The 72,089-nt window shown below is 36.5% G+C and overlaps 3 protein-coding genes across 9 annotated transcripts; 1 reads left to right on the top strand and 2 right to left on the bottom strand.

Moving 5' to 3' along the window:
• Positions 1–13,748: 13,748 nt before the first annotated feature.
• On the bottom strand, positions 13,749–52,813 carry MLH3 (mutL homolog 3). 4 transcript variants are annotated; one of them, XM_031952509.1, is made up of 12 exons: positions 52,758–52,813; positions 48,259–51,595; positions 34,370–34,455; positions 32,435–32,539; positions 26,529–26,601; positions 22,156–22,227; positions 20,764–20,875; positions 19,766–19,925; positions 17,704–17,727; positions 17,513–17,591; positions 15,107–15,258; positions 13,749–14,182 (listed from the first exon to the last, which is right to left on the bottom strand). In XM_031952509.1, exons 2-12 carry the CDS (start codon positions 51,539–51,541, stop codon positions 14,084–14,086), a joined length of 4,245 nt encoding a protein of 1,414 aa, XP_031808369.1. In that variant the 5' UTR covers positions 51,542–51,595; positions 52,758–52,813; the 3' UTR covers positions 13,749–14,083. The 4 variants fall into 4 exon arrangements, with proteins under 4 accessions (XP_031808369.1, XP_031808372.1, XP_031808370.1 ...); XM_031952512.1 differs by lacking the exon at positions 52,758–52,813 and adding an exon at positions 35,552–35,650 and having other exon boundaries at positions 48,259–51,562; XM_031952510.1 differs by lacking the exon at positions 17,704–17,727.
• Positions 52,814–54,416: 1,603 nt separating this feature from the next.
• ACYP1 (acylphosphatase 1) lies at positions 54,417–61,769 on the bottom strand. 4 transcript variants are annotated; one of them, XM_012547824.3, is made up of 3 exons: positions 61,671–61,769; positions 59,610–59,701; positions 54,417–54,878 (listed from the first exon to the last, which is right to left on the bottom strand). In XM_012547824.3, the coding sequence occupies exons 2-3, from the start codon at positions 59,691–59,693 to the stop codon at positions 54,663–54,665; spliced, it is 300 nt and encodes a 99-aa protein (XP_012403278.1). In that variant the 5' UTR covers positions 59,694–59,701; positions 61,671–61,769; the 3' UTR covers positions 54,417–54,662. The 4 variants fall into 4 exon arrangements, with proteins under 4 accessions (XP_012403278.1, XP_012403283.1, XP_031808367.1 ...); XM_012547829.3 differs by having other exon boundaries at positions 59,610–59,704; positions 61,671–61,758; XM_031952507.1 differs by lacking the exon at positions 61,671–61,769 and adding an exon at positions 61,452–61,580.
• Positions 61,770–64,788: 3,019 nt separating this feature from the next.
• On the top strand, positions 64,789–71,545 carry ZC2HC1C (zinc finger C2HC-type containing 1C). The gene is made up of 3 exons (XM_031952505.1): positions 64,789–64,924; positions 66,594–67,950; positions 69,911–71,545. Exons 2-3 carry the CDS (start codon positions 66,613–66,615, stop codon positions 70,172–70,174), a joined length of 1,602 nt encoding a protein of 533 aa, XP_031808365.1. The 5' UTR covers positions 64,789–64,924; positions 66,594–66,612; the 3' UTR covers positions 70,175–71,545.
• Positions 71,546–72,089: the final 544 nt, after the last annotated feature.

The raw sequence follows: 72,089 nt of genomic DNA, 5'->3' as shown, positions 1-72,089 counted from the left end.
CAAGCAGTACCAGACTTAAAATTCTATTATAAAGCAGCAATCATCAAAACTATCTGGTACTGGCTAAGAAATAGAGTATTGGACCAGTGGAATAGGTTAGGTACTCAAGATAAATAATTACTATAGTAAGTAATCTACTATTTGATAAACCCAAATCAAGAACTCACTATTTGATAAAAATTGCTGGGAACACTGGAAAACAGCACATCAGAAACTAGTCATAAGTCTACATCTCACGCCCCATACCAAAATAAGACCAAAATGGGTACATGATTTAGATGTAAAGGTTGATATTATAAGCAAACTAAGAGAGCAAAGAATAATCTGCCTATCAGATTGGAGAAGGGAAGAATTTATGACCAAACAAGAAATAGAGAACATTATGAAATGCAAAATGAATAATTATGATTACATTAAATTAATTTTTTTATTTTTGCAGAAACAAGACAAATGAAGATAAGATTACCAGGGAAGCAGAAAACTGTGAAACTGAATTAACAATTTATAAGAGTGTTCTCTCATAAAGGCCTTATTTCTAAATATATGGATAATTGACTCAAATTTAAGGACACAAATTATTCCCCCAACTGATAAATGATCAAAGGATATGAACAGATAATTTTCAGATAAAGAAATTAAATCCATCTATAATCATATGAAAAAATGCTCTAAATCACTATTGGTTAGAGAAATAATTCTGAGGCACTAACTCACACCTATCAAATCGACTAAGAAGACAGGAAAAGATAATGATAAATGTTGAAGGGAATCTGGAAAAAACTGGGACACTAATGAATTGTTGGTGGAGTTGTGAACTGATCTAACTATTCTGGAGAGCACTTTGGAACTATGCCCAAAGGACTATCATCCTGTGTATGTGCATTTTGATGCAATAGTGCCACTACTAGGTCTGTATACCAAAGAAATCATAAAAGAGGGAAAAGGGTCCAAATGTGCAAAAATGTTTATAACAGCTCTTTGTGGTGGCAAGAATTGGAAATGAGTGGATGCCCATCAATTGGGGAATTGAATATGAAAGTACTGGAATATTATTGTTCTTATAAAAAAATGATGGACAGGCTGATTTTAGGAAAGCCTATAAATATTTACATGAACTGATGCTGGGTGAAGCAAATAAAACCAGAAAAACATTGTAAACTGCAACAAGAAGATTGGATGATGATCAACTATGATAGACTTGATTCTTCTCAGCAATTCAGTGGTCTAAAGCAATTCCAATAAATTTTTGCTGAAAAATGCCATGTACATCCAGAGAGAGAATTATGAAAAATGAATGTTGATTATGCTTTTTCTTCTTTTTTCTGTTTTTTTCCCCTCACATTTTTTCCCTTTTGTTCTAATTTTTCCCTCAACATGACTCATATCTCATATGGAAATATGTAAAAATGAATGTACATGTATAACCTAAATATATATATATATGTGTGTGTGTGTGTGTGTGTGTGTGTGTGTGTGTGTAAAATACCTTCCTTGGACTAGAAAAAAAAAAGAGGAGGCGAAGAAGAAAGAACTCAACCATAGAAAATTGGGAATAGGGAAGATTGGGATGCATCCTCAGAGGAGAACATTGAAGTAAAAAAACCCTCTCCTACTCCAAAGAGTAATGTTAAATCGCTACTTGCTCGGAAAGAACATATGAAAGAACTCAAAAAAGATTACAAAAATTAGATGAGACTGAGGAAAAACTAATTTTCCCACATAAGAAATAAAACAATTTGATCTTATTGAGTCCCTTATAATTTGTCTTTAAAGTTTACCTTATATTTCTTCTGGATATTATGTGTTAAATTTCCCTTTTCTGGGGTTTTTATCACAAAAACCTGAAAGTCTTTGAGCTCATTAAATGCTCTTTTTTTCCCATTCAGAATTAATTTTGCTAGATAAGGTAATCTTGGTCGTAATTTCAGCTCTTTTGCTCTATGGAGTATAGTATTTCAACATCTATGGTCCTTCAACATAATAGCTGCTAGCTTGTGTAATCCTCATTGTTAGCTCCATGATATCTAAATTGTTTTTTTTTTAATTCTTGTTGCTTCCAAAACTTTCTTCCTAACCTGGAGCTTTGAAACTTGGCTATGGTATTCTTTAAGTTTTATATCTAGGTTCTCTTTGAGTTGGTAATCAGTGGATTTCTTCTATTTCTGCTTTGCCTTCTTTAGAACTTTAGGGCAATTTTCCTGAAAAATTTTTTATATCAAGGTTCTTATTTTAATCATAATTTAGTCTGATTCTTCTTATATTATTTCTCCTTGAGCTTTTCTCCAAACTGGTTGTTTTTCTGAAGAGATGTTTCACTTCCTCTTCTATTTTTTCAGTCTTTTGATTTTGCTTTATGATTTCTTAGTATCTGAGACCATCATTAGCTTCCTCTTGCCCAATTATAGTTTTCAAAGAATTTTTAATTTCTTCCAAGAACTCTTTTTGTGCAAGCCCAATAATTTCTAATTTTAAAAAAATTTAACTTTTAAAAAAGTGCCTATGCTTCATATATCTCAATCTGTTTTTCAGGTCAGTTTTTACTATGAAATATTTTACTTTTTTCTATTTTTTAAGCCTTTTGACTTTATTTTAATGTTTTTTGTCTCATGAAGTCTTAGCTTCTCTTCATTCTAATTATCAAGGAGTTTGTGGTTTGGGGGCCAAGCTGTTAATATTCTTTCCAATTCTTTCTTCCATAGTTCTCATTTCTTATCCAATTTTTTTCCTCAAGCACTTTTATTCCATTTATGAAAACAAATTAAACCTCTTACACTCTCCATATCTTCCAGGATTTCTGACTGAGTTTTTGCCTAAGCCATATTTGTCTCGGTGATATTGCTTGTAGATGCTTTGGAATCAATCTTTTCTTGAACATTTGTTCCTTACATATCCCTGCCACCATTTTAGCTCCTTATGGTGGAGTTCTTTATTGTTTGTCTTTGGTGCCTCAGCCTCTTCTGACTTTTAGGACTGGCTCGATGACACTTGTGGAGATAAGATCTCAGTTGATCCTCTTGCTTCTGGTGGTACTGAGTATTGTGTCATTTGAGGAACTCGGGAACAGGCTGGAGGCCTGCAAGCTTTCAGTGTCTCCAAAGTAGTCTGACCCAGGGAAAAGTCTGCTTTCTTTCTTTTTCTCTCCTCTACCCCCCCACCGGTCTAAGCTCTGTAAGTTCTGACCTGACTTTGGGTCTGTGCAGAAGACTGCTGCTGGACCCTGCCTCCACCAGCAGGATCTGAGTCAGCAGAATTGTAGGCTTCTCCTGGATTCTGAGCCACACGGATACTACTGCAGAACTTCCTCATTTTTCTGTATACAGCCTAGGACCTCTAGGTGGTGAAGTAAATAGAGTTGCTGAGCCTGGAATCAGATAAACGAGTTCAAATCCAATCTCAGATATTTAGTAGCTGTGTGACTCTGGATAAATCACTTAACCTTGTTTGCCTCAGTTTCCTCATCCATAAAATAGGGATAATAGCTTCTATCTCCCAGGATTGGGATGAGGGTCAGATAATCACATGGTATCTGGCATATAGTAGGGGCTATATGTGTTAGCTATTATTATGTCATCATCATCATTACCTAAGAATACTACTCCTCTGCACAGTTCCCCTTCTCATTCTGTCCTGGATCTGTAACCTAGAATTAGTGAGTGACAAAGTTCCAATTTGAACTTATCCCTGCACATTACCCCAGCAGAGGTATGGGTCTGGGGTTTCTCTCTTTGTATGGTTGTGCTCATGGCCCAACCTCTCCCCAGTGTCCCCTGTCTGTCTAATGCAGACCTGGAGTAGATAAAGAACTTGCTGCGACTCTTCCTGGATTTCCCCATCAAAATTTGGCCTGATACAGTTTGTGGTCAGGAGTTCACTGCACTGCTTCCTAACATACCACCATCTGCTTCTGTCCCCTTTACCCCATGAACTTTTGCAAATGGAGTTTAATGAACTCAATAAAAGCAAAGATCATGATTTATTGAGCATTATTTAACAGCAAATAGCAACAGCTCCCTAAATATCTATAAGAACTTGTTAATTATAGCAGACTAACTGGAAGTTTTGTAACTTAATTTTTGCTAAACTTTAGAGGCAATCATCTTCCCATAGTTTGATTCTATAAATTCAAGTAGAGAGAAGATTAATTCACATAAGATTTACATAGAATAGAAATTTTTAGATTCAGCATGAAAAGGAAATCTTTGAAATATATTCACCAAGTAAAGTTTAATTAATATAAAGTGAGTTGCAGGGAGTTCCCAACACTCAGCACAGTACTTTGCTCAATAACTGGACTTCTCCTAAAAGTATCTGCTCAAAACTGCAGTGGTTTCCCAATACTTACTGCACTGAAATGTTAACTGATTAAGCATTATGCAGTCTTTACCACCTTTGCCTCCTTCTTTCTCTTGATCCACCTCCCCATATCACATGTTGCCAAGTCTTGTTGATTTTGCCAATCGTGACATCCCTCTTATCTACCCCCTTTTGTCCCCAACAAGGTCCCCACTCTCTTGTCCTCAAGCCTGTCCCTCAAGGACTGCACACAGCTGACATATTAATCTTCCTAAAGTACAGGTTTGATCCCGTCACAACCTTGCTCAATAAACTCCAGTGGTTCCCTATCACCCTTAGGATCAAATATAAAACCTTTTGCGTTGTTCAAAGTCCTTCACAAGCTGATCTGTCCCTGTTTTGGAGATCCCTGTCCTCACTCTGGGATTCAGTGACACTGGCCTCTGTTCTTCGTTCTTTTATCCCCAGATTCTGGATATTTCCCCTAACCTAGAATACTCTTCCTCCTTATCTTTGCTTCCTGGCTTCTTTCAAGGAAAAAACCCCATTTGTTATGAGAAGCCTTTCCTGATCCCCCTTTATGCTAGTGTCTTCTATTATCTCCATTTTATCCCATATATATCTTATTCATACATCATTGTTTGCATGTTGTTTTTCCCATTGGATTGCAAGCTTATTGTCTTTTGCCTTTCTTTGAATCCCCAGAGTACAGTTAGCACACAGTAGGTGATTAATATATATTTACTGATTGATTCAAACGAAAGGTTCAGATTGCCCTGAGCCCTCTTTTTTCTTAATGATCAACTCACCTGGGTAGAAAATTTCCATTCTATATTTTTAGTCTTTTTCATCACAACTGCCTGTCCAAGATCTCTAGCTGGACATACCATAGGCATTTAAAAATTATTCTTGTCTTTCAGTCATTTTTCAATTGTGTCTGACTTTCTGCAATCCTATTTGGGGTTTTCTTGGCAAAGACACTGGCATGGTTTGCTGTTTTCTTCTCCAGCTCATTTTATGATGAGGAAACTGAGGCAAACAGGCTTAAGGGATTGCCTAGAGTCTGAGTGTCTGGAGCCAGGAACTTTAGGAGAGGAAACTTCCTACTCCAGACCAGGCACTTTGTCCATTGAGCCACCTAGCTGCCCCTAAGCATGCCATCTAAATATACTTGTAACTGTTTAATCCAATGGTGTTTTTTAAAAATATTTATTCCACTTGCCATCTCTTTAGCTCTTGACACTGAAGCCCCAAATCCTTTTGCCTTCCTTGGCTTCTTCCTACTTGCCTGAAGGAACTCTTCCAGGCTCATTTGTAGGGTCATCCAGGCCTGACTTTGGATGTCCCCTCTAAACCTCTGTCCTGACTTTCTCTCTCTTCACTCATTTAAAGTCTTTATTAGCTCCTATGGGTATAATTCTTATTGTTCACACAGATAACTCCAACCCACATATTTAATTAAGTTCAAAAAATTTCTGAAGGTATGAAATGGATGCTGTCCCTTACCTGTCATGCATTCCTGAGACCGTGAGAACATTATTTCAGTTTCAGTTCTGTCTGCAGTCAGAACTATGTTGCCAGCTCTTCGCTCCCTAATTCAGGTGGTATTTTCTGTTTCCAACTGCAGGCACACACAGCCCCCAGATGTGCCGCCTTAAGACCTTGACAACTTGACACATATAAAACTTAAAGAAATATTATCTCACTATCTGTCTGAGAAAAGGATTTCTTGTGGATTTCTTATATAAATTTGTCTCTGAAACCACTTAGCACTGACTCCCTGTTCTGGTGGGGTTCAGTCGCTAGCTAGCAATAAATGCTCTTAAATTTACATTATTTTGGCTGTCCTGTATTTTCTCTCATCTGGGCACTTCAGGTAGACTTGCAATGTATAATACAGTACATTTAAGTGCTAAGAATACAAAGACAAAAATATTAACAGTTCTTTTTTTCAAGGATCTTATATGTGTATACAAGAGAAAATAGTGTAAATACAAGGGAAGAGAGAGCTTTAATGTTTGTGGGGCATTCAGAAAAGGTCCCAGTTGGAGGTGACACAAGCTGAGCCTTGAATAGAGTTAAGGATTCCAAGAGGCAGAGGCGAAAATGATCATCTTAAGCATGGGGAACAGCTTAAAAAGACAGGAGACATGGAATGGAAGCAGAAAGTGGGAATGGAGAACATCTGAAATAACAAATAAGAAATCAGTTGGGGAAGTTGGTGGGAGCCACATTGTGCAGAACTCTGAAGGACAAATTGAGAAATTTGCAGTTTGTCCTATTAGAAAACCAACAAAATCTTCTGAGCAGGGGGTGAATGATGTTCAGATCTGTGTTTTAGGAGTATCAACCGGGCAGCTATGTGGAGTGGGGAGAGGGAAGAGATTGGGAGCAAGGAGATGAATCAGGAGGTGACTTCAGTAGTGAAATGTTGATGGTCTGAAATAGAGTGGCCACGGAAATGGGAATATGAGAATGAATGAGATTTTGCATAAGTAATTGGATTCTATAAGTCTTGGCAAATGTTTGAATCTATGTGGTATGAGGGAAGATGGAATCAAGGGTGACTGAGCTTATGAACTTGAGAGAAGCAGAAGAAGGTGGTGTCTTTGAAAAAAATGAAGACAAATGGTTTTGGGAGGAAACCAATGAGTTCAGTTTTGGACACATTCCTTCTGATATGCGTGAGCAGCTAGGTGGTGCAGTGGACAGAGCCCTAGGCCTGGAGTCAGGAAGACTCATTTTCCTGAGTTCAAATTGGGCCCCAGGACTAATGATGTGACATGAGACAAATCACTTAACTCTGTTTGCCTCAGTTTCCCATCTATAAAATGAGCTGAAGAAGAAAATGGCAAACCACTCCAGTATCTCTGCTAAAAAAAAACTCCAAACCAGGTCACAGAGAGTTAGACATGACCAAAAAATGACTGAATAACTGTGAGGATTATAATAGAGGCTAATCAAAGAAGAATAAGCACCAGTGACAGCCCAGTGCTGGTGTATAACTTCCTCCAGAAGATTCAGCAGCACATAAGAACTGGCATTTATAACCAGCTGAGGCAGGCTTCAAATTCAGGTCTTGCTAGCTCCAAGTCCAGCTCTCTGCCCACTGTACCACCATGCTGGTCACATGAAGAGAGGCAAAAGGATGGGCAAGGCATGAATAGCAATGGGACAGGGTAATGAGGGATTGAAGGGAAAGAAACAGAGTATAATTTAACTGATCAACTGCAAGGTCAAAACTATATGAAACTATATGAAAAGGGGGCAGCTAGGTGGTGCAGGGGATAGAGCACCAGCCCTGAAGTCAGGAGGACCTGAGTTCAAATCTGATCTCAGACACTTAACACTTCCTAGCTGTGTGACCCTGGGCAAGTCACTTAACCCCAATTGCCCCAGCAAAAACAACAACAACAACAACAACAACAACAACAAACCCCAAAACTATGAAAAGCAGGGATGCATGGGTGATGACCTGGAAGGACTGTAGGAAGGGTAGTATTGAATATCATCATGAGGAACACAAATAGGTTTAGGAAGAGTTAGGCAGAAAGACAGAGAAAAGGGAAAGGAACAAGCATTTTCACAGTACCTACCATGTGCCAGGCACTATGCTAATCCCTTTATAATTATCTTATTGGATTCTTACAACAGCCCTGTGTTGTTGAGGTAGGTGCTATTATTATCACCTCCATTTTATAGTTGAAGAAAATGAGGCAAAGTTTAAATTTCTTGCTCAGGAGCTTATGTTAATAGTGTCTGACTTCTTGTGACCCTATTTAGGTTTTTAATGGCAAAGACACTGGAGATTTGCGAGTTCCTTCTCCAGCTCATTTTATAGATGAGGAGACTAAGGCAGACAGAGTTAAGTGACTGCACAGAGTCACTCAACTTAATAAGTTACTAATAAGCCACATTTGAACTCAGGTCCTCCCAACTCCAGGATTCTACCCACTAGGCACCACCCAGTTTTTTAAATTGCTGCAGTTGTCAGCAAGTCCTGTTTGACCGTCCATCACCTCATTTGGGCTTTCCTGGCAAAGACACTAGAGTGGTGTGCCATCTCCTTCTCCAGCTCATTTTTGCCGATGAGGTAACTGAGGCAAACAAGCCTAAAAATGACTTGTCTGGGGTCACACAGCCAGTAATGATCTGTGGCCAGATCTGTAGCCAGGCTCTATGTACTACATCACCAACTGCCTCTTTAAAGGCTAGAAATTTCATAATTCTGGATGATAGATAGTACAGTTGCGGATGATGGAAGTGGGAGATGGAGTGCAGAACTGTATGTAAATTGGCTAGTTTGGCTGGAGATAGCAGACATAGAGGGGAATAATACACAAAAAACATTGAAAAAGTAATTGTGATGAGCTTTAAATGCTGAATAGATGAATTTACATATGATCTGAGAGAAATGATTATTAATAACCAACGATTCAAGGAGCTCCAGAGGTTTCGCTTCCTTTTCTAAAGTTCTGATTTAAAAGTTCAGTCTTTTGAAAGACATTGCTGATAATTGGATTAACTTTCTGATTCAAGACCGCACTTTGGTGGAAGCTATTGTGACCCACTCAGCCCTGGATGGGGTATACATTCTTTGAAAAGCTGGGAGTGACCTGAGTGAAGAGATAGTTCCTCTGTCCAAGGGTGACATGATATAACTTTCAGCCCCTCATTTTATTTATTTACAAGTTATATGCATGGGTAATTTTACAGCATTGACAACTGCCAAACCTTTTGTTCCAACTTTCCCCCTCTTTCCCTCCATCCCCTCCCCCTGATGGCAGGTTGACCAACACATGTTAAATATGTTAAAGTATAAATTAAATACAATATAAGTATACATGTCCTAACAGTTATTTTGCTGTACAAAAAGAATCGGACTTTGAAATAGTGTACTATTAGCCCATGAAGGAAATCAAAAATGCAGGTGGACAAAAATATAGGGATTGGGAATTCTATGTAGTGGTTCATAGTCATTTCCCAGAGTTCTTTCGCTGGGTGTTGCTGGTTCAATTCATTACTGCTCTATTGGAGCTGATTTGGTTGATCTCATTGCTAGAGATGGCCACGTCCATCAGAATTGATCCTCATATAGTATTGTTGTTGAAGTATATAATGATCTCCTGGTCCTGCTCATTTCACTCAGCATCAGTACATGTAAGTCTCGCCAGGCCTTTCTGAAATCATCCTGCTGGTCATTTCTTATAGAATATTCCATAACATTCATATACCACAATTTATTCAGCCATTCTCCAACTGATGGGCATCCACTCAGTTTCCAGTTTCTGGCCACTACAAACAGGGCTGCCACAAACAGTCGTGCACATACAGGTCCCTTTCCCTTCTTTAGTATCTCTTTGGGGTATAAGCCCAATAGAAACACTGCTGGATCAAAGGGTATGCACAGTTTGATAACTTTTTGAGCATAATTCCAAACTGCTCTCCAGAATGGCTGGATGTATTCACAATTTCACCAACAATGTATCAGTGTCCCTGTTTTCCTGCATCTCCTCCAACATTCCGCATTATCTTTCCCTGTCATTCTAGCCAATCTGAGAGGTGTGTAGTGGTATCTCAGAGTTGTCTTAATTTGCATTTCTCTGATTAAAAATGACTTGGAGCATCTTTTCATATGGCTACAAATAGTTTCAATTTCTTCGTCTCAGAATTGTCTGTTCATATCCTTTGACCATTTATCAATTGGAGAATGGCTTGATTTCTTATAGAGTCAATTTTCTATATATTTTGGAAATGAGGCCTTTATCAGAACCTTTGAGTATAAAAATGTTTTCCCAGTTTGTTGCTTCCCTTCTAATCTTGTTTGCATTAGTTTTGTTTGTACAAAAACTTTTCAATTTGATATAATCAAAATTTTCTATTTTGTAGTCAATAGTGATCTCTAGTTCTTCTTTGGTCATAAATTCCTTCCTCTTCCACAGGTCTGAGAGGCAAACTATCCTATGCTCTTCCAATTTATTTATAATCTTATTCTTTTTTTTTCTTTTTATTTAATAGCCTTTTATTTACAGGTTATATGCATGGGTAACTTTACAGCATTAACAATTGCCAAACCTCTTGTTCCAATTTTTCACCTCTTACCCCCCACCCTCTCCCCCAGATGGCAGGATGACCAGTAGATGTTAAATATATTAAAATATAAATTAGATACAAAATAAGTATACATGACCAAACCGTTATTTTGCTGTACAAAAAGAATCAGACTCTGAAATATTGTACAATTAGCTTGTGAAGGAAATAAAAAATGCAGGTGGGCAAAAATATGGGGATTGGGAGTTCAATGTAATGGTTTTTAGTCATCTCCCAGAGTTCTTTCTCTGGGCATAGCTGGTTCAGTTCATTACTGCTCCATTGGATATGTATAATCTTATTCTTTATGCCTAGATCATGAACCCATATTGATCTTATCTTGGTGTACGGTGTTAAGGGTGGGTCATTGCCTAGTTTCCAGCCCCTCATTTTAAATATAGCCCACCTCCTACTGTGTTAACCAGAGTTGATTGTTATTCCATCTCCAAAAGAGCACATAAGTTGAGCCTGCCATGATTGTCTTTGTTCTTAGTGGGATGGCCAAATGACCATCCTTTTTATTAATAACATTTTAATGTTATTAATAAAATGATTAAATTACCCAGAAACTATATCTCTCTCACATTTTTAATAAGTCACAGATCCTGGTGGGATTTCCTATGTGTCCAGACCTCAGTCTCACTTTGACCCTCAAGCTCATGGACTTCCATGCCAAAATGCCTAATTCTAGAACATCTTTTTCTCTAGCTTTTGGTGTCATTCCAAATCTGTCCCAAAGCTTCTTTCTTTCTTTTTTTTTTTTTTAATAATTTTTTATTTACAAATTATATGGATGGGTAATTATACAGCATTGACAATTGCCAAACCTTTTGATCCAATTTTTCCCCTCCTTCCCCCCACCCCCTCCCCCAGATAGTCCCAAAGCTTTTTAAACTGTAGTTTGTGACCCCATATGGAATTGCATAATTGAATGTGAGGGCTGTAAAAAATTTAGTAACAGTAAAAAATTCCTGAATGCAACAACCAAAAATTAATTTGAAATCAAACATAATAAATCCAAGGTGTTTCTGGTAGCACTTGCCCGTGTTGCAACCCGTGACTTCACTGCAGCCTTAGTTCTGAACACACATGTGCACTTTGCACTGAGCATGCACAAATGTTACCAGAAACACCTCAAATTTCTCTTGCAAAAAGGGGTCATGAATGAAAAAAGTTTAAGAAGCCCTGCTCTATCCTGTGCTCCTAAACTTTGCCCCTCAGTCTAAGTTCTTGTCACCTAATAATCCAAAACCTATCACCATTTATGGTCCTTGGGCTGACCATGGGATTTTTTTTCAATTCTCTATCATCTATTAGATGCTTTGTCATGTGCTCATGAACTGGAGGAACCTGCAAGACTTAAGAAACCAATTTTAAAAATACAACTTGTCTTTTGCTATGGTCAAATCTTCCATAAAGGTGCATTTGTATATAATGGCACGGAGATTAAAAAATTGTGCCTTTTGTTATCCTCAATAACTAACAAGTTACACATTTCATAAAACTGTCCTCATTTTACACTCTAGAAAAGTCTGTTTCTCTTCAGAGTTTGTGGAATATAGACTTGTATCAGTAAAGGGACTATTCCCCAGCTGTCAGGGTAGTCCTTGCTAGCAGCACAGGTAATGGGGTAGGGTATAGAATATTGTTAACTTCTGCCACAGAAGAAGCAGGCCAGTGAGGTTGACTAAACGAAGGTATTTCTAATTCTAGGAGTTTATGAAAAGAACAAGACTTCTCAAATATTTTCATTTGATGGCCCTCATAAGAGATACTGTTATCTTTCTTTTCCAAATTTAAAGTAAATATTCTCATAGCAACATTTTATTCCTATTGTCCAGTCTTACTTATGGCTTGGTCACAGTGAATATTACTGCTTTTTCCACAGGTCAAACCCACTAAGCAATATTATGAAGCAGAGACCCAGAAAATGCTTTTTTGAACAATTCATCTGTCATAGAAGGGGAATATATAAAGGAGACTGCTTGGAAGCATTTTGCAAGAAGGAAAAAACCCTATATTCAGATTGAATTATGCCATGATTAAGACTGTAGATTGTAATTAAGCATGGACAATAACAACAACTAACATTTATATAGAGTTTACTATATGCTAGGCATTGTGCCAAGTACCTTATAATTATTATCTCATTTGATCCTTACAACATCTTTGGGAGGTAGATGCTATTATTATCTCTGCTTTACAGATGAAGAAATTGAGGCAAACAAAAGTTAAGTGAATGGCGCAGGATCACATAACTAGTAAGTTTCTGAAGCCGAATTTGAACTTAGGTCTTTCTGACTCAAAACCCATTGCCTCTATTAACTGACACAGAAGTGACTAAACAGAAGTTGAACCAAAAGAAGTCCTACAGCTTGAAAAAAATACAAGGGAAATCACAAGTGAATATACATGCTTAGGCAAAGTTAGGCCTCTTGCTTAAAGAATAAATACTGTACTGAGATATGAAGAGGCTTTTAAAAAACAAACATACTCCAAAATTAATGGGTTGCCATGGCCAAAAAATCTATTGCTGAGTGGCTAGCTAGGTGGTGATCTTTTCCTCAGAACACACCCTTGGTTTGTGGCCAGGACTATACCTGAAGCATTTCCATCATGGTAGAACCTGCAAAAGCTTACATACCCCTAGCATGACCTTTGAGAACCCAGAGCCATCTCCACATCAGGATCAGATATTGGAGGAGGACTTAGGGGAAGAGAAATTGAGGAAGGCTTACAATACTTTGGATGAGTTCCCCAGGATGAGAAAGTATGGATGGGTCATGATCTGCACTTTTGGAAGGAACTTTCAAATCAGGAGGTCACAAATCCATCATGAGTCTCTGCCATTAAAAAAAAAAAAATCCCATCTCCAGACATCTTTAAAGACAAACTTTCAGTGCTTCTGTGGTTGTAGATGCAAGAAGTTTTAAAGACAGCAGAAAAATGGAAACTTGGGAATTTTCTCCATCCAGTTCTCAAGTTCTTTCTTTTTCTTGACAAACATGACTTCTGTTGACCAGCTCCCTAAAATCATCTAGTTGAAAATGATGGAAGAGTAAGGACCCTGGCTTCAACTAGATAGGAAAATAAAAAACAAAAAAACACTTGTTGGGGTGGTTGATAGAGGAAATTCTTGGTTTTGGCCTTATCATTTAGATAATTCAGTTATTGTGAAATCAAGACTGGATGGAATAATACGCTTTAGATTTGAGTTTTGAAATGTAGACTCAGGAAAACTGCAGGACAGGGAGATGAATAAGGGACTAGCATTGAATGTGGATGGGAAGACATTATCAATTCTTGAACAGGTGGCCCCATATAAATTATACACAATGAATGTTAAATGAAAACTAAACAGCTGATTTTAAAAAATCAATTATCAAATTTTACTCCAAAATGAATTATAAATAGATATGTAAAGATATTTTCAACCTCTTGAGTCATATAAATGCATATATTATGCATGTCCCTTATACAGTTTTCAGATTTAAATTATTATGTGGCAGTTTCCTATGAAGGTGCTCAAGAAAGGATGCTATGCTTTTGAAGCCAATTCTGTGCATTAGGCTTGTTGAAGAAAGCACCACAAACCACAATGATTCATCCTGCAGCTCTATTCAGCAAATATCCCTTCATCTTCTCACAGGTGTGGGGTTTTTCTGGAGAGTCCTGTCTTTCTGGAAGTTCACAAAATGGTTCAACCTTTGTTTTGCTTTTCATCATGAGCCTCTGCTTTCTTGAACAAATGCCAGGCCTGGGCCATTTTGCAAAGTTTAGCAAGGTTGGGTTTAGAATTCTAGAAAAAAACAGAATTATTGTAGTTGTTAACATACTAAAACAAATGTAAACATTCAAATCCCAATTAAACTGTTAATTTTCCATAAAGTATATTGAAATCAAGGAAGACTAAATTAGCAACATGACAGATTTCTTCAGGACAAAAGCCTCCTCTAATAGTCATGGAATCTAGATTCTTTGCGGTTCAGAATGGGGCAAAGATTCTCTAGCACTAGGGAGTTCAGCTGGACTGTATACAAAATACCCATGACTCACTGCAAAAGAAGAATTTGCAATTCTTTAGCAAGAAAGGTAAGTACAATTCCTGGCTCTGGGAATGCAATAACATAGACATTCTTAATATGGTCTCATGTTCTGTTTCAGTTAAAATTCTAAATGAGAACACAAAATGTTCTTAATTTAAACCATTCTGTGTCCTTGTACCATTATCCACACCAAACTTTCTGGGGCTTATAACCACAACATCAGAATCCCCCAAGATGCAGAAACTATACACTGACATTATGATTACAATATTAATTATTATCATTACCATTACTAATTAATAATTAATTACTATCAGTGAGTGACCAGGTTGCATAAGCTGTTTAGACCATATTTAGCCAAACGCTAATCTGTTGTATTCCTACCACGTCTCTGCAGTCCTAGGAAAAAGAATTACTGCATCCTATCCGGAAAGACAAGAGCAAGTCAGCACTAGATATGAGGGATCCACAGATCTGATCTGTATTTATACAAAACTCAAAAACCGTGTGTGTGTGTGTCTGTGTGTGTGTGTGTGCGTGTGTGTGTGTGCACGCATGCTGGCGTTTCGAAATGGGTGGGGGAAGAAGAAATGGTAGTTTATTCAAGCTAAATTGCTTCATGCCCTTTAAAAGAAAGAAATTCCATTTCTTCTTCCTCTTCATAATCACTAAGGTACCTGTTTCTCCTGTTCCAAATGGTTTATGTCTGCTAATGGCAGCATTGAAGGTCTCCCATGAGCACACTGGAAAGGCAGCTGGCACCAAGACAGAGCCTCTATAAGTCTACAACTCTCTTCTAGGCTCAGGCTGTCATTAAACTTAATAGCTCCTTAAAACAAGAAAAAAGCACAGGTGAAATGTCATATGTACGGTGGGAAATCACTCCTGACTATGACTTAAATATCTCCTAAATAAAGGAAATACATCTTGGAAACTTCTGATGGCTTTAGAATTGCTTGAGTCATCACCTAAAACAAGGATGGATTGGTCATTTCTTAAGGAAACTATTGTCTTCATAAGAAGGTTATGTTTTAAGGCCTAGATTAGAGTCATATAATGTGTTTTCTGAGTTCCTCTGAGAATGGCCAAGTAGTTTCACATTCTTCCTAATAATTAAACCTTGTGATCTTTTTCAATACTCTCTTTCCTTTGGCTCCATGTTCAATCTACCAAGTCATGCTGATTTTTCTACAAAAAACGAATAATATGAGCACCAGCCCTGAAGTCAGGAGAACCCGAGTTCAAATTTGGTCTCCCTTTAAAAAAAATTTTTTTATTAAAGCTTTTTATTTACAAAACATATGCATGGGTAATTTTTCAATACTGACCTTTGCAAAAAGCCTTCTGTTCCAAATTTTCCCCCCTTCCCTTCATCCCATCCCATAGATGGCAGACAGGCCAATAAATGTTAAATATGTTAAAATATATGTTAAATCCAATATATGTATACATATCTATACAGTTATCTTGCTGCACAAGAAAAATCAGATCAAGAAGAAAAAAAAAAAACCTGAGAAAGAAAACAAATGCAAGAAACATCAACAGAAAAAGTGAAAATGCTGTATTGTGGTCCACATTCAGTTCCCACTGTCCTCTCTGGATGTAGGTGGCTCTCTTCATCACTGAACAAGTGGAACTGGTTTGAATCCTTTCATTGTTGAAGAAGGTCAAGTCCATCAGAATTGATCATCTTATAGTCTTGTTGTTTCTGTATACAATGATCTGCTGGTTCTACTCATTTCACTTAGCTTCAGTTCATGTAAGTCTCTCCAGGCTGAAATCATCCTACTGGCCATTTCTTACAGAACAATAATATTCCATAACATTCATATACCACAATTTATTCAGCCATTCTCCAGTTGATGAGTATCCATTCAATTTCTAGTTTCTAGCCACTCCACAAAGGGCTGCCACAAACATTCTTGCAAATACAGGTCCCTTTCCCTTCTTTAAGATCTCTTTGGGATATGAGCCCAATAGAAACACTGCTGGATCAAAGAGTATGCACAGTTTGATAACTTTTTGAGCATAGTTCCAAACTGCTTTCCAGAATGGTTGGATTCATTCAGAGTCCACCAACAATGTATCAGTGTCCCAGGTTTCCCACATCCCCTACAACATTTGTCATTATCTTTTCCTATCATCTTAGTCATTCTGAGAGGTATATACTGGTATCTCAGAGTTGTCTTAATTTGCATTTCTCTGATCAATAGTGATTTGGAGCATCTTTTCATATGACTAGAAATAGTTTCAATTTCTTCATCTGAAAATTGTCTATTCATATCCTTTGACCATTTTTCAATTGGAGAATGGCTTGATTTGAGTTAATTCTCTATATATTTTAGAAATGATGGCCTCAGACACTTAACACATCCTGGCTTTGTGAACCTGGGCAAGTTACTTAACTCCAATTGCCTCAGGAAAAAACAAAAAAACAAAAACAATATGATACAAAGGAATAAGGACTATATTTGGAGTTGGAGCACTAATGGTTTAAATCTTAGCTTTGTTATTTTAAAAGTACAACCATTGGTCTTAGTTTCCTTCTCTGAAAAATGAGGTAACTGAAGTCCCAATGCAAGGTCCTTTTTATCTCTAAACACTATGTGTCAAGGCTAAAGGTTCCATTTTGGACTTTGAAATTTCCATCCCTCCTTCTCAATCAAACTTCTCTATACATATCCTTTATTCGAAGAAATGAATCAACTTGGTGTTCCAAACATGTGGATTTGTTGGTCAGGCCTATGTTCATGTCATTTATTTCATTCGCTAAATTTTCTTTTTTCTTTCTCTCTACTAATACATGTTGAGTTTCATTCAAAACTCACTTCTATGAAAACTAATTCTGTTTGCTCTTCTAACTGACTCTCCTCCTAAACTCCTATATCAAATATTCATATTAAGCGCAAATGATCTAGCTGATAGTTTCCTTTGTTGTTTCATAAGTGTGTTATTTCTTAATATTCACCATCTGCTGTTTAGAGACAAGGCTCTATTTGTCTTATAACCTCTTCTTTCTTTCTCTACTGTTCCAGAGTCCTTAGAAAATAGTAGATCTTTAATAACTACATTAGGGATCTTACCATGACAGGCCTGGGATGCTAACAACTTCTGGATGGTAAGTGGCAAAGTCCCTTGAGCTCCTCCTGTGGTCTGAAGCAGCTAAAAACAGTAGTACATGATTAAACTCTTTCTTCATAGTTGGAATAGAAGATGTTAGATGTTCTCTGTGTGAAACTTCTACCTGTTCTCCCCAAACAACAGAATTGCTTACCTCTACTTGTTCTCGAATAAATTCCTGGGGGGGGGAAAAAGTAAGTAAGCTGCTGTTATTCTGTTTTTTTTTTCTCTAGCAAAAAAAAAAAAAAATACTTCAATTAATCCCTTTAAAGACCAGCAGCTTCAAGAAAAGGAAGCTTAGAATAAGAGGCTTTATAAAATATAAGGTGTTTTGAGTTAGAAGTTCTGTGAAGATTTAAACTCATTTGTGCAAGAGAGACTCAATTCAGACACTGCTCCCAACAGCTTATGAGGACATGTAATTGCTAAGAGTGGCTTTGATCATTTATTAAGGGATAGTCTGTTTCTGTTTAAAACACTAGCCAGAAAAAGTGTAATGTTGGACATATATAATGAACAAAGACAAATAAATGAATATAATTGTACACCCAATACAACCCATGCTTTGATTATAAACACCAGAAGTTTTTCACTCAAGTTTACATAATAGTTCTTGGGAACTCCTTATCTTTAGATTAAGAATAAATTCTATGGTACTTAAAATTGCCTGACATATTTTTGCCTCTGTTACATCCCTTTCAACAGCTTTTTCAAAGGAAATACTAATATTATAAGTGAACTTTAAAGACATTTCTGCCTGATACTTTTTCCTGTTACTAACTGTAAAACCTTTGAAAGTTAAGCTGGTCCAGTTACAGGATTTTAAAATCTGATTTAAAAGAATCACAATTAAGAGTGACAGGAGCTGAAGAACAAAGGGGGGAAAGAAGAAAGAAGAAAAGAGAAGTAAGCAAATATTCAAGCATTGCTTAAAGATATAGTACCACCTGTGATTTCTTTACAATAAATCACAAGGACTACTTTATTAGGGATAAAATGCTTAGCACAGTGCCAGACACATAGTAAGCGTTTAATAAATGTTTCCTTGCTTCTTTCTTCTTTTTTTCCCCTTCCTTCCTTCCTTCTTACCTTACCTTCCTTTTCTACCCTTCTTTCTTCAGTTTCTCTAGGCTCCTATCATTCTTAATTTTTTCTTTTAAACCAGACTTAGAAAATAATCCCTCCTCCTCTTCTCCTATAATCATAATTCTAATTATAAAAGTTCCTTAAAGCCCAATGGTTGATATTGCACTGCTTAAAATGCCATGTTTCTTCCAAAAGGAGGAAAAAAAACAGACAGAAATTGAGTGGCTGAGTTATCAAAGTTACTGCAACAGAGACAAATACTAACTCCTCTCACATTCTCTACCGTTGATGTTTCCAGAAACTAACACATTTAGATTATAAAGCCCAGTGAGCAAGATCTGGATACAATTCCCTGATCAGCAACTTGCCCATCATTACAATGAAGGGGAGAAGGGAAGGGAGAGAGGAAAAGAGAGAAAGAGGGGAAAAAAGGAGAAAGGGAGAAGAAAAGGGAGGGAAGGAAGAAGGGAAAGAAGGAAAGAGAGAGAGAAAAACACAGAAAGACAGAGTAAATGTATGAGAGGAAAATGTGATAAAAGAGCTTGAAAATTATAAAGCATCATATAAAGCTATAATTACTATTATTAATAATAACAGTGCTACTATTAAAGCTATTAGGCTCAACTAATGTTAAGTGATTTGTTCTTTTAACTGGGAGCATGTTCATGATTTGTTCCATCTGTCAGAAGTCAAGCAGCTACTCTTTGTCTGATTTATAACTAAACCATTCCAGTTCTCTTCAGAATCAACAAAAAAATTGTCTCGATCAGCCTGGCTGAACATGAGTAAGATTTTCTGGCCATCATAAGCTTGAATTTAAATTGAAATAAATTCCTTAACAGTCTTTGATGTGTGTGCTGCAAAAGTTTTTGTTTTAGATGTCTAGTTCAATAGAGATTGAATAGCAAAACCCTTTAATGAAAAAAAAAAAAAAAAAAAAAAAGGGAGGCTGGTGGTGAGGAGTTAGGGTAGAAGCCCAGAAGAAAAGACTGTTGAGAAAATGAGGATAGCAAACAACATCTCATTAGATCTATTAAGACATAGTCAGGCCCCAACTTTTCAAAACCCTTGGCCTCTCTAGGTAGAAAGAACTCAGATGATCTCTAAGCAACCTCTCCAGTAAATCTCACCTCTAGGATACTTTTTGTCACAGTAGGTCTTCCCCTCCGGACTTCATTGGCTTCTCTTTCTACAAAGCAGAGTGGTACCTCTCCCACAAGAATATGGGAACTGGGAGGATCTGGAAATATTAATTTTAGGCCCAAATCTTCCAGAGCCTTGTGGTAACACCTAAAAAGATGAACAGTCTCGAATATATTAGAGAACATCAAAGAGTATTTTTGAAAAAGAGTCTTTCATTCTCATTTCAACCACACATACTCCCTAAGTTTTCAAAAATTATCTTAGTTTTTAAAAGCTTCTTTTGTAATTAGTGTTCTTTTAAGATTTTACTCTCACAATATCTCCCCTTTTAAGATCACAATAACCTCTATTTACTCCCCATTTCACTCAGGGAAAACAAGTGTCCTAAGAGATTTAAAATACCAGAATTTACTTTTCTTCTTCACTGGAGAGTTACTCATTTCTGATAGTTGATTTTCAACTGGCTCTTAAGCTTGGCATAAAAACAAAGGGCTCAGAATGTTTTAAATCAGCATGAAAGCAGGGAAGTAATTAATGGTCCCTGGAACTGAGAAGTTACTGATTAACTGGATATAAATAAATAGATGTGCAGCTAATCTAAATTATGCCCCAGGAGAAATGAATTATTGGCAGTAGCCTTATTTCCAAATCTGAAATAAATAAGAAACAATTCTCTCCTCCCACATCCAGAAACATCTATTATCCCAGGAATTGGGAGAGGTCCTATCTAGTCATCACAATATTTCTCCATGCTCTACATTTCCTTCAGTGTGATTGCTGGAACTATATATAAGGAATGAGAATGCAGAATGGAAGCAATCATAGCAGTAACATTGTTTTCAGAGACTGTACACAATAAATACTCCCTGTTCAAAGAAAGGGTAAAAATGACCTCAGTTCTAGCTGCTGAACCAGATGACTGGGACACCCTATCCTATACTCAATATCATATTCTTAAAGTTCAGTGCTCAAGCATGATACTAACTGTAAAAGCCTCCTCTGTTCCTCTGTCACCGTGACTTTCATTGGCGGGTAGATGGTAGAAGACAGCAATTTCTTGCGGTGAAAGCTTTTTGGCTGCTCCTTCTCATAGGAATCTATTGGCAGAAAGTTTAATAGGTGGGAACAAGGAGAAATAAAGTCTACTAGTTTCAGACCAAGCATGAAACATGATAGAGCATAATAATGTTAATTCTTCTACTGCCTAGTTTTAGACCAAGAGTTTTTAACTTCAGAGGTTTAGGTTTCAGCCTTTTGGCAGACTCAAAATGTAATCCATCCTGTCCACACATTTTCACAGTTACTTGGCAATCTAAGAAATTTTCATCTTCTATACAAAAGATGCAATATCACATACATGTAAACAAATAATGACTCTTCCTTCACTAATACAATTGGGAAAGAATATGAGATTTTCCAGTACAACTCTTGAGACTTCAAATATTTTGAAGAGGTCTGTAGAGAAGACTGATCAGTATAATAGTCTAGACACTTGCAATGAAGTTTCTCTAAATGTAATACTACAATATTTTGTCTTTTTTAGGTCTTGCTCTTTTAAAGAGAAGTAGAAAATAGCATGAAAAATGTCACATTGCTATTCAATAGAATTACCCACCTGTACTTTTCCTAATTCACTGTCACTAATGTTTTTCATTATATAACTATAAAAGTAAAGTTTTTCCTGTAATTTCTTCTGATGGGGAGAAGGTCTGATGATGAGAAAAACGGTCCATGGTGTTTTAAAAATGTATACCAATCATCCTGGGATTTTAGAAACTTTGGCTAATGCACACTGAAATATAAGTACCAGGCTCAGTCACCTAAACGTAATTCAAATATTTGCTGTAGACACCATGAATAGGAGTAAGAAACCTTAGGTACCTGTGGACATACTTTATAAACCTCTGACCATAACTATAACCCTTCTATCTGGATGAGGGGTCTGACTATTATATTCTTACACTTAGAGTAGAGGTTATGAAAAGGCTTTTATTCAAGTTACCCACTCCCTAAATACTTCTTGGTGCTCCACTGACATTCTGAGGAAGTCCTGAGAACATACTTTATAAATTGGTCTTTTCATTACTCCATGCCTTTTGCTACTATTCCAAATTGGTTTCTGTCATGTCCAACTCCTCAAGGACCCATTTGGGGTTTTAGTGGAAATATACTGCAGTGGTTTGTTATTTTTTTTCTCCAACTCATTTTACAGCTAAGGAAACTGAGGCAAACAGGGTTAGGTAACTTACCCAGAGTTATATACCTAATAAATGTCTGAAGGCAAATTTTAATTCAGGAAAATGAATCTTGCTGATACTCTATCCATTGTACCTTCTAGCTGCCCTATTATTCTTACTACAAGACAAATAAGTCTTACCACAAATAAGTTGCTCTAAGCGGATCCGCTCATGGGCAGCATGCTGATCTACCAACACAAGCAGGTTTCCACCTAGGAAACATTAGGACCACTTTAATCCCAAGAATAAGAATAAAAGAGTCATTTTATACAGAGTGAAAAAGGCTATTTTAAATTACTTACTGCTACAAGTGCAAAATGAAACAAGTGCAGAAAAATTACAAAGGTAACTAAAAAGAAATAGTATACTTTTAACTTTCCAAAATACTGAAATTGGGAATATGCTAACAAAACATACTTTCAGAATCAGTAATTCCATGAGCACTAGCATTCCCTTCAGCTTTGCAGATCTTAGCCTTTTTGTGCTTAGAATAGTTTCCATGAGTATTTTAGAATAAGAGATTCTTCTTCACCAAGAAGCCAATCATCTAGCAATGAGGAGGTCTTGGTACAGTTTTTGCTAGAGCCATATTGGAAGCCTTTCCAGCTTGGTAGAGGATTTCAAAGGTAGTACTTGACCAGAATATTCTTGAAGAACCGACAGCCATATCAAGGCCATGTTGAAAATATCTTTTTTTTTTTTTAAAGAATTTATTTCTGATGAGAGAGTGCCATCGTTAGTGCTAACTAAAGATTAAACCCTACACTTATATGCTTTATTAATTTTAATTTGATATAATGGAGTCTCAATAAATACCACATTAAGATAATTTGAACTGACTGTTTACTACTTTGGGAGCCATGAAGACTGTGATTTTAATCTCATCTGAAGAACATCCAAACTTCCTGGCAGAGGGCCATTTTATACTGTATCTCAGGTTATTTTTCTTTTCAAATGCTTAGGATAATGAAGTAAAAAAAAAAAATCTGATTCTTTTTCTGTAATGGCAGCAGAATTAGTCTTCCTAAATACAATAGGAACATCTGTAACTATATTCTTCAAGGTGTCACGGTTTTTTTTTTTCATGAGGACTTGTCACGAATATCTTGCAGTAAGGAGTAACTCTGGCTGAGGTTTACTTTTTTAGCTTAGAATTTTACTGCTCTGGCTAAGGGCCACTGTAAGAATTAAAAAGTTTATTAGAACTGCTTTAAACATGAAATTCTGTTCTTGAAATTGGTTGAATTAGATTATGCCAAAGGGCTATTTGCTCTTCCTCCTACATAAGAGATGAAAGATGCGGATTCTAGGATACCCTTGAGCCCAGGGCATGAGAGGTTAAGCCTTTTGCATTGAAGGCCAAAGACAGGGTTGGCCCCCAGCACTGAAATTTAAACTCCTTTGAGGACAAGAATTGCAGCTGGTTGTGATGAATACTGTACATCTTGTGCTGGGCAAAACAACTGAATAAATAATAAACTATGAGGCAATAACATCAAATATGAAACTCATGATGATGTGCCTTACTATTACTAAGAGTAAGGGATACTATGAGATGGGGACCATGCCTACCCTTGGCCTATTGGAATGATGTCTAGTCTTCCTTCTACTAACTGTGTTCATTCCATTTTTTTCATTTCTTAGATATAAAAAGACAGTGACGCCATTTGTACCAGAAATTCTATTTTTTTTTATAAGCCTTGTCCTTTGAGGTTTCATATCTAGACAATTGTACCTAACTGTAACTTGAAATAAGGAACATAAAATGTCAAGCTAGAAGTATTCTGTTATCAGTAATTTAGAACAATAATTTGTTTGGCTACATAATAAAATACAAATGCAAATGTCAAAAGTAAAGGAAGTGAGTTACATGGTTTGTACATATTTCCATATTCATAAAACTAAAAAAAAAAAAAAATCCTGGGCCATGGGAAAACTTTTGTATTTTGACTTTAAAAAATACCAAAGTTATCTTAGCATATCCTTTAGAGGCTTCTAGTTTAATCCAGCACATGTCATGAAGTCTAAAGAAAGGTTTAACATCCTTTTCCCAATAAGTCCAAAATAAAACCCATTAATTATCTTCCCATCCAACTCTGTACTCTCTTCAACTTTTATCAGTACTGTCAAGAGCACCACACCCTCCCAGACTCCTAATCTAAGTGTTATCCTCGATTCCTTATGCACACTCACCCCACATATCCTATTTGTTTTCAAGTCTTCTCATTTCTACCCTAATAACGTGTCCCATTCATATGCTCTTTTCTCTACCCACACAGCTACCACTTTATTTCAGGTCCTTAATGTGTTATATCTGCATTACAACAATAGCTTTCTAGTTGGTTTTCATGTCTTAATTTTCTTTCCACTATAATCTATCCTCCATTAAACTTTCAAGCTGTTTTTCTTAAAGTGCAGATTTGAGTATGTAATCCCTACACTCAACAAACTCCAATGCCTCCCTGTGACCCCCAAGATCAAAAAGAAAATGGTCTGTTTGGCATTTAAAGCCTTTCACTATATGAAACCTTACTATCTTTCAAATCTTTATACTTTTTTCCCTCCACATACTCTTATGATTCAGCTACACTGGTTTACTTCCTATTCCTCATGCATGATATTTCATTTCCCAAGATATCACACATCTTGATTTTGTTTTTCTTTTGTGGTAATGGGAAGAGAAAAAAATGCTTGTGACATTCAAAAAAAATTAAATGAAAAGAGTTGTAGCCTCTAATAAAAAAAGAACTGTTATCATAATTTCTCAAATTAATTCATTTTCATTAGCAGTCTACAACTCCACTTGCCTATATTTTGCAGGGAATGGAATTACTTTTTCTTGGCTTTACTGATGAAGGCTCAGATTATTAAGTAAACTAATACTGTAAACAAGATTGCAGGCTGCAAATATTTAAGATACTAAAGCAAATATAATCTTTTCAAATCAAAGGTTCTTAATTTGGTATCTGTCAACTTGCTTTTTAAACATTGTGATAATTGTATTTCAATATGACCAATTTCCTTTGTAACCTGTTGTTTTATTTATTTAAAAACATCATTCTGATAAGTGATCCATAGGCTTCACCACAATGTTTACAGGTCTATAATTCTAAATTAGAACTCCTGGTTTAAAGGCATTTTACAGACTGATTATTTACCATTTCTATTTGTTCATTAGAACAATTCCAAAGGAATTATATAAAATATATATATATACACACACACATGCACACACACTTGCAACAACTACTTGATAATTCTTCTCCCTCCCAGTTGGTTTGAATCAGCAGTATTTAATTGTATATCTAAAATTTCCTTAAAATGAACCCATGGAAAACATTTTCATTTCCAAAATATATAGAGAATTGACTCTAATTTATAAGAAACCCAGCCATTCTCCAATTGATAAATGGTCAAAGGATATGAATAGACAATTCTCAGACTAAGAAATTGAAACTATTCCTAGCCATATGAAAAGATGCTCCAAGTCATTATTAATCAGAGAAAAGCAAATTAAGACAACTCTGAGATACCACTATACCCCTGTCAGACTGGTTAGAATGACAGGGAAAGATAATGTGCAATGTTGGAGGGAATGTGGGAAAACAGGGACATTAATACATTGTTGGTGGAATTGTGAATACATTCAACCATTCTGAAGAGCAATTTGGAACTATGCTCAAAAAGTTATCAAACTGTGCATATCCTTTGATCCAGCAGTGTTTCTACTGGGCTTATATCCCAAAAAGATACTAAAGAAGGGAAAGGGACCGACATGTGCAAAAATGTTTGTGGCAACCCTCTTTGTAGTGGCCAGAAACTGGAAACTAAGTAGATGCCCATCAATTGGAGAATGGCTGAATAAATTGTGGTATATGAATATTATGGAATATTATTGTTAGGTAAGAAATGACCAGCAGGATGATTTCAGAGAGGCCTGGAGAGACTTACATGAACAGATGCTGAGTGAAATGAGCAGGACCAGGAGATCATTATATACTTCAACAACACTACTATATGATGGTCAATTCTGATGGACCTGGCCATTCTCAGCAATGAGATGAATCAAATCAGTTCCAATGGAGCAGTAATGAACTGAACCAGCTACACCCAGCAAAAGAACTCTGGGGGATGACTAAGAACCATTACATTGAATTCCCAATCCCTATATTTTTGCCTGCCTGAATTTTTGATTTCCTTCACAGGCTAATTGTACAATATTTCAGAGTCCAATTCTTTTTGTAAAGCAAAATAATGGTTTGGTCATGTATACTTATTTTGTATTTAATTTATACTTTAACATATTTAACATGCGTTGGTCAATCTGCCTTCAGGGGGAGGGGATAGGGGGAAGGAGGGGGAAAGTTGGAACAAAAGGTTTGGCAATTGTCAATGCTGTAAAATTACCCATGCATATAACTTGTAAATAAAAAGCTATTTTAAAAAAATGAACCCATGCATCTCTTAATTTAAGGTCAGTGGAATAATTATCAAGGACAGGCTCTATTCTTACCTGCCTTGCCATTCTCCTCCTGCTTTGTACTCATTAAACACGCAATAAACTTATTATCCACTTGCTGGAGAACCTGCCAAATATTCAAATGAACAGTACAACAATGAATATAGATTTACAAAAGTGTTAGAAACCATAACAACAGATTTAATATCTATATTTCTTTCTATAAAAAAAAAATCAAGTTAGTGACACTTGTTAGGTACTTGTTGTAATTTAGACCACTTCTCTAAAATGAGATCAATTTCAAAAGAAAAAAAAAGTGTGCATACAGAAAGAAAAATAATCCTGAGGTTGTACACCAGCCCAATATGGGGGGCAGGGAAAGATTATATTTAGAAGACCATTACATATTTCATAGATGCTCAGTGATGCTAACTAAGGCTTCATCCTCTTTTCCTAGCCTCATCTCTTACCATTCCACTACATGTTTACAACAATGCATTAACCAAACTGTACTAGTTCCTCTATACTTTCACCCCTTCATGAAAGCTCATGCTCTGCTCTTCTTTTAGACATTAGTATAGAACTGCTTCTTACAGTTTCACTTGGTGATTCCTACCAAACTTTCAAGATCTAGAAATCCAAGTGTTTTTCTTTTATGAAAACTTCCTTCCTTGACGGAAAGGGATTTCTCCTCCTTCTAAACTCCCAAATCTTCTGAATTCTTTTTTTATATATTTTTTCTTGTACTATATATATTTTTAAATTTGCCCTATTAATTCTTTCTAATTTTTTTTTTGCCCTATTCTTTTTATTGGATAAATTGTAAACACCTAGAGGCTAAGGGTTGTATCTTAATCATTTTTCTAACATTTATGGTACACTGTAAGTACCTTGAACTAGTGCTCAAAAAATTTCCTTGAAATGAATTATGTACAAATCTAGAAATTAGAAGAGAAAAAGTTCTTTAAAAACATACAGAATTTAATCATGATATTAAGTCTTTAAAAAGTTTTAAAATCCAAATTGACAGATAAAATTGGAACTTGGTAAGATACAGAATTTGGCCTGATATGTTGAGGCAGTTATTGAGAAAGATAAAAATAATGGAAATATAGGAAGTGATATATATGTAATTAAAGAAAATAAGAAAGAAGTTATAGAAAAAACAAGGTAAAAAGAGATGATTATGGCTGAGAGGAAGTAATTCATAGTGAATAGAGTGCTGGACATGAGGTCACAAGGACTTGTAATTCAAATTCTGTCCCTGCCCCTTGCTATGGGCAAATCACACAGCCTTTTAAACCCATTTAATCACTTAGTTTCCTCATCAGTGAAATGGGAATAATAATATCTATAATAACTATCTCACAAGTTTATTGTGTGACTCAAATGAAATGTTTATAAAGATTAAATGGATTACATGAAAATGAAAAGCTTCTGCACAAACAAAATTAATGCTTCTAGAATAAGGTGAAAAAATGGTTGAATGGGGGAAAAAACCTTTATATCAAATTTCTCAGTTAAGCATATGAAAAGAGACTGAAGTTGGATTTGAACTTAGGACTTCCTGATTCTAGCCCCAGCACCCTATATACTATGCCACCAAGCTGCCTCAAATAGTAAGAGAAATAATAAGGTAAAGGACACAGGGATAAATTTAGGTAATGTAAAAACAAAAGGTACTGATATAATTTTATTTATTAAAAAAAAAAAAGATTTCATCCCATAACCCATATCTATGAAAGGTGTATGATCTATTTTTCTTTTAACTATGTGATATTTAAGATTCAGATCACATAATCACTTTGAATCTATTATATAGAATATGGTATAAGATATGAGGGTAAGCCTAATTTCTTCCAGACTGCTGTCTAGTTTCCCCAGCAGTTATTATACTAGAGAGTCTCACGTTTCTTAATCCTGTCTGTAGTCATCTTGGGCCAATAAAATCCATTTGCTTCTAACTCTGCGGTCTTAGCTTCACCTGTGTGCAAAGTCATCATGTATAACTTTCCCAGCTGCTGTGCAGTGTGCTCTGAGTAGCATGATCTGCTTGTTGGTGCCATGTGTGGGGTCAGTAATAGTGCCCCACTACAAAACTCCAACATTTCCCTTTGTTTTAAGTCTGGAAGTCCTCTGGCCTTGTTGCTTTCTTCTAGGCTTTGGACCATTTCTTTCATCCTCTTCTCCATGGGCAGTTGAGGCAGTTCAGCTCACATATGCTGCAAGCACACAGCCTAGTGGAAAACCTAGTCTCTCAAATTTATTGCCATTGGTTTTTAGTCTACTTCTCTGGGTGTCACACATAGCCTTCACCCCTTCCTATTAGAAATCACTATAGCTTCAGTATCATATGGCCTTGAAGAAAAGTTATCTCCTTCCACTTAAAGCATCCCTGGCTGGTAGTGGATAGTGATTATTTATTTATTTTGCTGAGGCAATTGGGATTAAGTGACTTGCCCAGGGTCATATAGCCAGTATGGGTTAAGTGTCTGAGATCATATTTGAACTCAGGTCCTCCTGACTTCAGGGCTGATGCTTTGTCCACCGCGCCACCTAGCTGTCTCATGGATAATGAATTTATAGTGTGTCGCTATTCATTTCTGGCAAGAAACATCTAACCTGACACGGAAAATATAAGCCAGGGGAATGTTGTCATTCCACACCTGCAACTCTGCTCTATATACATCTTTAAACTTCCCACTTGATCCTGTATGTATTTTATTATACATGGGTGTTTTCATGTTGTCTCCCCAATTAGATTGTGAGTTTCTTGAGGGCAGAGGCTATTACTGCCTGTCTTTGTATACCCAGCACTTAGTATGGTACTTGGCCCTTAGCACATGCTACATGTGCTATAAGCTTAACACATAAGTTGACTTGATTTCTTTATGAAAGCCCATTTCAAATATTGCTGTTGCTTAGCCTCTGCAGACAAATGCAAATTATTTCTGGTGAATATGCCCTCTTAGTATAGAACTGCTCTCAAGTCCTCCAAGCTAGTATCTATTTGTATACTGGATGTCCGTGTTTACATGGGCAAATACTGGTTACATATTTGAAACAGTAGACTTTGCAAATCTCTAATAAGTAAACTTGTAAACTCTAAAAATTTGTTCACATTTGTCTGTCCACAGATCGCTAAAAGATAATTGTTTCCTTTATCATAGATGGTCCCTCAGAGTTCTTTTAGGTTGTATTTTTCTAATTATTAGTGATTTTGATACTTTGTTTCATGGGCTTTTGAAAGCTTGGATTTCTTCCTCTGAAAACTGCCTTTTCATATTATTTGACCATTTATCAATTTGGGAATGGCTCTTATTCTTATACATTTCAACTGGTTTCCCAAATATATTAGAAACAAGGCTTTTATCAGAGAAACTAGCTGCAAAGATTTTTTTTCCTCCATTTACTCGCTTCTCTAATTTCAATTGCACTTTTCTTATTTGTGCAAAACCTTTTTAATTTTCCTTAATCAAAATCTTACAATTTACTTTCTGTGTTCCTCTTTATCTCTTGCTAGGTCATGAACTCTTTCCTTATCCACAAATCTGACAGATAATTTATTCCTTATTTTCTAAGTAATGATGTCACAATGATGTATTTGGCCAATATTGAGTCCCTATCTAGTAGGATCTTTGAGTTTACCAAAATCTAGACCACTGGGCCTGTTTGCTTCTGCATATTATATATCTAGTCTATTCTACTAATTAATGTCTCTATTTCATAACAAGTTCCAGATTGTTTTGAAGATAACTGCTCTTTAGTATAATTTGGGATAGCGTACTGACAGCATTGTATGTTACATCCTTACTCTTCACCATCACTTCTAAGTAAGGTCTTATGAATCTAGGTAGAGTTCACCCATAAATAATCATAATGTAAGTCTCATTTTGGGGGGAACCTTTTTTCCTTGGTCCCATATTCTTCCTATTAATGCTGATGCTGCATACAAACGTTAGTTTCTACAACACCAAAACTGCATTTTCTTCACAAATTCATCCAAACTATATATGACCATTCTCTTTGCAATTGTAACAGAAAATAGATGTGTCTCTTTCATTGTCTCCTAATAGGGTTTATATATCCTGCTTTCATGATCTTTATTCCTTAATGTTCTAATCTCTAGGCAGCACAGTTTTGTCCACGATTCTATATCTTGCCAGAGTTCTGTGGTTTTCAAGGGAGAAAAATGCATGCAGAAAGTGGCTACTTTGCCTAATTTTCTTGATCTATACATGAAAGGGATGCTCCGGAGTTGTTTGAGGGTTGGCCTCTTTATAGCCAAACACTTATTGTGTGACTTAAGTACTATGCTTACCACTTGGCAGAGATGTGGTCAACTCCACTGTGTCCCCAAAATGGTTGGTGCCTCCTGCATCTTCACAGTGTATGCTATACCTTCCTCACCTACTGCGGGATGATCATACCTCATCCTCATGCCTTTGTTGCATCTCAGTCTCAACAGACTAATGTCTATTCAAACTACAAACTCAGTTTGTTGTTGTTTTTTTCTCCTCTGTATTGAACTGTACAAAGTCTAGCTGTGGCATATGCTTCTGGTGGAGTCTTACAATCATCAAACTGACTCTCTAGGCTTTGTACATATTCTTGTCACATAATGTCAGGCTGTCTGGTGTCTGGCCCTCTACCAGTCCATATGTGTCTCCATGAGGTTTTTTCATCAACATTTCCCTCTTCTCTAATTCAGAGGCCTGCCTGTTCTGCACTGAATTGATCATGGGATGGATTTTAGTTTTCCAGCTTAAGATAATCCTCTTCACGAAGATATCTAAATTCAGTCTCTCAGCCAGGAGATATTTTTCTGTCCAATTTTGGGAATTGAGATTTAGTCCAATTTAGAAGTGTGGAGAAAAAGTGACCTTTTTTTGACATAGGGGACCTAGCTCTGGCCCTGATTGAAGGTAAGAAGTCTTTTCTGATTTGATTACTACCCTTAATATCTTTATCATCAGGCTTCCTTTCCTCATGAAAAGTCTCTATTCTCCCCACCAACTACTCAATCAGTTACTCCCATGTACTACTTTCTACTGTTGGTGTATCTAACACTTTTGAAATATCCAATAGTTTAGGTAATTCGAACAGCACTGATTAAGTAGTCTCTTCCATTCTGACCTTGAAATTGCTTCCCAAAACTTTTATTTTTAAAATGTCATAATAATGTACTTATTTGTCATTTATATGTTCACTTCTAAAATTAAATGACCCCTATGAGTTTCTAATTTAAAGGTCCCATTATGACCTCCATTTTACAGGTGAGTAAACTGAGGCAAGCAGAAGTTAAGTAATTTGCCCAGGGTCACACACCTAGTAAGTATCTGAGGCTGGATTTGAACTCAGGTCTCCCTGACTCCAGGTTCAGCACTTTACCTTACCACTTAACTGCCTCTAGACAATTCTATACTGCTAAGGGAACTGTCAAGAAGGAAGGCTGTAGATTTCTAAACATCTCACAATAACCAAGTGCATAGATCCTGTGCAAAAATCTGTTAGCCCTTGAAAACATGAGTCAAACAGCCAGCTGTTTTCATGCAATCTTTTCTTCCTCCTTTTTTTTTTTTTTTTAATTAATTATTAAAAGGGATGGCTTTGTGGAAGAAGTTTGAGGGAGAAATACGGTAGGAAATGTGAGTGATATGCAGTTATTAGATATCAGTAAAATGCATTTTTTTAAAAAAAAGATAAAATGTGGGTCAGAATTGACAACTCATTCCTCTGGGATCTTCTACATTCCTAAACAAATTACTTTCTTTGTAGCATAAATAATTTTCCCTTGATTTCATTGCCTTCTTCCCTTCTAAGGTAAAAATTATAGGAAGAAAATGATAGCTTAACAAACCTAAGTACTTTGTATCTTTAATAAATGTAATTTGCTTTAAATTCAGTAGTTAATTTGAGCTCTGTATGTACTTTTTATTATGCTTCAATTTTTCTTTTACCTGCATTGAATGAACCATCTCTTTGGTAAAACGATAGGGATACAAAATGTTATGGATTTTTACTGTCAGACTCTCAGCTTGTTCATTACTCACATCAAGAGCAACCTATAAAGAAAATCACAAACAACATTCCTGAAATCTCAACATACTTCCAAGCATTTAATTCCATGGCACCTATAGGTAATGAGAATGAATATGGAGAATTAGCAGAAATGTAAAAGAACCTATGGATTATAATTTTAAAAAATCAAACTTGTCTTAAGTAAAATCCTTTTAGAAAATTTCTGATGAAAACGATACTGTCACCAATTTTAGCCAAGAACTACTGAACAGCCAATAATCAATTTACCAGGCCACTACTTCTTATCATCATCACCACCACCACCACCACCATCACCAATGAGAATTTGTTAAGTGCTTATTATGTACCAGGCATTTTGCTAAATGCTGAGAATACAATGAAATGCAATAACAGTTCCTGCCCACAAGAAGTCATATTCTAATGAACATGCAAAGACCTACCTAAATATATGTAATGGGAGCTAATTCTAGAGGGAAGGTACTAGCAATGGAGGGCAGAGGGGAACAGTGTGTATGAAACGTAGCCTGTGAAAGGTCTCTTGTGGGCAATTCCAGTAGACTTGTAATAGAAAGTGCCATCTGCAACCAGAGAGAGAGCTAAGGAGACTGGATGTGGATCAAAGTATGTTCACTTTTTGTTGTTGTTTGTTTGTTTTTTCTTTCTAATGGTTTTTTCCCTTTTGATCTGATTTTTCTTGTGCAGCATAACAAATATAGAAATATATTTAGCAGAATTCCACATGTTTAACCTGTATCGAATTGTTTGCTGTCTTAGGAAGAAGAAAAGAAGAAAAATCTGAAACACAAGGTTTTGCTAAAGTGATGCTGAAAACTATATTTGCATGTATTTGGAAAAATAAAATACTATTGGGAAAAAAAAGCAGCAGTATATTAGAATTGGTGGGGGGAGGGGAAGAGGGGGAAGGCCTCTTGTGGAAGATAAGACTTAAACTAAGTCTTGAGGAAGCCAGAAAAGCTAGAAGGCAGAGGTGAGGAGTGAATAAGGAACAGCCAGTACAAAATCATGGTATAAAGAGTTGGAGGGTCATACACAAGGAATAACAAGAAGGCCATTGTCAATGGATCATGGAATATGTAGTGAAATAAAGTGTAAAATGACTGGAAAGACAAGAAGGGTGCTGGTTGTGAAGGGTTTTAAAAGCTAAATAGAAGATTTTACATTTGATCCTGGAATACTAAGGACCCCCTGGAAAGATTGGTGGGGTGGGAAGATGTGTGGAGAGAATGAAATGGCCAGATTCCCCCTTTAGGAAGATTACTTTGGTAGCTCACAAGGTACATTCTGCTAATATACACATTTCAGAGAAAATGTGGTGCCCAACAGGAATGATAAGCTGTTCCATCATTAGAAGATGTATCTATTTAGTTAATGATATCAATTTCAATACTATTATCCTATAATGGAAAAATGCACCAATCTAGAGTCAAGGCAAGTCTCATTTCTGAAATGAGCCAACTTAGTAACTGACTTAGCCTCTGTGGACCTCTTTCCTCATCAATAAAACTGGGGCTTTGGATGAGATGCCTCTGAATTCTCTTTCAGTCCCACGTCTCTCATTCTATGACTATACTGAGTTCTCATGACACTTCAGGGTATGGACAGTTTCAGTTACAAAAGAGATTTGCCCATACTGTCAACACTGCCAAAATGTTATTAATTTTAATGCCTTCTCCCTCCACAGATGATATTTCATTTTCCAAATATATCAGGAATATTGTCAATTTCCATTACTGATTCGTCTGAAAATTAGTTCAGTCATTTACGTCTTGACTCCAAGCCTAAATAAAAGTTCAAACTCTAAAATCAGCAAAAGAATAAGTTTGAAGACTCACCTCTGGATATCGAGCAAACACTGGATTTTCCCACTCTGAAAACAAAGTCTGGAGACAATCAGTACCAATAGCTTCATCCACAGTATCTTAAATAAAAGGAAAAAAAAAAAAGCAAAGTTAGTTTTGGGGGGCAAGGCAAATTACAATCTTCTATTTTTTGTGGTTTAATCTCAGAAACTAAAAATCAGACATATATTTATAATATTCCACAATTTTTCAGTGTAAATAGTATCCCTAAGTGATCTCACGATGATCATATTTAAAAGGGTTGGTGGAAGTATCTTTTGACTTTATAGTAATTTCTCTAGACTAAACACAAAATGAAAAATGAAAAAACGGGGATCAAAATATTAGTTTCATTCCCTTATGTAAAACATTTTGAAAATGGAGAGAGAAAAAAATAGGCAATGAAAATTAAAACAAAATAAAAACAAAATATTTGTTTGCTTTTAAAATATATATATTTAGAAGAATTACACATTTACCATATTATATTACTTCCTGTCTGAGGGAAATGAGAAGGGAGAAAAATTTGGAACACAAGGTTTTTCAAAGGTGAATATGGAAAACTGTCTTTGTCCAAAGCAATCCCAATAAGACTTTGGGCAGGAAATGCCATCTGCATCCACAAAAAGAACTAAAGAGACTGAATGTAAATCAACACATGCTATGTTTACTTCTGTTTTTTTTCTCTCTCCCATGGTTTTTCCCTTTTGCTCTGATTTTTCTCTCCCAACATGATTCATGAAACAAATTCATGAAATATAAAAAATAAACTTGTTACAAAAAGGAATGAAAAAAAAACTATCTTTGCATGTATTTGGAAAAATAAAATACTATTAAAAACATTAAAAATAAAAACAAAGTTTATAGCTTCTTTCTAATATAAGAATTTAGCTTAAATTAAACATGAGCTGCATATCCAATTTCTGACATCAAAAGAGGAATAATTTTCCAAATCACAAGGTATCTCAGACCATGTAATTGGCCCTGGAGTCTGAAAAAATAATTTCTGATTGAAAATGCATAAACTGAAACACTTAGTTCTGCTTTTAAATAGGCCCTTAGGGAATTTCTGGTTCAAGTCAGTCACAGCTGGCTTTGCTCAGCAACATTAACACATTTTTGCTTTGTTTTGTGAGTTAGGTAACAAGGTACTATATTCCAATAATGTGACTCTACCTCTGTATTCCTGTCTTATCATGGTCCTTTCTTCTCTAGTTCTACGAAGGAAGGGAAGGACAAGCTTACTTCTAAATGGATAGCACCTGTACTGAAATCCTAAATATTGGGGGGGGGGGGGGGAAACCCCACCATACACAAAAAACAAAACAAAACAAAAAATCCTTTGTAGAAATTTTATACAGGAGATTATGATAATTTAAATTATATAAAACAGAAATACAAACTATCCTTTCACACAGAATAAATGATACAAGACAAAATGTAATCTAAGAACCAGGATGCCTTGATGAAGAAGACAAGTTTGATGGCTTAACCTAATCCATTTTAAAGAATAAAATCTAATGTTTCGCTTTGTTCATCTGAACAAGGAAAATATTACACAGAGCTGAGCACAGAACAGGAGTTCATCCAGGACTTTCTGATTAATTGATGTTGTCACAGCATTTTTCAAAATTTAGGGATGAGATTCTTAACCATTCATTCAATTAACATATAAAGGAGACTCGAATCTTTTGTGACCATCAAAGAATAAAGTACATTTTATTAAGTGTATTTATTATGGAAAAATGCCTTGGTTAAATTTAAATTGGGGTTTATATATACATTGACTAATAAGTATATTAACTGTATATGATGATTTGTCTGTTATCACTTCCTCTCTCCTTTCCCCTTTCCCCAACTCCACTTAGGATTCTTACCTCTCCAGGGCAAGCCCTATTTTCTGTCTTTCTTGGTATTCCCAGAATTTATCATAGTGTTTCCTGGCCTATGTTAGACAATTAATAAAAGCTTATTCATTAATTAGTAAATATTCACAGAGTCAAAAAGGACATAAGTGACCAGTTCTTTGGGTGATAATAAGAATTGAGATATAATTCTGACCTTCAAGGGGCTTATAATGTAATTGGGGTACAATATATATTTGAATATTCTAGACATTGAATTCTATACATTGACTAACTGATGTACATAATTGTTTGTACATTGTCTACCATCTCCCTCTTTCCCATTAGAGTCTGAGCTCTTTGAAGGCACTTTATGTATAATGCATAAAGAAAGAAAAAGGAAAAAAGTTAACTAAAAATGCAAGATAATAGATGAATGATAAAATAAATGCTAAAAGAGTTCAGAGAACATAGAAATTACCATGAGCTTGAGTTCAAAATCTATCCCATCAATAATGTAAAACTGTTAATAATTCTTCAGGAAAGGACTGAAGTGATTAATATAATGTCTGAGGAAGATTAATCTAGTAGTGGCATGAAGAATGAATGGAAAATTAAAGATAGAGAAACCAATTAGAATAATATTGCAATGGTTCAGATGTATTGCCTTTAACTAAGGGGGTACAAGTGGTAAGAAGTAAGACATTTTAAAGTAAAAACTGACAAAACTGGTGACTTTGTGTTATTCCTTAATATTACTGCTCTAATTTCACTTTCCTATAGTAAATGTTTCACCTTTTCAGCCCATTTTACTTTATCTCTTTTATCTTTGCTATAGTAGAGTTTTTCAGTGGTTAAAAAGCACACATTTTTCTAAAGGGTAATTTTCCCTGTCAGTTGAAATTGTTCAGAATAATTTCTTCCTGAAAATCTGTTTGAGTGCTTAAGAAACTTTATTTTTCATTAGAAATCCATGAATTGACATGACCTTCTAAAGTTCATTACAAGGTTGACTGGTCTAGAAAGTTATGTAAGTTGAGGTGCTTTGAACATCAAGATTAATTTCACAGAAGCAGATGTTTACTCTGGTTATAAGAGCCAAGAGCTTCCCTCTTTATTAACAACTGCTGCATGGTTTATTGTGTTTCAGTTCTTTTTTTGGCATCATATCAGAAGCAAATACATTTCAATAATATATACTGACATAATTTATGAAGTGGTTTGAGTTTGATCACACAATAAGCATGCTACATAAATTAGGACATGTAACTATATGTACTCAAAAGGTCATAGATCCCAAAGGGTAAGATTATATTCTCAGGACATTATTAATAGAAAAGATTTTCCCTATAAAAGTGATTCGTTGTCTGTAGCAAAATACTAAGGGATATATTGGAAATTAACAATCTTATCCAATATTAAGCATCTCCTGATGGCAATACCCCTCCTAAAAAAACAATTAAAAATCCATTTGTATTTTGTAGAAGACCTTTAATATGTATATTGTTTTTATATTTATCTTTCCATTGCAAATTTGGTGTCACTGCCAGCTGGAAATCTGCTTTACCATTTCCTAACATCTGGGTCTCAAATGTACTGCCAAAATACTGTCACTTTTAATCTTAACTGAAAATTGAGAACTCAGAGTCCTAAGCTTCGCCTTATATTGTCTTATAGAGTCATCTATGAGGCACCTTAAAATCTTTCAGAATAATAGCAATCAAATGTGTAAGGAAGTTATGTATAATTATTATTAAATGTTTATGAAAAGATAGACTATTATAGAAATATATCTATATTGAATAATTTAAATATCAAATTTCTTCAACTTCTAGAAATAAAGTTTTATTTACTTATGTACACTAAAAGAACAAAAGGATATGACTAAAGTTTCCATGATAGAGCATTGATCTTGAAATCAAGACATGAATTTGAAACCTGCTTCAGACACTTAGTAAAAATATTTTTATCTTGGAGAAGTTCCTTAACTACTCTATTTTTCTCATCTATAAAAAATAAATTAGTACTTCACAGAGTTGTTCTAAAGATCAAAAGAGATGATGTATGTAAAGTACTTTGTCAACCTGGAAGCATTATATAAACTATTTTTATTATACGTTTAATTTAAAGTAGTCAATTTCTTCTTGGGAGAGGAGAGAAAGGGACCGATTTAAGTTTAATTTTGTATTGATGATTCAGGTATCTTTTAAAAAATAAATGATATATTAAAAAAGGTTGTCTTAATTTAGCCTCTCAGATTGGCTAAGATGACAGGAAAAGATAATGATAAATGTTGAAGGGGATGTGGGAAAACTGGGACACTAATGCATTGTTGATTGTGAACTGATCTAGCCATTCTGGAGAGCAATTTGGGAACTATGTCCCAAGAGCTATGAAACTGCATACCCTTTGATCCAGCAGTGTCTCTAGTGGGCTTGTATCCTAAAAAGATCATTAAAAGAAGGGAAAGGACCCATATGGATAAAAATGTTTGTGGCAGCCCTTTTTGCAGTGGCAAAGAGCTGGAAACTGCTCATCAATTGGGGAATGATGGAATAAGTTATGGTATATGAGTGTTATGGAATATTATTGTTCTGTAAGAAACAATCAGTAAAATGATTTCAGGAAGACCTGGAGTTACATGAACTGATGCTAAGTGAAATGAGGAGAACTAAGAAAACATTGTATACAGCAACAAGATTATGTGATGATCAATTCTGATGAATTTGGCTCTTTTTAACAATGAAGTGATTCAGTATGAGTCCAGTAGACTTTTGCTGGAGAGAGCCATTTACACCTAGAGAGAGAGGACTATGGGGACTGAATGTGGACAACAGCATAGCTTTTTCGCATTTTTTGTCGTTGTTTGCTTACTTTTTGTTTTCTTTCTCATTTTTTCTTTTTCTTTTTTCTCATTTTTTCCTTTTTGACCCAATTTTTCTTATGCAGCATGATAAATGTGGAAATATGGATAGAAGAATTATACATATGTAATATCTATATTGGATTAATTGCTGTCTGGGGGTGTGGATGGGGGAAAGGAGGGAGAAAAATTTGAAACACAAAGTTTTGCAAGGTAAATGTTGAAATGAGGTGATTCAGGCCAGTTTCAATAGTCTTGTGATGAGAGAGCCATCTGCAACCAGAGAGAAGACTGTAAGGATCACAACATGGTATTTTCACTTTTGTTTTTGCTTGCATTTTGTATTCTTTCTGATTTTTTTCCTTTTTGATCTGATTTTTCTTATGCAGCATAATAACTGTAGAAATATATGTAGAAGGATTGCACATATTTAACATATATTGGATTGCCTACTGTCTAGGGGAAGGGGTAACGGGAAAAAATTTGGAACACAAGGTTTTGCAAGAGTGAATGTTGAAAATTATCTATGCATATGTTTTGAAAATAAAAATCTTTAATAAAAAGGGTAAATATTAAAAACTATCTTTGCATGTATTCTGAAAATAAAAAGCTATTTTTTTTTTAAAGGAAAGATAAATGATAATATTATCCACCACAGGGTGCCTCTAGCCACAATAGGGTCTACAATTCATTAAAAATAATGCCACTGAACTTCTAGAGATTGAAGCCAAGATGATGGAGTAGAGAAAGCACTGTTATCTCAAAAAACAATTTTAAAATAATGCCTCAAAACGAATTCTAGGGTGGCAGAATCAACAAAAGGTCAGAATAAAATATTCTTTCAGCCCAAGACAACACAGGAAGTCAAAAAAGAGTTTTGTAGCATGAGGGTAAAGGTCAAAGACCTGGAGCCTCCATGCATGAAATACCAGTGGTAGGATTAGGTGGAGGTAACAGTAGGACAACAGCTTTGGGAGCTCTCAAGCCAGAGATCTGGGGATCTGGCAACTGGTCAGAAAGAGATTACCAGGAAATCCTGTTCTAGCACTGGACACAAGACCACAAGCTGCTTAATAACTCCACTATACTCACTTTTGAATCAGTTCAAAGACCAAGAGGAACGCTTTTGATCACAAGGTATTTTATTTATCCCTTCCAGTTCCATGGGATCAAGGATACTGAAGAAAAGTATTGTTTCTGGTCTCACGGAAGGAGAGGCCCTGAGGAGAAGCATCGACTGCAATTCCAAGGGATCAAGGATCCTTTCTGAGTAAGGGCCAAACTGAAGAGCAAAAGAGCAGTGGCCACACTATACCCTAGATGACATCACCTTCGAAGCATTTAAAACTTCCAACTCCCATTCCCCAGAGTCAACTATGAACACAGCAGTACAAAATGCCTGAAGCTTAGGACAGACCGTCCTATTCTTTCCTCACCCCATACCAGGAATAGAGTATAACATTAATATAAAGTTCTAAATCAAGAAATAAGATGAAAAAAAATAAGCAAACAAGAATCCGATCATAAAATACTACTATGGTGATAGGAAAGACCAAGATATAAACTGAGAATGGCTCAGACACTTAGTAAAAATATTTTTATCTTGGAGAAGTTCCTTAACTACTCTATTTTTCTCATCTATAAAAAAGAAATTAGTACTTCACAGAGTTGTTCTAAAGATCAAAAGAGATGATGTATGTAAAGTACTTGGTCAACCTGGAAGCATTATATAAACTATTTTTATAGTTACAAAGAAAGAAACATTGCACATAAGCCCAAAAAGAATTTCTGGAATACCTTGAAAAGTTTTTTTTTTAAATAAAATAAGAGTGGTAGAGGAAAAATTATAAAGAAATGAAAGCAGGGGGTAGAGCTAAGATGGTGGAGTGAAGCCAGGAAGCTGCTTGACCATTCCCAGTTTCTCTAGAAAACAATATGAAACCAAGACTCTGAAAAGAATGTGGAACAAAAGAGCCTAGGAAGAGATGGAATGAGACAATTTTCCAGCTCAACATAGGTGGGAAGGACCTGAAGAAAGGTCAGTATCACTACAATGAAAGGAGTGCATAGCCTAGCTCAGTTAGTGCCTGAAAAAGTCAGTAGGAGGGTCTTAATCACAATGGATCAGCAACTGAAAGAAACCCTCTGTTTCTACTCAATAAAACAGTAGTAAAGCAGAGCAGAAGAAATTTATCTTACCCTATAGGGAAGTAGGAGAAGAAAGGGGGAAAGAAAAGGGAGGAAAAGGACAGAAGGGAGGACAAAAACAGTAGGAGAAAGAGTAAGAAAAAGGAGGAAGGGTGATAGAAAGGAGAACAGACTGAGGAAGGGGTTGATCAGAAACAAAACACTGGTGAGCAGGAGCACCATGGAAAGAGAAGGGGAAAAAGTATATATAGGGGAGAAAAATAGGATGGAGGGATTACACAGCTGGTGTTCATAACTGTCAATGTGAATGGGATGAACTTTCCCATAAAACAGAAGTGGATAGCAGATTGGATTAAAAACAAGAATCCTACAATATGTTGTTTAAAAGAAACACATTTGAAACAGAGATATAAACAAAGTAAAGATAAAAGGCTGGAACACAATCTTATAAAATTTAGATACAACAAACCTCTAGAAAAAATTGAATGAAGATAGAAAGAAATATATCTTTTTCTCAGGGGTACATGTCACCTACCCAGAAAGTGACCAAAAAATCTCACAATTAAAAGCATAAAGGCAGAAATAGTAAATGCTTCCTTTTCTAATCATGATATAATAAAAATTATATCCAATAAAGAGCCAGGTAAAGATCGATTAAAACTTAATTGGAAATTAAATAATCTAATTCTAAGAAATGAGTGGGTCAAACAACAAATCATAGGAACAATCAATAATTCCATCCAAGAGAATGACAATAATGAGACAACTTGCCAAAACTAATGGGATGCAGCCAAAGCATTTCTTAGAGGAAATGTTATATCTCTAAATGCTTAAATGATATAATTCATAAAGAGATCAATGAATTGGGCATGCAACTAAAAAAGCTAGAAAAAGAACAAATTAAAACCTCCCAATTAAATACCAAAGTAGAAATTCTGAAAATCAAAGGAGAGATTAATAAAATTGAAAGTAAGAAAATTATTAAAAGAAGACTAATAAATAAAACTAAAAGTTAATTTTATGAAAAAAAATCAACAAGGGGAAATTAGGTGGTGCAGTGATTGAGCACCAGTCCTGAAGTCAGGAGGACCTGAGTTCAAATCTGGCCTCAGACATTTAACACTTTCTACCTGTGTGACCCTGGGCAAGTCACTTAATCCCAATTGCCTCAGGAAAAAAAAATTAACAAATTAGATAATTCTTTGGTTAATTTGATTAGAAAAAAGAAGAAAATCAAATTACCAACATCAAAAATGAAAAGGATAAACTAAACTAACAACTTCCCCACACTATGTAAAAACACAGTAAAACTTGCTTTCTTTACCATATTAATCCCACTTACCTATTACCAATGAAGAAGAAATTAAAGCAATAATTAGAAGCTACTTTCTCCAACTGCATACAAAGAAATCTGATAATCCGATTTAAATGGATAAATATTTACAAAAATACAAATTGCTCAGATCAATAGAAGACAAAATAAAATACTTAAATAACCCCATTTTTAAAAAAGAAATTGAACAAGCAATTAATGAATTCCCCAAGAAAAAAATCTTCAGGGCCAGATGGATTTACAAATGAATTCCACCAAACATATAAAGAATAATTAATTCCAATACTATTTAAACTATTTGAAAAAATAGCAAAAAAAGGAGTCCTGCTGAATTCCTTTTATGATACAAATATGGTGCTAAATACCCAAACCAAGAAGAGCCAAAACAGAGAAATAAAATTATAAACCAATCTCCCTAATGAATATTGCACAGTCAGTCTCCTTTACTTGGGGTTCAGCTAGCTTTCTGGAGGGTCTTCACATGGGACTTGGTTTCAGTGGAGAAATGAAGGAGGACAGGCTAGCCACCTCAGTGGTGGGAGATGGAGTGAATGTCTCTTGTCCAATTCTTGTTGGCTGTTATATACTCTATTATAATTACATTATCGTAGGTGTGAATCTTGTAGAATAGGTGTCAATCTTGTAGAACTATATTAAGTACTAAGTATATGTACTGAACTAGAGAACTATTAATCACCATGCTAAACTAGAGAACCATTGTCTTATCAATTCCACTGAGTTACCACCTTGTTGTAGAACTAAATCAATCATGCTGAGTCTTAAGTATACTTCTCCAGAGTTCTGGCCCATTACAAAACCTAAAACTCTATTATAAAGCAACAGCCATCAAAATCATCTGGTATTTAAAACAAAGACTCCAGCTTGTGGGATAAGAACTCACTATTTGACAAAAATTTCTGGAAACTCTGGAAAATAGTATGTCAAAAACTAGCCAAAAATCCTATATTTCACACTCTATACCAAAATAATTTCAAAATGAGTACATGATTTAGATACAAAGGGGAATTATAAGTAAATTAGGAGAGCAAGGGATGGTTTTATGTGTCAGAACTATGAAGAAAGAAAGAATTTATGATCAAACAAGAAATATAGAACATTATGAAATACAAAATGGGTATTTTTTATTACATTAAATTAAAAAGTTTTTGCAGAAACAAAACCAATACAGACAAGTTTAGAAGGGAAGCAGAAATATGGGAAACAATTTTTATAGGCAGCATTTCTGATAAAGGTCTCCTTTATATAGAGAACTGATTCAAATTTATAAGAATACAAGTCATTACCCAATTGATAAACGGTCAAAGGATATGACTAGAAATAATTTTAGATGAAAAAATTAAAGCTATCTATAATCACATAAAAATGTTTTAAATCACTATTGATTAGAGAAATGCAAATTAAGACAACTCTGAGGTACTACCTCACTTCTATAAGATTGGTTAAGATGTCAGAATAAGATAATGATAAATGTTGAAGGGAATGATGGAAAACTAGGACAATGATGTACTATTGGTGGAGTTTTGAACTAATCTGACCATTCTGGAAAGCAAAGAACTATTCTCAAAGGGCTCTAAAACTGTATATCATTTGATGCAGCAGTGCCATTACTGGGTCTGTATTCCAAGGAAATCATAAAAGAGAAGGGGGAGGAAATCTGCATATGCAAAAAATGTTTGTAGCAACTCTTTTTGTGGTGGCAAAGAATTTCAAAATTAATAGAAGCCCATCAGTTGGGGTAAATAAGTTGTGGTATATGAAGGTAATGAAATAATATTCTATAAAAAATGATAAACAGGCTAATTTTAGAAAAGCCTGGAAAGATTTACATGAACAGATGATGAGTGAAACAAACAGAAATTGTGTACGTTGTACACAATAGCAGCAAAATTGTGTGAAGATCAATTCTAATACACTTGGCTTTTCTCAGGAATTCAGTGATCCAAGGCAATTCCAATAAATTTTGTATGGAAAATTCCATCCACATCCAGAGGAAGAACTATGGAAACTGAATGCAGACCGAAGAATATAATTTTCACCTTTTTTTCTTTCTTCTTTTTTTTCTTTGTGATTTTTCCCTTTTGCTCTGATTTTTTTTCTCCTAACATGACTCATATGAAAATATGTAAAAAATTAGTGTATATGTATAATCTATAGAAATATAAAATTCAGTTATAAAAAAGAAAGAAATGAAAGCAAAAAAAATTATGAAAAGATAATTAATGGCTTAGTAAAAGAGTCAAAAAAAAAAATTCTGAAGAAAATAACACCTTGAAAACAGAATTGATCAAATAGGAAAAAAAGAAAGATACCAAAATTCACTGAAAAAAAAAGAACTTTTAAAAAACAATTGGATGAATGGAAAAAAAGATATTCTGAAGAAAATAATCCTTTAAAAATTAGACTTGGGCAAGAGGAAGCTAATATCTCCATAAGACATCAGGAAACAATAAAACAAAGTTGAAAGAATAAAAAAATAGAAGAAAGCATGAAATATCTCATAGAGAAAATAACTGACCTGGAAAATAGATCAAAGAAAAATAATTTAATAATTATTGGACTACCTGAAAGTCATGATCCAAGAAACAGCCTAGATATTATATTTCAAGAAATTATCAAGAAAAATAAACCCCCAAACCCAGAATGAGAAGGTAAAATAAAAATGGAAAGAATCCATTGACAAGTGCCTGAAGGAGATCCCAAAATGAAAACTCTCAGGAATATTATTGTCAAATCCCAGAGCTTTCAGATCAAAGAGAATACTTCAAGCAGCCAGAAAGAAACCATTCAATTGTCATAAAGCCACAATCAAGATCACATCAGATTTAGCCACTCCCACATTAAGAGTGGAGAACTTGGAATATGGTATTCCAGAAGGCAAAAGAACTAACAACATAACCAAGAATAACTAGCAAAATGGAGTATAATCTTTTAAAGGGGAAATTATCTATTTAATGAAATAGAGGACTTTTAAGGATTCCTGATGAAAAAACCAGAGCTGAAGAGAAAATCTGACTTCTCTTGAGTCAAGAGAAGCACAAAAAGATAAATTTAAAAGAAAAATCATAAGGGACTCAATAAGGTTAGACTCTTTTTCTATATGGAAAGATGACATGTATCTTCTAAGATCTGGTAAATTTTGGAAGAAAATACCTAATGGAACCTACATCACTCAAGAAGAGATAGCATTGCCAGGACATAAGCTAATGAAGGACAGGCTATTATTTTGTGGGAATACTAGCATTAAAACTTAAGCCACTACTAGTCTATTGAAGTTTTCAAGAAAAAAAAAATTCCAATAAAAGGCAAATTAAATATAATGGGGAGGGCCAATAGCAAAGTCTGGGTAACCAGACAGTTCATCAAATAGATGAATAAAGTGTTTGACCCCAGTGTAATAACATATTTGCAGGAAAAAGAATTGCCTCAGAAGGCTTTGTTAATAATGGATAATATTCCTATTCACCATTCAGGCTTAGAGGACAACTTGCTGGAGGAGTTTACATTTATAACTATGAAGTTCTTGCCTCCAACAACTCTTCTGCTTCAGTCCACAGACCAGCAGATCTTCTCCAACTTCAAAAAACTATATACCAAGGCCCTCTTCCAGAAGTGCCTTGCATACCAACTTGTCTCTAAGAGAGTTCTGGAAGGACCATTTTCAACATCCTCACTGTGTCACTCTGATAGGTAAAGCCTGGCATGCAGTCTCTTACAAGACCATGAACTCTGCCTGGAGGAAGCTATGGCCAAAAGGTGAAATTCTGAGGGACTGTTAAGGCTTTGAGGCTGAACCTAGCCCAACAGTGGAGAAGATTGTGTCTCTGGGCAAGTCTAAGGGCCTAATGGTCAGTGATGAAGATACTGAAGAGTTAGTGGAGGAGCACAGAGAAGAGCTCAGCACAGAGGAGCTGCAGGAACTAAAGAGGGAACAGCAACTGATAATGACTAAGGAATTTTCTTCAGGTGAGGTAGAGGCAAGGGAGGAAACCCCTATTAATAAAAGAAATGTATTCTAAATGGCTTGAATTACAAAATTTTGTTAAAATTAAATTTTATCTATTATGATTGTCTAGTTTTAAGGTTTCAAATCAAAAACATCCCCAATTTATAAATTTATAAATTGCCAAATTAACTCCACTTACACTTCACTTGAACTGAGAGGATGGTGGGATGGTGGAGAGGTAAAGGAGGAGGAGGAGAGAGGATGGAAAACACCAGGCACTTGCACAAGGCGTCTGTCTCTTAACACCACTAAACCCTGCTGGAGACTCAGACCTAGGAAGTTTTACTAAAAGCCTATCAAAAGAAAGTTACTTCTGCTCATATTTCAAAATGTTTCTGAAATGAAACATTGTTTGTTCATTAAACAAGTCCACATTTTATCTTGCTGAAGCTTTGTCAAGGTGATACTTTTCAACAAAATTTTGCAATTCAACCCATTTAGAACACATGGTGTATGTGTGATAAAAGGGAGGATAGATAAAGCAATGAAATAAACCAATGTTTATCAAATAAACCAAATATACCAAATGTAAGAACAGAACCAGAACATTGTACACCAATCATAAAATCAATATTGCAAGGAAAATCAATTGTAAAAGATTTAGTTACTCTGATCAACATAATGATCCAATTCAATTTTGAAGGATGCATAATGAAAAATGCTACCCAGTTTCAAAGAAAAAACTAATGAACTATTGAATCATACTTTTTTACATTTTATTTTGGGAACAGTAAATGGTGCAATAGATAAAGCATTGGCCCTGGATTCAGGAGGACCTGAGTTCAAATCCATCCTCAGATATTTAACACTTCCTACTTATGTGACTCTGGGCAAGTCACTTAACTCCAAATGCCTAGCCCAAAAAAAAAAAAAAAAAAAAAAAGCAAATGTAAATTTTATTTTTATTTTATTTTGTTTGCTTTCTTTTGCAACATGGTTAATATGGAAATGTTTTGCATAACTGCAAATGCATAATCAATATCAAATTGCTTGCCTTTTCAAGGAGGGAAGAATCAGAAGAGAATCTGAAACTCAAAATTTTGAAAAATGTTAAAATATTTTCCATGTATTGGGAAATAGTTAGCAAAATAAATAAACATAATATTTTTAAAAATAATGCCATTACAAAGGCACTGGAGCTAATACCTGGTTTGATAGGAATCATGAGGGTTCTTATGTTTACATCACTTCTGTTGTAATATAAATATTTATAATGTCCCTGGTATGTGAGCTACATCAGTCAGAATTTGACAGTAGTTCTAATTTAAATGTTTCTGAACAAGAGAATTTTCAGAAATTATAGGACATAAAATTAGAATAGCTATCTAATTAGTGTAGTCACTTACCAGTTGTGTGATCCTGGATTAAGTCACTGAGCCTTAATTTCCTCATTTGTAAAATGGGAATAACAATAGCACTAGTGAGGACCAAATAAAATAACATATTAAGAACGTTGCAAGCCTTAAAACATCATTTAGATGTGAGCTGTTATTCTTCATTACAATTACACTTTTCTCCAAATGAATATTTTTGTGGATGAATATTATAATCTGCAAGATATTACTTTTACTCTTGCAAAGAGTAGTTACTTTATAATTCAAACACCGTATTTCCTTTCAAGGCATTTAATATTTATAATATATTAGCTTTGAAAAGAAACTTCCTACTTACCATCTCTGAAGCCAACACTGACAGCCATGGTTGTCAGGTCTTTTGTACAACTGGCCAAATTTTCCTCCTGGGGGGCACTGAATGTGCTTAGTCCAGTAATTTTGTTGACATAGACCATTCTACCCAAAGACACATCAAAATGTGCTTGCCAATCAAAGGACTGTGCCATAGACTCTTCATCCTTAGAAATTCTTGTCCCACTATTCTCTTTCTGAAAACAAGCTGCAGTTTGATCATTTGTTGAAATGTCTACATGACTTATTAAAGCTGTGCTGGAAGGGTTGGCTGTTTCCAACTGCTGTTCTGAAGATAAAAGGGGGTTATTTGGGACTTCACAGACTTCAAAAGCTGTGTTTCTGGATAACATCAAAGGAACATTATATTTCATTGGATAATCCTCTGTTGTGCTAATTAATAATGATTGGTTTCTAAAAGCTGAATTTGTATTTTTGTTACAGGTATTATCTTGCACAGCAGTTTCTGAATCTGGAAGGTGGATACTATCTTCTGTTATTTTATGTATGTTATGAGATAACTCGTGAGAATCCTGGGCTAACACACTACACAAACTATTGTCTTTCATACTGGAGCCAGAGTCATTAGAATGTTCTATACTTTCAGTAATTACAGTTTCTTTGTTGTGACCTTTCATTCTGGATAGTTTAGATGCTAATGATCCTAATGGCTTATTAACATTTAAAGGTTTTCTGTTAAACTCAGAATAGTCAGTCAGTGTTATAGGATTTTCTGTCACACTGGCATTCTGTTGCTCCAATATCTCTTTTTTCTTAGAAATTCGAAATTGTTCTGAAGGGATGTGATTATCTGGTTGGTTACGTACATTGGATTCACTATTATTTATGGGTGGAATTTCACAAATATTGAAATGGTCTAAGTGGCTATTCCCTCTCTGAGAAATATCAAGTTCAACTTGGGAACCATTATTGGTAGTTAGTTCAAAATCATTACTAATATTCTGAATTCTTGTAGGCATAGGACTCTCGACCTTCTTATATTGTCTCTTAAACTTTTCTAAAGACACTGGTTGTGAAAACAAGTTTAGTTTCTTATGAGGAAAGGGTTTAGAACCAGTCAGTTTTTCTGTGTTCTTCCCATTATTTGAAGTGTGTGTATTCCAAGGAAAAGTTAAGGAAGCATTAGGTAACAAGGTACTTGTATGTGTTTGCTTACTGCTTTTCTTAAGAAAAAATGCCTCATTTTTACAGATTCCTATGGTTTTGCTTTTTGGCCCAGCTTTTATATTTGGTAAGCAAAAATTCTGTTTTACTGATTTAGCAGATTCTTCACTTAAATTAGTATTTAAGTCTATGTTTGGGGTCTCAACTGAACTTTGGGTTTTGTTTCCAAATATTTCCCTGGCACTAATAGGTCCAGGTTGAAAATTATTTTTTAAGGTAAAGTCCATTTCAGATGTTTTCGATTGTTGGGTTTGCATCACATGAGTTATAAAGCCAGTGGAGCATAACTGAACTTTTCCATAACTGAAAATTGTTTTTCCCCTATTACAATCAGATTCTTTCTTTGTTCCTTCATCTTCTTTAAGTGTATCACATGTCTCCAATAGTATTCTCCCAAAAGGTGTATGTTCGCATGCCATTTCAGGGATATCTTTAAGTCTCTGTTGTCCCTCACAAACACTGTTGACAACTATTCCATTATCATTGATCTTTTCCTTTTGTAGACATGGATTTTCTCCATTGGCCTCAAGGTGATGTGGAATTTGAAAAGAACTCTTTAACACTTCTGAACTGGCTCCATGGTGATTTGATGAACATTCAGGTTCTAAACAAATATTTTTAGTATTATTTTTTTCAGAATCTGTGATTTTGGCTTCCTGTTGTACTAAAACATTTGGTTTTGAGTAGGTGCTATCTTGACAAGGTTCAGATAACTCTATCATATCATTAATGCACATTTCATTTGGGTCACTATTGGTCAACACTTGGCAGTCTTTTATGTGTTTGATGTCTTCTTCAGTCCTAAAAGTCTTCAAAGAAATATCTTCCACAACAGCTTTTCTTTTCACAGTTTTAGATTTCATATTAAATATTTCATATGAATCCATATTTTCATATGCCTCTTGAAAATTGTTTTGGACACATTTTTCATCAGAGATTGCAGGCTGAAGAATAGCATTGAATAAAGTCAAGTCACTGTCTTCATTAAATTCTTTAATGTCATCACCTGACAATTCTATAAATAAGTGTTCTTGTTTTAAAAAACATTTTATCCCTTCCTGAATACAAACCAAGACAGTATCCCAGTTCCTAAATTCAATTAGAGTTTTTGCTGGATCTAGGCATACATCATATTCACAAAATTGGCATTTGACATTGATTACATAGATGCCATGAAGTTCTGAGTTTGACCGATGCCTAGGAGGGCTTGAAGTCATTTGCTTACTTGCAGGACCACCCTTTGGTCTACAAATGATACTTTCTTTCCTTAATAAAAAGTCAATGAGTTTATGCAATCTTGTCCTTAAAACCAGTCTTTTGTTCACAAACAAAAATTGCAAATTTTTATTGTAATGTGCTTCACAACTGATATATCCATTTAGTTCAAATTCTTTATGTTTAAAATTGATTTCTCTTAACTTTTGCGACTTACCCAAGCCATGAATCTGACAAAATCGAGAGCATGTATCTTTGGTTTTAGGAAGCTGAAGAACCATAGAACCAGAAATATCATTTCTCAAGGAGAAGGATATGGATGGGTGCATGAGTGAGAGTGCTTCAATCCTTTGTCTAACCTTTTCAAACTCCAATCTTGGATCCATGCATTTCCTCCTTACTGGTAACTGGTAAAATAGGTTAAAAATAGTGACTGTTGTCCCTGAACTTGGCCTGGTCAACTCAGCTTCACAGGTTTCCAGGGCTTTCCCATTCTGAAACAGTTTCACAAAAGTTTCCACCGTCTTATTTGTTTTGGATGCAATTTCCACAGCACTGGCCATATTTACTATACTTGATAGTGCTTCCCCTCTGAAACCATAAAACTTTGGGTTCTCTAGGTCTTGTACAGATTTGCACTTGCTGGTGAAATATTGTTTTCCCACCCTCTCTACATCATCCCTTTCTATCCCGGATCCATTGTCTATAACCTGAACTTTGAAAGTTTCCATGTTTACTCTCACAGCCACACATTTTGCTTCAGCGTCAATGCTATTGAGGGCAAGTTCTTCAACACATTGGCTGATAGAGCTGACAGCGACACCAGAACGGAGTTTCACTTGCACTTCCTCTGATAAACACTTGATCATGGCAGGTAAAAAACTAGTTAAGAGCTACAGTATCTTCTTATCAGAAATATTTCCCTACAAAAACAAAGAAAATTAAGGCTCTTATGATTTAAAAACTTTTTAGTTTGTATCTACAAATTATCTGTTTTGTCAAAAATCATTGTGAATATTATGTAAAACAAATATCATTCTCCTCTACTGCTAATAGGCAACATATAATACTGCATCTTGGAAGAACTTCTGTTTAATAATAGTCTGAGATGATAACCCTCATGACACATTTCTCCCCTTTCTAAGTCCTATAAGCTACAAAGTAGATATCAATGTTGTAAAAAAAAAAAATTACCCAGGCATGGATTCTGTCAATAAAAAGTTACTATAATTAAAAAAAAAAAAGTGGGAAATAGCTTAAAAAAAAAACAAAAAAACAAACAAAAAAAAAAAGTAGATATCAGTATTCAAACCCAAAAGTGAACTACAATAGAGAAATAGAAAAATCTAGTTATTTCACAATAGCTGAATAAACTCAATGCACTAAGGAGAACAAAGATACTTTTAAAAATATCATATTGAATGATGGGACAGATAGGTAGTGTAATAGGCTCACTGTTTGGAAGACATGAGTTCAAATCTGTCAGACACTTATTGGCTGTGGGACCCTGAGCAAGTCACTTAACCTGTCTGACTCCATTTCCTCATCTGTAAAATGATGACAACATCTCCTTCCCAGGGCTGTTCTGAGGATCAAATTAAATAATCACTTAGCACAATTATGCAAATAGCAAGCGCTCTATAAATGCTTGATTATATGGGAGAGTAAGAGGCATCATTACCACTCCCATAATATTTATATATTCTAGGCTCTGTGTTTGTAAAAACTTAAAAGTATCATCCCAGTGTTGCTACTAAATTGTGACTTTGTTAATCCGGAGAGATGACGCGCCCCCCCCCCCCCCCCCCCGGGGAGGCCACGCCCTCTGGAGCGTGATCTGAGGGGCTGGGGCCATTCACAAACCACTTTTACTTAGCCCCGCCCTTCCTCGAAACTCCGCCCAAACACCCCTCCCCCCCTCCCCCCACCCCCACCCCAGCCGGAAACGAAGGCTGAACGTTCGCGGGAGACCCTTATTTGGAAGATTCCCAACCCCTCCCGGGAGACATCTGTCGACGCTCGCTCGCCCAACGAAAATCCCTTCCCGCAATCGTTCCTTCTTGCCCTCCCCTGCTCTCCCGTCACCTTGAATGGGTAGCTTCACCGGGCGCCGCAGTGACGAAAGCGCGCACGGAGACCGGAAGCGGACGCGAAAGCCCCTGTGATCTCTGGGAGGAGTAGTTTTCATACCCTGTGGTTTTTGAACAAAATGCAGTCTTTTGGGGAGGGGTGATGGGTTCACAAAAGCCAAGGCGGAGGAAGTGTGGGGGAGGGGGAGAGGAAGGCTAATAAGTGATGCCAGATTTCCAGGCTTATGTCAGTTTCGACAATCTCCCCACCCCACCCCCACCCCATCATGGCAAAAATACTGCGCTTGCTGATTAGATGTCTAACTGGATAACTAAAAGTTATTCTTTTTGGAGGACCGATTTCTTTTCATCGGCCCACTCCATCCCTTTATTGGCCTTGATTGTTCCAACCCACGTGGATGCAAATAAAAAGCCCTGTGAAGTGACTTTGAGTTTGCTTTCCTGCCTCATTTTCATTGGAACCTACTTTATAAAGAAGCTCATACGGTGTTTTTTCATATATTACTAATCTCAGCAGTTCTGAATGAGAACATGAATCGCCGCTAGTGCTACAGCAGCACCCCTTATTGAGTTTATATGAGTGTCACCTGGGCAGAATGGCGTCTCCTTTCCTGTCATTTTGCACGAACACTTAAATCCAGGCCCTTTTAGTGTGTAGCGGCAGCGATTTCAGTGTTCACATTAATGGCAAAAAAATTCAGGGAATTGGGGCAACCAGGTGAAGGTGTAGATATACAGTGTAGACATATAGTATAGACACAGGTCCTGGAGTCAGAAGGACCCGAGTTCAAATCCTGACACTTTGATATTTATAAGCTGTGTGACCCTAGGCAAGTCATTTAACCCCACCCCACAAAAAAACAAAAATTCACTTAATTATAGAATACAGTTGGAATTAGGGAGTTATATTAGTATTTTTTTTTTTAACTTTTCAGTCTATTTTCCCCCAAACACATTCCTCTTTCAAACTTGCTTTTATTGCAGGGATCATCATCTTAACAATCACTGATTCTCACACTATTAATCAGACCGAGAGGTCTCTGCTCTTCATAGAATACCTACCATTTTCTGGCATCTGTACTTTTGCACTAACTGTTCCTAACACTTGGAATGCACCCTTTTCTTACAGTAGCTCAAATGCCATCAAGAGAGCTTTCTTCCAAAGTCACATTGTATATCTCTTAATTTTTATAATTATCACATTTTACACCTATTTTATATTGCTGTTCAGTTGTTTCAGTTGTGCCTGCTTCTATGTGACCCCATTTAGTGTTTTCTTGGCAATACTTTTCATTTCCTTCTTCAGCTCATTTTGCAGATGAGGAACTGAGGCAAAGAGTTAAATAACAGGTCCAGAGTCACACAGCTAGTATTTGACAAGATTTAAACTTGGGAAGATGAGTTTTCCTGATTCCAAGTCCAGCACTCTTTATCTACTGCACCATGTAGGTGCCCATTTAGTTCTCAGGTGAAAATCAGCATTACTGAAATGATTCACAGGAACTCCCAACTTTCATTTTGAAGGAATGAAATTAAGAAACTTTACTTATTTAAATTTTCTCAAAATCTTCTTCACAAGTATGTTTATTGTACAAATGAGTAAATAAATCATATTCTTAGAGGAAACTCAGTAAAGACAAAAAAAAAATCAAAATTAAAGATTCCAATTGTCTTTTTTCCTTTATTATTAAGTTCCCATTTACAATTGCAATCCTTTAATGCGGTCCACATCCATTACATTCAAGAAATACTTGAAAACCGAACTAAGTTAAATGACCACCCTAAATACTAATAATAACAAATAGTTCTGCATGTTTTAACAACATAGATGATAAATTGAATACAATTTCAAATAAGCATATACTCATATTACACTAGGAAAAACATTGTCTTTTGATTACTATTTCACAATTTGGAAATCTTTGTATTCCAGCTTCGGGATGACCCTTTCATTGTGGAATTTTGCCTTGTCAATGCGGGATTTAGGGCTTCCTTTTGTCTTAAGCCATTCTTGCATGACTCGAACCTGGACAGTGGGACCTTGTAATTGTCCTTGCACGGTGCCCTGGTCAGTGTTCTGGACCCATCCTACCACTCCCAGCCTTTTACCCTCAGCCTAAGGAAAAAAAAAAAACAGAATTGGATTAAATGAGACTGTTTAAAATAAAGTAAGCTTACAATCTGTTGTCAGAAACTTGGCCTGGAATCAAGCCATGGGAGTTGACTGATGTTGCCCAGATACTCCTGGCAACAGGACAAGGATCTTCTTGTGACTCTTTAATGTAAGGGTGTTAGCCATCTGAACTCATTTCCTTTCTCTACCCTCCTAACAAGCAAGGGTTAGATTTTTCCACTAACTCAAAAATTGGCAACCACTAGTACTAGATGCAAACACAAAACCCACCATTTTCAAAAAGCTCCCAGGAGGTTATCTATTTGTTTTGAGCACATTTTTGATTATGCATGTTAATTTCCCCTTTCCTAGCCAAAAATCCATTGGATATAGAAGGAAAAAAACAAACAAACCTGAAAACCATATTAAAAGGTCACCTCCTCCTTCTGCCTTCATAACAATTCCAAATGGGAGAATAGCCATATTTTAAAAAGATTTCACAACGTTTCCTGCATTGCTATCACCATTAGGGAATTCTTATGTCTAACCCACATCTTTCATGGTGCCCCTGAAACTCAATTTCGGTCATCCAAATTAGAAAAGGTCAGCTGTCTCTTCTTTTGGTATAATAATCCTTCATGTGCTTGAGGAATCTTGGGTGATGTGATAGAAAGAACATTGGAGCAGGAATCAGATATGGATTTTAGCTCCAGCTTTGCTACTAATTAGCTATTTTACCTTGGGTAATTCATTTTATCTTGACAACTAAGCCTCTTTCTTCATCTATGAAGACTCAATAATTATTAATCTCTTTTATGGCTAAAGTCTATGATTCTATGATAATGCCTCTCAAACTTTTCTTTAGGTAAAAAGACTCTCTTAAATTTGAAAAAAAAAAAAATGACGGAATCTGTCCAGCTAGCTAGCTTTTAGACTTTTTCCAATTTCTTTCCTTTAAAATATTGATGTGTTACAGCAAGTTTACCTGTGAACAGAATGTTAAATTTTCAGTGTGAGCATTTATACTTTTTCAGCAATTGGCAAATAGTATATACAAACCAGGGCTTATTGTTGTTTTGCTGATTATCTTAACTAGAGAAAGTGACAGAGAAAAAGTTTCCAATGCAGATTAAATTTAAAATTAAATCCTTCTTCAATCCCCAGCATTCTTTACCCTGTTCTTCCCCTCCCCCAATGGGATGGTTAAACATTTACCGTACACCACAGCCCTAAATTGAAAAACCAATAATGAACACAATAGAAAGGATTTCTTTAGGCATCATTTTACCTGTAATGCTTACTTTTTAAACAGAATAACATTTGCTGACAGGGTTCAGTGTATGAATTTATGCTGGGAAAAAAAAAGTATTGTATTTAGATTCTAATGAATTATTGTAATTTGCTCACACAGGATACAATTTCTGCTGCAAATACATACCAGGGAGTTTAAAACTATGGGAACAAATTTCACCAACCTAACTTGTATTTAAATGTCATTCATATGGTTCCAAGAGAGCGCTCTACTTCTATGGTAGATAACACAATAAAACAATTATTTTCATAATTAATAATAATCACTGATTAAACTTTAGTAAAAATAATTTTTAAAAATATGGTTTACAATTTTGATGTGAAATTAGTAATTTTAAAGCAAACTTTGAATTTTTTTTATTATATTACATCATTTCCATCCTTTCCCTTGATAATAGCATTTTATTTTAAATTACAGGGAAAATTATGCTACCATCAAAGACCATGGTTGTTGCTTGTCTTTAAGAGTCCTGTCTCTGCATACTAAAGTACAGTAAACAGCCTTAAGTTACAGAGCAATCAGTGATAAAGCTAAGTGAAATATATATTACTGGAATGAATGTTTAAAAAAAAAGTACTTAAGTAATTACTGTTTGCAAAGCATAGTGCTAAATGATAGGGATAAAATTAGGGGGGGAAAGGCAAGATAATATATGCTTTGAAAGAGCTCACATTCCAATAATGGAAAAAACACAAATAGGAGATTTTAGCCCTAGTGGGGGCAATAAAGAACAGTGGAAAGAGCACTGAATTTGGAGTGAAACAGTTCAAGTCACTTTTCTCTAAGCCTTAGTTTGCATATCTGTGAAATGGAGATAATAGTTCGTACACTACAATCCCATAGGGGTGTAAGGCTGAAATTCAATAATGTACTTTCATAAAGTACCTTACAAACTTTCAGATATAAATCTCACTTAGTAATTCTATTCTGCTTAAAAAGTGCTTTTTGTGAGAGAAAGGGACCAAGAAGGACATAATGTGTAGGTAAAAAGATGGTACTTAAATTCAGGATTTCTTTCAACATTAAGATTTGAGTTTTAAGTACTTTAGTTCCAATAAATTGGAATCACCTAATTTTACTGTTCCAATTCACTACTCCTATTTTTCCAGAAAGGTTTAAAGGGAAGTGGTTAGAGGGCAAGAAGGGACGATAGTCTGGCATCTACAGATTAGAAGGGACAAAAATGGGAGATATGTGTATGCAGGGTAGATACAGTGAAAATTAACTAGCTACTCCCTTAATTTAACTAAACATTTACCTATCTTGTTACGGACAATGCAGTTTATAATCAGAGAAGTCTCAGTTGGCAACAGCAGATATTTGAAATCAAGAAAGTTGTTACTATTAGAACATAATGTCTTTAAAGGCTCTTTAATTTCTTTTTATCTTTGTATTGCTAGTGATGGGGGTGAACCCTGAAACTGTGTCCCCTTTTAATTGTAATTGGGGTCTCAGGCTCTCCCCTGGGAAAAGCATACCTTTCCCAAACAACACCCTCCTACGTGATCTCATTGAGTTGGAGATCTCGGCCTGATATTCCTATTGAGTGGCTTGAAACTCCGAGGTAAGTACTCTGTTTTCAACTGGAAATAAGCTCCAGGTTGTGACAATATTGAAGGAATCTCATTCCATTTTGAATGGAAGCCTGAGCCTCCAAAACAGGAATTTGCTTTGCCAGGAAGCTCTCTTCTCAGCAAAGCTGCCTGCCACTCTAAAGATAGTTGTTAGAATCCTTACAAGCTGTTAACTCATTAGAGTTGATAGAGAAAATAATTATCTAATTTAGCATGGTTCAGTATGATTGATCTGATCTTACAAGGAGTTGTTCCGGGCCAAAACTTGAAACAAGGTACTAAGTGGAACCGATAGAAACAATGCTTGTATTCACACCTTTAGAGAGCTCATATAAGCAAGAAGCTCTTAGGGCCAAAGAGCACTCTGGGAGGAAACCCACTATCCCACTCACTCTCTCGGAGGAGGAGTCAACCTTTTACACCGAGCATAAAAAAAGCTTCAATGAGTCAGTCAGAGTCAGTTCAGAACATTGCCAGGAGTCGGACAGAAGCACTCTGGGACAGACACAGAAACACTCTGGGACAGACACAGGGGCACTCTGGGAGGAAGCCCACAAGCTCACTCTCGGAGGTGGAGTCAGATTCATTCCATCTTCCACCTTTGTGCTGACTGGAGGCTGAAGAAAGCAGAGGCAGAAGCAAAAGACAAAGCTGCAAGAGCTCTTGGAGAAATAAACGTTTGGATTTTATCAGCTGACTGTATTTGGAGTGATTATTACTCTGAACTGAAACTAAGGCTGCCTCCAGAAAACCTCCCCAAGAAACCTGCTCCCAGAGAGAACCATTATATTTTAGAGAAGAGAACACCACAGATAGTCTCTTCTCAGTGTTAACCCTTGCCATTTTCTCTAACAAGACCTTTTGCTACTAAGAAGTCTGTCTTCCTAACAGGCTGACTTCTTAGTGAACAATAAAAATCCCTTTTGCTATTCAGACTTTTAGGGTTGGGGAATTCTTTTGCATTGGACCTGCCCCGACCAGAGAGGATTCCCCACCTCAATTCTCACACCTCTTCTCAACCACTAGCATCCAACACATGGCACCTTAAAAATAGTATTCACTTAAACACTTGATGAATTTAACTGACAGTTAATAACACACAAGGAAGAATTACATGGGGGTTGATTTTCTTCTTTAAATTGGTAATACAAGAATTAAACTGAATAACAGAAACAAGACAAAATTAAGATACTCAAACTTGCAGGTAAATATGCCAAATTAATAATGCCATGTATATACAGTTCATATTTACTGCTGCTGATAGTAATGAAGATAATGCATAATCTAATAAATGCAGGATTTCTTCAGAAAATATTAGGAATTCTATCTTATGGAACATTTAAAACTGGCCAGAAGTAGAAAGCATATCTCAGGAAATAATCCTTTATTGCATGTGGGTAATAAAAGTACTCACTACCCACAGAATGCCTTTTCCAGGAATGTTTCCTATCAGAAGCTTCCCAAGAAGGTAAATTTGAAAAAATAGTCTGAAAAAAATGACTAAGTATTAAAGTAAGTGAAATGTGGAATTACTGAATACAAGAAGCAATTCTGATTTCTTTAGAGTTGAACTCAAAAGGAAGTTTTCCTTTTCCTTCAAGGAAGGAGTATTCCTGTCTTGTCCAGACAACCAGACATCACCAGTAATACAAGGAAATACATTAAAACAAACAAACAAAAAAAGAAATAGAAAAAACATGGCTTGCAACCAAACACATGACCTACTCCTTCAATAGCCAGTTCTTTATGGTTTCATTCCCAATATGGCCAGTTCCTGTGCATCAACAAAAGCATTTCTTATTTCCTTCCATTATTTAGCATCTTCCAAACCCAGTGCGGAACACGTACCTGTGTGTACTTTCGGAAAAACACACCTTGGACTTTTCCAAAGATTTCATAATCCACTGACATCAGGGTGTGTCCTTCGGCCATGGTAAGACCTGCTGGTGACCACGCAAAGCAAAAGTAGTACAAAAACAAGCTTAAATCTGGACAGCCTGATCTTCTGTCACACAATTGTGTCTCGATCCTTATTGTTCATTTATTTATTTATTTGTTCATTTGTCTAAAAAAACTTGTGCCACAGTTCTCTTTGGTTGTCCTGACTCAGTTTCCCTGGTTAGTTCTGCCTCAGTTTCCCTAAATTGTTCTGCTTCAATCCCCTTAGTTGCAAAACCCCACTCCTGTTCATTAAGACTGAGGACCATTTGCTCTAAGGTTCTAAAATATCAATGTAAGACTCAAGATAAGGGGGAGTTCAGATTTCCTGGCTCCTAACTCCATCTGTCATCAAAAATTTAAGGTCCTACCTCTATCCTGTCATTGTTCTTCTTTATCCCAATTTATCAGAATGTCTGGTGTCTCCCCTGTCAGAACCAGATTGATAGTCCGTTCCCACTCTCAATGTTCTGACTCCGCCCCCGCCTTGGTCTACCTGTAGCTGAACCATGTGTGTATATCTGTCACTGAGAACTCACATTCACCCCTGGATACTTTGAGAGGAGAGTCCTGTCCAGTCAGTCAAACTCTCCAATTAATAAAATATTAAAAACTCTCTAATCTCTACCTTGCCTCAGTTTCTCCGGCATTATAAAACAAAAAACATTTAGTGAGTCCCTAATATACTCTTGTAGATCCTTAGGAAGATTTTTTTTTATTTTTTTAGCAAAAGAGAGGAGGAGGAAAGAAGGAAATATAAATCTTAACTTAGTCTTTGCATTCCCCATTCCTAAATCTAGCTCAGCACTCTGAATACAAGAAATTGACAATCAGTTTCTTCCTTTGGAATTAACATAGAAACAGATACATACATACATACACAGATGCATCCATTGTATACACACATATAAAATCCATAAAATGTACGTTGTATATTACATGCACATTACATGCACATATAAAATGGATATATGTATACACATCTGTGAATATACATATATGTGTACACACATAAACAATATGTACGCAGTATTTGTGCATTCACACATAGGCACGTGTATCTTTAGTATGCACATAAGTGTACATCTGTACATGTGTATATACAGTTATTATTAGGTATACGCTACACAGTGTATATGTGTACGTACCATAAATGCATCTATGCACGCATGAATGTGTGCATAAAAAGACATGCGTATGTGTGCGCCGCATACATACACGCCGTGTGTTTATGTACATATCCTACATGCACATATACAACAACACATGTGTGCACACATGTGCACAGGGTGTGTGTCCCCTTGTTGTTCAGCAGTGCCCAACTCTATACGACCCCGCAGTTTTTTGGCAGAGATACTGCAGTACTTTGCGCTTTCCCTCGGCAGCTCATTTGACAGATGAGGGAGGAAACAGGGGCCGCGACTTGCCCTCAGTCGCACAAGCAGCAAGTGTCTGCGCCCGGATTGGAATTTAGGAAGATGAGTCTCCCCGTATCCGGGTCCTGCGCCGTGTACAAGCACGCAGTTACCGAGTACGCGCAGGTACACACTGTACTTCCCTCCCTCCCCGCCCCCAGGCTGTGCTTGTCTCCCACTCCCGTCAGCCAGTCACGCATGCTCCGTGCAGCGGCTGGGACACTAAGTGGGGCATCAGTCCTTTATTAAGCGTTCACTAGCTCCAGGAAGTGCGAGCCCCCCCGCAGTGAGCGGCTCCCATCCCCGTTGCTCTCTCCCCACGCCCACTCCTGCTCACCTGCCTCTCGTCGGCCCTTCAGCCGCGTTCCTTTCATTAACATTTCATGGTGATGCCCCCCCCCCTGCGGGGGGAGGGGAGGAGGGAACCTCCCGGGCTCACCCTGCTCGGCTTCCCTCCCTCCCTCCCTCCCTCCCTCCCTCCCTCCCCGGAGAGGTCTCAGCACAAGCAGCTCAGCCCTTCACCCAACCGTCAGCTCCCGGGTACAACTGCCGCTACCTGAAAAGCATCGAGTTCTAGTCCTCCGACTCCCCGCTCCTAGCTAGAGAGGCCCGCGGCCGGCTCAGCCAATCAAAGCCCGCCCGTTCGGCCGGAAGTCCGCACACCTGAGACGGATGGAAAGGAACACAGGCTGGCGCTGTTGAGTCTGGGAAGCCCGGGAGTTTCCGTTGGGCCCCAGGCCTCCCCAACTCGCTGCTCTTAACCTAACCTACGCCCGATAGACTTCAGGGGGTCCTTGAACTTGAATGGGGAAAAATAATCATCTTTATTTCATTAGAGTGAATTTTCTTTTTAATCTTATGCATTAAAAAAATCCTGGGAAGGGGGTGCATTTGGCAAACAGTCCCGTGCCACAAAAACAGTTAAACACACCTGCACTATCCCGGTTTCCTCTCATGAGTCCCTTAGGGAAGCCTACCTCTGATGAACCAATCGGGAGGCCCCCTTAGGGATGCAGTTCCGCTAAATGCATTCATTTACATCGACCTTTTCCAGGATCCTCTGGCTTCACATTTTGTCCCTAAAACTTCCTTACATTGTGTGCATGGGTCACTTAGCTTCTCTATGCCTCAGTTTCCTTCTCTGTAAAAAGAGGAGGTTAGATTAAATAGCTTCTACCATTCTTTCCAGGTTCAGAGCTTTGAATCCTATCTTTCTTAATTTCTCTGTCGCCACTCTGAGATAATGTGTGAATTGTGGTTGGGTAAGTAAGTAGAGAAGATGTTTCCGGCTTCAATGCCCCCTGGAAGGTGCCAACTAGGAGGTCAACAAATGTTCATTACTGTTTGCTTTCCTTACTATGATCTTAATTAAATCTGGCCAGCCAAAAAGACAAGAAAAAGAACAAGCAACCTTTAATTCTATAATTACATTTGGGCCAATCCTCTCAGATTATATAGTCCATAGATCAAATTTTAAGTACTTATTTGGGGAAAGGAAAAGAGGAAGAATGGAGGGCAGGAGAGATGGCTGTACTTAAACACTTCAATTTTGCTTCCACAATGAAGCTAAATGAAAAATATGCAATACCAATTTTAGTCCTGGTAGGATCTATAGTCATTTAAGTGAAAAATATTCTTAAATTGCCATTTAAAGGTATTTTGTAGCTTTGTATCCTGAGTTTTATATGCATTGATTCTGAATTCTGAAGCATTTTTTCCCCTACAATCTAGTGTGTAATTTTCTTCATTTGATAAATGAGGCAATAATTTGCTGAAGTCGCAATAGCTACAAATGGCAAGGTCAAAGATGGCAGTGCAGTGCCTTTAAAGGAATGCTGGGTTGGGAATGAGCATATTTGGATGAGAATTGTGCCACTGCCATTACATATTACCTGTCCATGATCTTGAACAAGACAATTTCTCTAGGACTCAAACCTCAGATGAAAAATGTGGAGTAGATTAGATCAGTAGAATTAAACTCAAATAGAATCGGATCCATGAAATATCGATTTTTGTGAGCCTCATATAATGAGTTTTAAAATGTAATATTGTCACTTTTATTTTATTTTTATTTATTTTGCTATTTTCCAATTACATTTTAATTTGGTACAAGCTGTACTATGTAGTGTTAAGGACACATGGGGCCTGGAGGACTGTTTGACAGCTTAAGACTTCCTCTAACTTTAAATATCCTATAAAAACACAGGTTCTTTACTAATCACTGAAAGCAGAAAGGTAGTGAGCATTTATATAGTGCCAAGCACCATACAATTAATTCCAAACAACAAACCTGTGAGACAGATGTTGTTTTATGCTCATTTTACAATTAAGGAAACTGAGGCAAAGAGGTCAAAATGATTTGCCCAGAATCACACAGCTAGTAAATCAAGGCAATTAGGTGGCATGGTGCATGGAGTTAAGGGCCTGCTATCAAGAAAGCTTGAATTCAAATCTGCCCTCAGATACTAACTAGCTTTGTGATCCTGGACAAATCACTTAACTGTTTTCCTCAGTTTCCTCATTTATAAAATGAACTGGAGAAGAAAATGAAAAACCACTCCAGTATCTTTGGCAAGAAAGCCCCAAAAGGGGTCAGAAAGATTCAGACCCGATTGAAAATGACTAAAACAACTCTCTAACTTCGGTCCAGCACTTATCCATTGGATACCAAGCTTGACCAGAGTCCAATGCCCTTTCCACTGTCATATATATATTTATGCTCATGTACCTTATCTTCACCAATAAGTTATTCCTTTTTTAGTTTGCAGTACTATTAACCACACTCAATTTGAAACTGGCAAACAATAATTATGATATTTTGAGATTTTAAGTAACATTCACATGGATTTTGTGTGTGTGTGTGTGTAAATACACTAAAAAAGACAGACTTTTTTCCTAAGGGGTTAAGTGACTTGTCCAGGGTTACACAGCTAGGAAGTGTTAAGTGTCTGAGACCAAACTTGAACTCAGGTCATCTTGACTTCAGGACTGCGCCACTTAGCTGTCCCTACTGAGACTTTCTTAATGCTGGTGCAATTTATTCAAGGGATTATGTTAAATTTGCCAGTGGACTTCAATCCTCACGACCATTACATTTAGCTGAGTCATTTGTAGGCCCTAAGAGATGGGCAAGGTGGTTGGGAGTGAATACGTAAAAATGGCCTTAGCAAATTCCAGACCAGCCATAAAATATGAGAAAAAAAAAGATAATTAAAAAAATCATAGCCACCACTGACTCATTGGCAAGGGAAAAGCACTGCAAGAACGGCAGATAACAGCCATACCTGTTGAACGCACAACACCGCCGAATGAGCTGAGAGAAAACACCAGGATGGCCAGCCCTGGCAGGGAGGCACTCATAGGGACTCTTCTCCCCGAGGGTTTTGGAACAAACCTCGATTTACACCCCTCAGATACAAAGAAAGCCCCGGCTTCAGTTTCTTGGTGCATTTTCACTCTCAGTTTCTGGGCGTTCTGGGGAATACCCTCAGTTTAAAAAGTACTCGGAAAAGCCCCGGCGGGGAGCAGGGCCCGCGGGTGAGCGGAGGGATTCTCCGAATCCTAATTGGGGAGCGCTACAGGGCGCTCCTCTCCGATTCCAAGAGGCTGGTGCACGCGAAGAAGTCGCCGCCTCCCGGGCTGCGGCTCCCCCACCCCCACTCGCTTTGGCTCGCGCTCCCAGTTTCCGAGCAACGGGAATAACAGAGAAGCAGAAAGCACTAGAGCCGGGAGTGCTGTTGGGAGTCAGGTTCGGGAAACTGGCGCCCAGTGTAGTTTCCCGGAGCTGGAGCGGACGCGGCGGAGCCTCAGGTACCTGGAAAGGGGGCAGAATCTCCCCGAGGGGAGGAGAGTTTTAATCCCATCCCCATTCCCCGAATTCCTCCTTGCATTGTCTTCCTCACTAGGGCAAAGGCCCTTCTCCTGGGTGGGAAGGATGCCTGAGCCCGGGATCGGGCGCAGAGCTCCGTTGTCATGGCTCCCAGGGCGCTGCTGCGGCGCTCGGGGCACACACCTGTGCCCGCACCCTCCCTCCTTGTGAACTAGCGAGATGGTGGGAAGAGGACCACCATATCTACCTACCTGCCCACTATCCAGACTTACCTATCCAATTATTCCTAGAAAAGGACTTCTGGAGCGGTGCTCTGGTGGGAACTATAGTGCAGATGGAGTATTAGTTTATTCTGTGGGTTCATTTCCCAGACCCAGAATGTTGTCTTCTCCTCTACCACCCCCCCCCCCCCCCCCCCCCCCCCCCCCCCCCCCGGTCTTCATTTTTCACCTGTTGAACATCTGCCATCTTCAGGCGGCCCAAATGACACACCTTCTTGGGGAACTATCACTCCCTCCCGAGATCGTTTGTCTCACGTTTTAGGCCCGTGAATTCGGGACCTCTGATTCTAGTGGGAAAACCTGAGTTCCAATATTTGTTGGCACTTGGGCAGATCACTTCTTTACAATTTTCTCCTTTGTAAAATAAGTGGGGTGTAATAGATGATAGACGTTTCCATTTACTTTTAAAATTTTCACACCACCTAATATAGAGTATATTATTCGATCTTCAGAACAACCCCTTAAGTTTTGGTAAGATGTGAAAACACAATCCTTGGTTAAGTGACTTGCCCATGATCAGGGAACTAATAAATAGCAGAAGATTAAAAACACTTAAGTTCTCTTTCCACTACACTATTTAATAGGAGTGTCAGAAATTTCAGCTGCATTAGATATATGCCTGTAGACATGCATCCAAATTCCCTGCTTTTTTTAATCTTAAATTTATGATTTAAAATTTAATTAAAATTTTAATCTTAAAACCTTTTTTTTTTTCATGCTGCAAGTTATTAGCCATGAGATTCTGGAGCAGCAATTTTGTCCTTTAGTAGGCATGATGTACTAAAAGACAGGGGAAATTTTGTTGAATACCTAACTTTTCCACCATGGGCTTTGGAGAGAGACATTAGTCAACCATTTTAAGAGAAAAGGTATCATTAGCCATATCCTTTCTCTGTATGAGCTTGGAATCATTAATAATTTGATAAGGAAAAATAAAAGATGAGAAGGAAAGCAAGTTAGAATCTGCTTCAGTTATTTTTCCCAGTTATATGTAGAAACACATTTTTTTGTTTGTTTTACATGTACATTCATTTTCCCCCCTGAGGCAATTGGGGTTAAGTGACTTGCCCAGGGTCACACAGCTAGGAAGTATTAAGTGTCTGAGGCCCAATTTAAACTTCAGGGAAGGCACTCTGTCCACTGTACTATCTAACTGCCCCTACATTCATTAAAAACAAAACAAAACAAAACAAAACAAAAAACATTATGAATCACATTGGGAAAGAAAAATCAGAAAAGGGAAAAACTACAAAAGAAAAAAAAAGGTGATTATAGCATATGTTGATTTACATCCAGCCTCCATAGTTCTCTCTCTCTATTTGGGTAGCATCAAACTCTTAACATGAATCTGATTTTGATTCTTTCTCAGGCTTCAGTTCAGGCACTGAATGGCTCGTCTCCAGTTGGTTCCATGTCCACATGTGGACATCATGTTTCCTTTTAACAAAATGGAAAGTTCGGAACTCCATTCAAATAGGCAAACTCCTTATGAACAAAGCAGCTCTACTCATCATTCTCGGCTGGAGCACCTGAAAAACAACTATCAGCAAAAACTTCTAAGAGACAAAGAAGAGAAGCTGGAGAATATCTTTACTCACAACAGAGAGAGCTTTACTAAAGCCCATAGCTGTCTGTCTTCTCATTCTGTAGAAAGCAGCCAGCAGGATTCAGGAAAAAATCAGCAGGGTCCAGGAAGTGGGGATTTTTATTCATTCGGAGCCAATATTCGGCACACCAAAATAGATAACCAAGAAAACACAATGCCCTTTACAAAGAAGAGAGCTGGTGTGGATCGTGCCTATCCCCTCAAACCAGTGTTTCACCGAAAATCATTGAGTGCTACTCACATTGGGATTGACTCCCAAAACTTTTCCCTGAAACCTTCTGAATCAAAAGAGGTCTCATCCAGCTACTTCAGTTCACGGAATAGGGGGAATTCATCTTCAGCTAAGATGCTGCTTGCTCCCTTACCAGTGGTTCAGCCTAAAAAATTCTTGTCAAATCCAGACAGAATTGAGCTAATGCAGATTCAAAAACTGGAGGCAGCAGGTGAAAGCTTAGAGGAAGAAATTCGGAGAAAAGAGACTCTCCTTAGGGAAAAGCTGAAGAAGACTGAGGAAGAACTTAGAAGGATCCAAAAAGAAAAGGAACAGGAAGAAGAAAAAAAAGAGCTACAGAGACAGACATTTCCAAGGAGAAGAGTCACAAGTAGCAGCAGCAGCATTTCCAAACTCTTTTCACCAGAATTCAGATCTGAAGACATCTTCAGTGGTTATAGCAGAAATGATGAAACATGGGAACAGTCCCAAGAGAATTCTAGTCCATCCTCAGTATGTTCCCAGTTTTTTGATCATGGAGTACAAAGACTCAAAAGGGAAAGATTAGTGGCAAGTAACAATAAAATGCGAGACCAAATTCCAACACCATCCCCTGAGCCATTTTCACAACACCAAGAGAATCCTGACAATTCTTTGACCAAATCCCCTAGCTATAGTTCATCTCAGCTTTCAGTCTCCTCAGGTTCCAGCTCTTCACCTGAAGAACCAGAGCTTGGTGAGTGCAGCTACTGTGGACGAAAGTTTCACTTGTTAAGGCTAGAGAAACACACAAATGTCTGTTGCAAGACCCAAGGTTCCAAGAGGAAAGTGTTTGACTCATCCAAGGCCCGCGCTAAGGGCACTGAATTAGAACAATACCTGACCTGGAAGGGCCCAACTTTAGCCAAGGTAACATCAGCTACTTTAAGCTTATGGGTTTTATTTAAGATGGGAGGATGGATGGAGAGTGAGAAGGGTGATCAAATCGATATGGCCTATTTCCTCATCTTTTAAAAGCATTTATAATGGAAGATAAGAAAAAGGAATCTGAAAGAAGGCTTGAGTGTAATACCACTGTCTTATATTTCTAAAAAGTTAAGTAGTCTAACTTCTGTAGAACTTCTTTGTGCATTTCTCATACATTCTCCATTTTTGAATAGCTGGAATCTTGTAAGAATCATGGCTTTTGGGGATGATAATGAAGTATTGTCATTTTCTTCTGCACTATATCACAAATTTGGTGTTAGATTTCCTGGAAATTAAATAATAACTGGCAATTAATTCAAAGTTACTCATCTTTTAAAAAAAAAATAACATATATTTAAAGCAGCCACAAATTGCCAGGACACTAAACTTAACAGTGCAAATTATAAGATCTAATAGACATAGACCTTATGACATAATAGAATATGCAAGTTTAAAAGTCAATGAGTGAATAAAACTTTTAATTAGGACTCTTGCTCACACTCTGGATTTAAGTGATATTACAGTTTTCTGCCGCCTTTAATTTTTTGACAGATTTTTCTAAGCAACTTGTTAATAAACCTTAAACTTTTTCTGTAGTTTCACATATAGATAGATTTTCAGCACATCAAAGGCAGATTTTTGTTGGATTTTTTTTTCTGTTGACAGCTTCAGAAAACTATTGTAAAAATGTGAATTGCAGACTGTTTCTCTGGAACATTTCTGAAAATTCTATAATTATTTGCCATCTGAAATTATATAAGAAATCTTGTAATAAAGTTTCTTATCTTGGGGAGGGATGTGGAAGACATTAATGAATATTTACTGAATTGAATTAGAATGGCAGAATTGTTCAGGAGACCAATGCTCTAATTTCCTATTTCTTTCTCTATTCTTAACTTGCCTTTTTTTGGGTTAAATCATTTTAAACTAAGTTGGTGGCCTTGTTCCTTATTTGTCAAATGAGGAAGTTAGACTAGACGATCCTCAAGATATTATCCAACTCTAAAATTCTATAATTCTATGAATATGTCAACTTTCTTTCCCTTTTTCCACCTCTAACATTCATGCCCCCAAGCATAACATTGTTTTTCTCTCAGAATTCTGAAGTTTATGTAGGTGGATGGGGTGCTTGTTTAGAGAAGTACATCCCAACTGGATTTCATTTATTTAAAAGAGAAAACAATTATGCCCCAGATCTGGTTTCTGTTATAACAACTTATCAAAGTTTTCATTTCTTCCATTAATAGAACTGATTTCTGATAAATTTGTATTCTTACTAATAATATTCTTTACTTTTCTATTATAATAATTTAATTTTGTATTATAATTGCAGTTATACTGCAATTGACTTATTTTGGGTAGAATCTTAAATCTGCTCTTTCTAAATTTCTTAACAGTGTAATGGCCAGGAAAAAACACTTCTCTCTCCACCCCCTGCCAAAAGAAATCAAACCAAAATACTACAGACACAAGTCTTAGGTCTTTGTGAAGTTACACTTCCTGGCTTAAGCAAATTGTTTTGGAAGAATGAGTTCCATTGAGGACTTAGACCTTAGCTTCCAGTCATCACCAGATTTTATTAGTCCCCATCTTCACTTAACTACCAGTCTGTCAAGGCTACTTTGTCCTCTCCCTTATTCCCGTCTTCCCCTAAAGCATAATATATAGAAATCAGACCTTAAAGATTTTTACTTCATTTTTTAATAGATTCCTATTAATTCATCTTAGCAAGATTCTCCTTGTCTTTCTCAATAAATGATACCTTTACTATGGGATCTTTAGTAGCCTCCTCTCCTCCCCATACCTCAGGGTTTTTTGTTGTTTTTTCTTAAATCAGGGATTATATCAAGTACATATTTGTGTTGGGATTGGAGAGAACTAATTTTCCCCTTCTACTTTATAGCCAGAGCCACCAAAGAAAAGTACCTGGCGACAAAAACATGAATCTTTCATCCGAACTCTTCGTCAGGCCCGGGAAGTGCAGCAGGTAATTGCCCGAGGTGGAAATCCTTCAGACTTGCCTCCCATGCTACCTGCAGAAAATCCAGACTACATCCAGTGCCCCCACTGCAGCCGCCACTTTGCCCCCAAGGTGGCTGACAGGCACATTCCAAAATGTAAGACCATCAAGAACCGCCCTCCTCCCCCACGGAAGCGCTGCTGTTGAAAAAAATCACGCAAGAATCTCCTAATGGCCCTTCAAGCAACAGCACCTCCTCTTCAGCAGCCCACAATGGGACTGGAACTAGATGAAACTAGAAAGGAATAGGATTTGTACATATCCTCAAACCTGTTTGCAATGCCAGATTGGAGAGGAACCCCATTTCTAAACAAGGAGAAAGAAGCTTCAAGTTCTTACTGAATTGTATTTAGGCAAAACTGATGAACCTTACATTATTTCCATGAGAAGCAAGACTTGAGCACTATAAAAAAGACTAAATTAAAGCCCTCTCTTCTTAAAAGTCTGACTTGTGATTTGTGATAAAGAGCACTCATGTGGGTGTCTTTTCACATGTTTATTGTCCTTGTTAACTCCTCTTGCAGCTATTTAACAATGTGATTGTCTTAACTGACTTATTAAGATGGTATGCTTGCCACCAATATTTCTTTTAAAATATAGCAAGATTTTTCTGAGGAGTCATTAATTTGACAATAGGAATCCAGGAAACATGTAATGAATGTAATGCTGTTTCTGATCTCATTGGAATATACTCTGTAATCTCTGAAAATAGGTTTTGTATATTTTCAGAATGCCTGTGAAAACTTGTTTTATGATTATCAGTTTCAAATCATTTTCAGATAAGGCTTTATTATAATTTTTCCATATTTTCAATATATTTCCATATACATTAAAGTAGAAAAAACTCCCAGAATCAGATCAAATAGCTCTCTTCTCCCACAGTAATAAAATGTGCAGTCCTAGTGGGCTAGAACATCAACTAGCTTCAAATGTCACATACTTTCAGGACATGTGTTTTAGCAAATTCTGCTTATTGTTCTTTGTTTTATGTTTTAGAGTGTAAGCTCCAATGGAGCAGTACTGACCATATCATTTAAAAAGTGTCTAAGCACAACAATGTGCAGAATTAGGCACTTAAATACTTTAAAAATTGTAATGCTGATAAAGACACTAAGCAATAGTCCCAAAAGAAAGTGTACGTGTTTCATTTCTAAAAGAAAAAAGGTTGTTGAATGGAAAGGTTATTTAATTTCTGGAAACTTTTGAAGTAGGCTACAATATTCAAAGATGCATTAAAATGTGTGTACATAGTAAATTAGATGAGACTGATGGTAGGATATAAAAATATTGTAGAATTGTTGCCTTGTGAGCTAAAAGAATCATCACAATGTGTTTCCATCTAAGTTACAGAAAACTTAAAATGATCCAACATTAGCGGAATGAGAGACCTAAAATTTAACAGAACATTTTGCCAGTAGCAAATGTGTAATTACTGTTTAATCCACATCTGTTGCCACTCTTCTGAAGCCTGTTAAATAGCATCTTGGCTAACAAATCAGCTCAACTTAGATATGTGAGCTTAAATGGCAAAAATTATATTAGGAATTTACCTTCTAAGAATTATACTGAATTGAGATCTTTTTGATTTTTTTTTTTCCTTAGGGCATTTAAAAATGAAAGCCTTTTCTAAATTCTGCCTGAACATCTCATTATAAAGTAAAAGGAGATATTACCTCAAGGTGTTGGTTGTCTACTAAAGTAAACTGCTAATATTTTAACATTTTAACACTTATATAAGAAAATTACCATTAGTAAGAACAGACCTTGGCATTTTGGTCACAGATGAACTTAAAAAAATTTTTTGGAATCAAATTTTGTGATTTCTTTCCACCAGAACAGATCAGCAGTTTAACTATAAATTAGTCTTAGGGACTGCCGAAGGTACTGAGAAGTTCAGTGACTTTTCTAGAGTCACACAGCTAGTGTCAGAGACAGAACCAGAACCAAATTATTTGTTTCCAAGACTTGACTCTCTATGGACTAACTACATTGCTGCACAGATGAAAAACTATATTAAGAAAAAAAATTTACAAACAAAGCAGCACAGTTATTCTTTAAGAGT

Source organism: Sarcophilus harrisii, chromosome 2 (genome assembly GCF_902635505.1).
Source record: "Sarcophilus harrisii chromosome 2, mSarHar1.11, whole genome shotgun sequence".
NCBI lineage: Eukaryota > Metazoa > Chordata > Mammalia > Dasyuromorphia > Dasyuridae > Sarcophilus > Sarcophilus harrisii.
Note: the sequence above shows the minus strand (reverse complement) of the source record. Positions and strands in the feature narration are given on the sequence as shown.

Coding starts and splice junctions, on each gene's coding strand:
- MLH3 (XM_031952512.1), bottom strand. CDS start 51,541: ATGATCAAGTGTTTATCAGAGGAAGTGCAAGTGAAACTCCGTTCTGGT. Junction 32,540..34,369: donor TGTTTGCTCGATATCCAGAG/GTGAGTCTTCAA, acceptor TTTTCTTTATAG/GTTGCTCTTGATGTGAGTAA. Junction 20,876..22,155: donor CTTAGAGCAACTTATTTGTG/GTAAGACTTATT, acceptor TTCTGCCAATAG/ATTCCTATGAGAAGGAGCAG.
- ACYP1 (XM_031952506.1), bottom strand. CDS start 61,494: ATGTTAATGAAAGGAACGCGGCTGAAGGGCCGACGAGAGGCAG. Junction 59,705..61,451: donor GAAGGGCCGACGAGAGGCAG/GTGAGCAGGAGT, acceptor CGTGGTCACCAG/CAGGTCTTACCATGGCCGAA. Junction 54,879..59,609: donor TTTTCCGAAAGTACACACAG/GTACGTGTTCCG, acceptor TTTTTTCCTTAG/GCTGAGGGTAAAAGGCTGGG.
- ZC2HC1C (XM_031952505.1), top strand. CDS start 66,613: ATGGCTCGTCTCCAGTTGGTTCCATGTCCACATGTGGACATCATGTTT. Junction 67,951..69,910: donor AGGGCCCAACTTTAGCCAAG/GTAACATCAGCT, acceptor TCTACTTTATAG/CCAGAGCCACCAAAGAAAAG.